A 72089-nucleotide genomic window follows, 5' to 3' on the forward strand; every position below is an offset into this window, starting at 1 on the left:
GGCTAGAAGGACAAGACAAACAAGATTACATTTCACTTAGATTGCTCATCCTTCTTATGTGACAGAAAGAAAAGCCAAATGTGTCATAATACCATATCTCCCCTTGAGCTGACTTGAAGTGTTTGTGTTTGCACTGATAGGGAAGGTAGGAAGGTATCTGAAACAACACTAAGGGTGTACTATTTTCTAATTGCAGTGCTCACAATAGAACTATAGAGAGAGGACGAGAGAGAATGAGCAGTACACTCTATTGTGGATATACACTACAGACTCACCATGGGTTGCACAACCATTCAGTGACGTGCAAAAAGCACTAAAGAAAAGGGAGGAGAGATTAGTCACTGTCAAACGTCTACACACAGCAAGGACATAAAGAGACAGACTAACACACAAACACGCTCTCACACACACACACACACACACTAATACACACTTCAACCTACAGTATTGCAACTTATTCAAGCTGGGGTTGGTAGAGGGCAGTCCATTCAACAGTTTGTAGCCCTGTCATTTCAAACCTGTGTGTTTATACAGGTGCATCACAATTCCCTATAGAACAAGCAATTGCTATTGAAATAACCGCCTTTATATTTTACATTATGAACAGACCTAGGATTTAACCTCCAGCTTTGTGATGTTTATTTTTTAGTATTCTCCAGACTACAAGGCCCCAGGTCTAGGGCACGTGCTCAAGCGTACGAACCGTGGATAGAAAATTACATTCCAACGGGTGTCTGTCTGTGTGCGTCAGAGAGTGAATGTACTGTATGAGTATCTGTACCTCTGTGTATGTCTGTTCATTCAGGCCACAGTAACAGGTTGAGAGTGCATTCAGGCTGCATTGTGGAGGAGTTGAGTCAGAGAGTGTCTGTCGTCATTGGACCACATACAGACTGTCATAGAGCAGGAACACAGTGCACAGACAGACAGACGCACGGACTGACAGACAGACAGACAGGACCTTTGTAGAGACAGACAGACAGAAAGACAGGGCCTGTGCAGAAACAGACAGACAGACAGGGCCTGTGCAGAGACAGACAGACAGCATCACCAACACCGCCTGTGCAGAGACAGACAGACAGACAGCATCACCAACACCCATGAAGCTAGGAAACATTAATCAGTTCCATCAAGATTAGATTGAGGCTCTCTCCTTTTGATTAGCATATGAAATGAGATGGATACGCTTCATTGGAGTCTGTGGGTGTCTGGCAGTAGTCAAAGGGATATAATACAGAGGGATGCTTCTCCATAATGTGTGTTTGTGCGTGTTTGTGTGTGTGTGTGGCGCATGACCCATGGGGCATGTCTCCAAGTGTGTCACAAAAAAAAAAAAGATCTGTGTCACAGGAGGTTGGTGGCACCTTAATTGGGGAGGACAGGCTCATAGTAATGGCTCAAACGGAATTAATGGAATGGTATCGAACTCATCAAACACATGGTTTCCATGTGTTTGATACCATTCCATTTACTCCATTCCAGCCATTATTATGAGCCGTCCTCCCCTCAGCAGCCTCCTGTGATCTGTGTGTAATATGAGTGTGTGCATGTCAGTGTGGTTCTTTTCCGTGATGACAGACAGAGATTGGTGATAAGAGGGCGACTGTCTGTCGAGTGTGTCTGCTTTATTTGAATGGCTGTGGACCGTGTCAGTGACTTCTATTCAGCCCTACAGACAGGCTGCAGACAGTGTATGTGCTTGTGTGGCTAATTGACTAATGTGGAAAAAGAAGTCAACTCACAACATACAGATGTAGGATCTTAATTTGAGCCAGTTTGCTACAGCAGGAAAGTAATCCTGCAGCAACAGGAAATGTGAATTATTATGTGAATTATAATTTTAAATTTTGTAGGGGTTGATACATTTTTTGTTAGGGCAAATCATGTCTGAAATTTCTAAGTGGAAATTACAAACTTTATAAGCCTTTTTCAAAACGAATATATACTACAAGTTTGCATTTCCTGCTTTGCAGGAAATATTCTCAGCAACAAAAGAGTGATCAAATTAAGATCATACATCTGTATTGTTGGTGGTTAAAGGCCTCAACAAGTGAATCATTCGAGTGGGTTTCTGAGTCATATTGTTCTTCTCTTTCTCTGTCTCTCTCTCTTTCTTTCTCTCTCTTTCTTTCTTCCACCAAAAAGTTGAGACAGCCAAGGTTGACGGAGTGAAAAAAGTTAGCAAAGTTGGCGCTTCTTTTTTATCACCAGAAATATGCAGGCAACAATCTCCTGAAGACACATTTGAACTTGAAATCTATCTGATGAAACCGCAAAGTCATGGATTTCCTGTACTACTCTGCACTGGAAAACCTGTGGTATCGATAGACCATGGGTAAATGTCAGCGTTTCAGAGGGAGATCACACAGCTTGTGTTGTACAGGAGCGGAGGCCTAGATACATCCATCATTAGCCAGCTGTGGTTTTCTGCCATAACATAGAAAGATCCTCACCGCAAGTCTCTCTCACGTTACAACATGGCCACGGTATGCTGGCACATGACAACTTTACCCTGACTCAGGGCTTTCTTATCAGCCTGTTCCAAGAGGGTGACAGACCTCATGAGGAAGCTGGATATCGAGAAAAAAAATAAAGAGTAAGAGACCATAGTGAAGAGGAATAAACGGCCAAAGGCACCTGTGTCTTGTGTCAGAGTGACCTCTTGGTCAGACTGCTGCAGCTGCACATATGAGGGAAGTGATGCCCCCTTTAGTTCAGACAGACAAGATATCAGCAGTTTTCTATTGTATTCATCACATGATGCCTGCAGGTTGCACTGTCAATAACACTTTGGAAATGTTTTTACATGGGTTTGCTATGAGAGGACCTTAGAGAGAGAGAGAGAGAGAGAGAGAGAGAGAGAGGGGGGGAGAGAGAGAGAGAGAGAGAGAGAGAGAGAGAGAGAGAGAGAGAGCGAGAGAGAGAGAGAGAGAGAGAGAGAGAGAGAGAGAGAGAGAGGGGGGGGGGGGGGAAGGGGGGAGAGAGAGAGAGAGAGAGAGAGAGAGAGAGAGAGAGGGAGAGAGGGGGGGGAGAGAGAGAGAGAGAGAGAGAGAGAGAGAGAGAGAGAGAGAGAGAGAGAGAGAGGGGGGGGGGGAGAGAGAGAAGGGGGGAGAGAGAGAGAGAGAGGAGAGAGAGAGAGAGAGAGAGAGAGAGAGAGAGAGAGAGAGAGAGAGAGAGAGAGAGAGAGAGAGAGAGAGAGAGAGAGAGAGAGAGGAGAGGAGAGAGAGAGAGAGAGAGAGAGAGAGAGAGAGAGAGAGAGAGAGAGAGAGAGAGAGAGAGAGAGAGAGAGAGAGAGAGAGAGAGAGCGAGCGAGAGAGAGAGAGAGAGAGAGAGAGAGAGAGAGAGGGGAGGGAGGGAGGGAGGGAGGGAGGGAGGGAGGGAGGGAGGGAGGGACACCATATTGGGGTCCTGGACTAAGTAGTGATTGGGGAGAGAAGAAGAGAAAAAGCTCCTCTCCTCTATCCTCCATGTCAGTGTGTCCCTCTATCATACTAAGCTCCTGGCCGAAGAAGACAGAGCTGGTTGCCAAGGAGACGCACCACCTTCAAGGAGGATGAGAGCTCTCGCAAATCAACCCATTTATTCCTTACTGTGACGTGAGGACCAGTGATAACAGTGATGTGTGTGTGTGTGTGTGTGTGGTGGTAGTGTTTACTGGGAAGCATATCCTGTAGCCTCGTTTTTCGAGCCATTCCGTTCTTTCTCTCAATGACTACTGCATCACGGCTACTGCTCCCAGGCCATATCAGTGACATACAGTTTGACTGTAACAGCCTCCTCCACTGCTCACCATGTTAGTGCCAACTGTCCTGGCAGTATGTTTCCCCCTCCCTTAGTGACAATGAAATCACAGAGACTATCCTCCTCCTCCCATTGGTTGGGAAGCACCATGGTGATGCCCTCTGATTGGTCATGTCCAGCATGCACTCTCGGCCAATCAGGCTCACTGTATCTATGAGACTGAAGCATGTAGGGCTATTTAAATCCAACCAGAGACACACAAGATTGCTTAGATGTACATTTCTACTTTTAAAAAAAGGTTTGCGAGTGGACAAATGTTGCAAATCCAGACAGACCAGATCGTTGCAAAGTGGTCAACCCATCTTCGGGGTTAAACTGACCCAGGGCGAAGCGTGAGTTGAATGAATGAAAGCAGAGTATCAATGCATGTTGTACTCTTTTTTCCCTCTACCCTGAGTTTGTTTATGAATATTGATAGAACTCTATCCCTTACTTGCATTCATGCCTGCTTTGCCCTAAATGAAGCTGTGGCAGTGAGCGGAGACTGAACGGCGAAATCGTGTGGACAGGATGAACTAAAGCTGGAGGTCTCTTTTCTCCTGTACCACTGTGTCAGGGGGGCCACTGAGTATAGGTTGTTCATGCCACAGGAATGTTTACGAAAAATATTCTACATCTTGCAGAGGAGCAGCATTCGAAAGCAAAGCACCGGATGAAAAAGACGACGTAAGTCCGCTGCCATTTTGTGTTTGCTCTTTTTTATTTGAACAACGTCACATTATCACAGACCACAAAATGGCGGACAATTCTTCTCCCGCCAGGTCAGCCATTACGGTCGTTTCGAGATTTGTTTTCGTTGAATTTAATCCGACAATATCACCTGCAACATATGCCGTAATGGTGACCATAATTTTTTGATGGACTTTGGAAACACTTTTTAAAGATTTTTATTTTGTAAATCAGATTTTATCTTAATTTCAAAGTAAACTACATGTATGACCCATGTACATTAAAATGGCTGAATGTCTCAACTGTACCATCATTTATGTAAATACAAATAAATAACTTTGATTTATCTTTTCATCTCTGTGTCTACACTGTTGCCATTTACAGCTTATATAAAAAGTTCCGATTTTATGGTGTTGAATAAAACATTAACTACTTGGTATTTCAGTTGTACAGGCAGAGAATGACCCTGTGTACCTTTAAGGTGAGTGGAAACTTTAGTAAAAGGAGAGGTGAAAGTACTGTATAGCAACAACCCATGCCATCTTACCGTAACCCTAACGATGATAACAAACAACAACAGACAGCCTTCTACTATAGTCATGAACATGAAAGGTTATTCCCTCCAGTAATTCTATAAACCTTGACTGGAAATAAAAGGTATAATTGCAAAAAACGTATGACCAAATGTACATGTCTGTGCCAGACTGAGACAGTCGAATTCTTTAAATATTGTATCTGTAGTCTAAATCAAGCTGTACCAGTTTTCACTACTTAATTATGAGTTTAAATGTCAGCAGTGGTTTAATGTGCCAGTGAGAAAGAGAAAATGTAAATGTAAATGTAGAAAGAGGAGGTGGGTGATTCCGGAAGGTGGTGGGGTTTCAAGTGTCTCCGGAAGGTGGTGAGTGACTCCGCTGTCCTGGCGTCGTGAGGGAGCTTGTTCCACCATTGCTCTGGCACAACAATGGTGGAACAAGCTCCCTCACGACGCCAGGACAGCGGAGTCACTCACCACCTTCCGGAGACACTTGAAACCCCACCTCTTTAAGGAATACCTGGGATAGGATAAAGTAATCCTTCTACCCCCCCTTACCCCACCCCCCAAAAAATAAAAATAATAATAATAATAATATTGTAAAGTGGTTGTTCCACTGGCTATCATAAGGTGAATGCACCAATTTGTAAGTCGCTTTGGATAAGAGCTTCTGCTAAATAACGAAAATGTAAATGTAAAATTCAAAGGGGTAGACACATTAATGCAGATTTCTTATTTAGCCAGAGGGTATAAATCGGGAATCAGGGTACTATAAAGCCTGTTCAGCTGAAAGGGACAGGGTGCACGCCCTCTCAATTTATGGTTATTGTTATAAATCAATGCCTTATTCTGAACACTTAACCAGAGTGACTATTGTTTGAGACAGTTTACGTCTGGGTTTAAAACATCCCTGGGGCACTGGGAAGGACATAGAAAAATATAAGAATGTGACAAACAGCACAATGTCCATTTTAAAGATAATCTAAAGATGGAGCACCTTGAAATGGAATGACAGAGGAGGGAAACTGTATCATTTTGGCAGTGGTTCTAATCTAGAAAACAATGCTGGCAAATTGGTTATTATCCCTGGTTCAAATGATTATTGATGATGTATTACATAGCCTACCTACTACAGTACAGTGGGGGAAAAAAATATTTAGTCAGCCACCAATTGTGCAAGTTCTCCCACTTAAAAAGATGAGAGAGGCCTGTAATTTTCATCATAGGTACACGTCAACTATGACAGACAAATTGAGAGAGAAAAAATCCAGAAAATCACATTGTAGGATTTTTAATGAATTTATTTGCAAATTATGGTGGAAAATAAGTATTTGGTCACCTACAAACAAGCAAGATTTCTGGCTCTCACAGACCTGTAACTTCTTCTTTAAGAGGCTCCTCTGTCCTCCACTCGTTACCTGTATTAATGGCACCTGTTTGAACTTGTTATCAGTATAAAAGACACCTGTCCACAACCTCAAACAGTCACACTCCAAACTCCACTATGGCCAAGACCAAAGAGCTGTCAAAGGACACCAGAAACAAAATTGTAGACCTGCACCAGGCTGGGAAGACTGAATCTGCAATAGGTAAGCAGCTTGGTTTGAAGAAATCAACTGTGGGAGCAATTATTAGGAAATGGAAGACATACAAGACCACTGATAATCTCCCTCGATCTGGGGCTCCACGCAAGATCTCACCCCGTGGGGTCAAAATGATCACAAGAACGGTGAGCAAAATTCCCAGAACCACACGGGGAGACCTAGTGAATGACCTGCAGAGAGCTGGGACCAAAGTAACAAAGCCTACCATCAGTAACACACTACGCCGCCAGGGACTCATATCCTGCAGTGCGAGATGTGTCCCCCTGCTTAAGCCAGTACATGTCCAGGCCCGTCTGAAGTTTGCTAGAGTGCATTTGGATGATCCAGAAGAGGATTGGGAGAATGTCATATGGTCAGATGAAACCAAAATATAACTTTTTGGTAAAAACTCAACTCGTCGTGTTTGGAGGACAAAGAATGCTGAGTTGCATCCAAAGAACACCATACCTACTGTGAAGCATGGGGGTGGAAACATCATGCTTTGGGGCTGTTTTTCTGCAAAGGGACCAGGACGACTGATCCGTGTAAAGGAAAGAATGAATGGGGCCATGTATCGTGAGATTTTGAGTGAAAACCTCCTTCCATCAGCAAGGGCATTGAAGATGAAACGTGGCTGGGTCTTTCAGCATGACAATGATCCCAAACACACCGCCCGGGCAACGAAGGAGTGGCTTCGTAAGAAGCATTTCAAGGTCCTGGAGTGGCCTAGCCAGTCTCCAGATCTCAACCCCATAGAACATCTTTGGAGGGAGTTGAAAGTCCGTGTTGCCCAGCGACAGCCCCAAAACATCACTGCTCTAGAGGAGATCTGCATGGAGGAATGGGCCAAAATACCAGCAACAGTGTGTGAAAACCTTGTGAAGACTTACAGAAAACGTTTGACCTGTGTCATTGCCAATAAAGGGTATATAACAAAGTATTGAGAAACTTTTGTTATTGACCAAATACTTATTTTCCACCATCATTTGCAAATAAATTCATTAAAAATCCTACAATGTGATTTTCTGGATTTTGTTTTCTCATTTTGTCTTTCATAGTTGACGTGTACCTATGATGAAAATTACAGGCCTCTCTCATCTTTTTAAGTGGGAGAACTTGCACAATTGGTGGCTGACTAAATACTTTTTTTCCCCACTGTATGTGGTGGTGTGATGCAATTGACCTGCTTTTGGTCATGTCAGTTTAGTGAGAAATGGAAATGAAGGATATTATATTATTGTCTGTGACAACTATTTTTTGTACGAAAACACTGTGAAGATGCTGAGGGACTCACCTGGGCAAATGCTGGACACATATCATGATGACAAACGGATGTTGAGGCTTGTGCCCGAGACGCGACAACGTCAGTCATTTTCAGCTAGCTGGCTAGCTACCTCTGCAAACTCACTTGAGTCAAACTTGAGAAGCAATTACTTTTCCTGTTTGGCTGTAGAAGTTGGGTTGTCTCAAAATTGGCCAGTCATTTTATGGTGATCACCAATAGACGGTAAGTTTATTTTAGCAATAGGAATTCTAGGTACTTCTTCTGATCCCAAAAATGTTAACAAGCTAGCCTGGCTAACGTGTGACGTTAGTGTAGCATATCTAGCATGCTTGGTTTTTTACACCTCTCCGGAGGTACAGCAGTTCATGGTGTGTATTCCTGGCAGTGCTATCGGTTGAACATTTCTGAGTGCAACCAAGATGAAAATTGAATTTGCTTGTTTCTGTACACAGTTTCTGTTACTTTTGAGCCACTCCGGTTTGTTGTCACTAGTCAAATGCTTCCTGCTGTCTCCTAGGTGAAACATCTTCAACCTAGACTGCCTCTGCTGCTCTCGTGACTCCATTGGTGACTGAGCGAGGACACGCATGCTTTCTCATTCACAACAAGCCTAATTCACTGTAATTCTGCATATCAGTGCACAGTGCACAGTAATCCTCCTGACCTCATCCCTGGTCCTGCTGGCAACAACCCTCACAAAATGTCTTCTTTGGGGAGGAAGCGTGAGAAACACAGCCCTTTTACCCTGAAACCTGACCCTCGGAGGAAGACCAGCGCAGAGATCGTCACCGAGATCAGGTGTTCGCTGAGGACCACAGACAGCTGTTCGGGGAGACCTCCTCTCGAGCCCAAGATGCTCCAACCTCCCTCTATGTTCAGGTTAGGGATCTGGTTAAAGCCCCTATCTTGTAACCCCCCTAGAAGTAGTCTAGTGTCACATCCATACAGTGTACTAAATTAATAAGGTCTCTCTTTTCCTCTTTCAGCATCTACACTCGCAACTTTGAAGCACCAGACTCCATACCGGGTTCTGGAACTCGCCTGTCTCCTCTGGAACATGTGGGTTCTTCTCCTCATTGTACATCTCATATCCTTACTGTTGAACTGTACATTCATCTGTGTGTATCCTTGTGAACTTGTTGGGGATCTAGGAAAGCCTGAGTCTATTGTTCTGATCAGCTGAAGACTACACATACTACATCAGTGCTTGGTCCCTCAATGAGGAAGTCATTTTTGTGGGCTACCAGAAGCCCAGGTTGCCAGTGGCCCAGGATGAGGAACCAGACCCCGCCAGCCCCAAAGCCCTCCCAAAACCCCCCTCTGACCCCCTGGAGCTGAAGAGGAGGGCGGCAGGGGCGAGGGCGCGCCTCCTCAGAGCTGGCTCTCTGACAACACTCCCACCTGTGGCACGGTAAGGGGAGATGGAGAGAGAGGGAGAAATGAAAGAGAGATGGGAGGTAATATAAAGTAAGATATAGAGAGATGCATGTTAGGGTTTTTGAGGGGGGAGGAGGGAGGAGGGAGTGGAGAGGGATGGTCGATGGTTGCAATAAGCAAAACATTAACACTTTATTATTGTAAGGAAATATCTCAGCGTGTTGTCTGCCAGTCATTTTATTATTAATAAATCATTTGCTCAGGCAGAGGGCTGGAGCAGCTCTTCTCCCAAAGGGAAATGAATGGAACTATTCAAAGGAGGAAATTATACCTGATTTACATTCCCACTTGGTTGGTTGAGGTGGAAAACGTTATTCACTGCAGCTGGCTCTTTGTCTTGCAAACTCATACCTTCATTTTATTTTTGCACAGTTCAAGTTCAGTGTTCAAGGTTTACATGTCTGTACTCTCTACCTCCAGTCATTCTCCTTGTTAAGAACTTTCCTATTTAGACCAGGCCATCTTAGAGAGAGTGGAAAGAGACAGAAAAAAGAGAGTGAGGGGTTGAGCCAGGGGTGAGATAGAGAACGAATAACAGACTGATATACAGAGTCATTTGGAGTGTGCAGTGCACGCTTGAGAAATGGAGAAAGAGAGTGAGAAATAAAAAGAGAGAGATTAGACATTGGCTGCTTCTTTTTCTCCAATAGGCCTGGGCTTTATAGCTCCAAATGGCTGTCTATTAGATTTGGGTGCCCATCTGGGTACGGCTAGAAGCCGCGTAGCAGCATCTCTGCTGGGACTGACTGACTGACTGCTGTCCACAGGCCAAGCCATGCCCAGGCCCAAGACACAGATGAGATCATGTCTCGGAGAATGCACTATCACACACAGAGGCCCTATTATCAGGCCCTAATCCCATCACACAGACCCCATGCTCTCTCTCTCTCTCTCTCTCTCTCTCTCTCTCTCTCTCTCTCTCTCTCTCTCTCTGTCTGCAGTATGTCTCTCTGTGTGTGTGTTTGTCTCTCTCCCTCTTTTCCTCCCTCTCTCTCTCTGACATTTAGAATAACAATTGTCTCTGCTTGTGCTCTCTGCTCTAGTCTATGTGATGTGTACCAGCTTCAGTTATGTTAGTAAGTCATCCAATAGATGCTTTAGCCCTTGAGGGAGTTGTAAGTTCCATGCAGAATTTGACTCTGTTTACTTACAGTTGAAGTCGGAAGTGTACATACATTTAGGTTGGAGTCATTAAAACCCGTTTTTCAACCACTCCACAAATTTCTTGTTAACAAACTATAGTTTTGGCAAGTCGGTTAGGACATCTACTTTGTGCATGACACAAATAATTTTTCCAACAATTGTTTACAGTCAGATTATTTGACTTATAATTCACTGTATCACAATTCCAGTGGGTCAGAAGTTTACATACACTAAGTTGACTGTGCCTTTAAACAGCTTGGAAAATTCCAGAAAATTATGTCATGGCTTTAGAAGCTTCTGATAGGCTAATTGACATCATTTGAGTCAATTGGAGGTGTACCTGTGGATGTATTTCAAGGCCTACCTTCAAACGCAGTGCCTCCTTTCTTGACATCATGGGAAAATCAAAAGAAATCAGCCAAGACCTCAGAAAACAATTGTAGACCTCCACAAGTCTGGTTCATCCTTGGGAGCAATTTCCAAATGCCTGAAGGTACCACGTTCATCTGTACAAACAATAGTACCCAAGTATAAACACCATGGAACCACGCAGCCATCATACCGCTCAGGAAGGAGACGCGTTCTGTCTCCTAGAGATGAACGTACTTTGGTGCGAAATGTGCAAATCAATCCCAGAACAACAGCAAAGGACCTTGTGAAGATGCTGGAGGAAACAGGTACAAAAGTATCTATATCCACAGTAAAACGAGTCCTATATCGACATAACCTGAAAGGCCGCTCAGCAAGGAAGAAGCCACTGCTCCAAAACCGCCATAAAAAAAGCAAGACTACGGTTTGCAACTGCACATGGGGACAAAGATCGGACTTTTCTGAGAAATGTCCTCTGGTCTGATGAAACAAAAAGAACACCATCCCAACCGTGAAGCACGGGGGGTGGCAGCATCATGCTGTGGGGGTGCTTTGCTGCAGGAGGGACTGGTGCTGTCACGGATTCTGCCGAGGCTGCTCCTCCTCCTTGCTCGGGCAGGCTTCGGCGTTCGTCGTCCCCGGAGTACTAGCTACTGCCGTTCGATGTTATCGGTGTTTGTTTAGTTTTGTCTGTATTGTTTACACCTGTTCGTCATTATGTTAATTGTTTCCCTTATAATTACCCCTGTCTCTCACCTGTACTTTGTGTGTGATTGTTTTCCCCTTCACGGTTGTCATTTTTGTGAGTGGGTTATTTCCTCCCTGCGTGGAGTTATTTTCTGTGTCCTTTTGGATCCTTTTCGTATTAAAAGTACGTATCCGAGAGTTCTGTGTCCTGCGCCTGACTTCGTTTACCGCATCACACACACCCTACCATGGAGTCAGCAGGAGCGACGGCACCGACTGGATCACTCGAGGAGCGCGTCCTACAACAGGCAGCGATGCTCCAAAATCTTGGTGCCGCTATGGATAACGTTATGAACACTTTGGGACGATGGGAGAGAGGAGGTTTGCCCACACCTCCTCCAACGATACCACCACCATCGGCTACTCCTATCGTCTCACATCCGGAGTCCAGTGGGATTCGGCTCTCGCTCCCGAGGGCTTATGATGGCACCGCAGCCGGGTGTCAGGGTTTCCTGCTCCAGGTGGAACTTTACCTGGCAACCATTCACCCGGCACCCTCGGGATACGAGAGCGTGTCCGCCCTCATCTCCTGTCTGTCCGGCAAGGCACTGGAGTGGGCCAATGCCAAGTGGGGAGGGATAGACGCCGCTACTGTGAACTATGCGGAGTTCACCCGCCGCTTCAGGGCAGTGTTCGATCATCCCCCGGAGGGGAAGGCGGCGGGTGAGCGTCTATTCCACCTCAGACAGGGGAGGAGGAGCGCGCAGGAATTCGCACTGGACTTCCGGACTCTGGCTGCCAATTCGGGATGGAATGAGAGGGCCCTCATCGACCACTACAGATGCAGCCTGAGGGAGGACGTTCGTCGAGAGCTGGCCTGCAGGGACACCAACCTAAGCTTCGATCAGCTGGTGGACATGTTGATTCGCTTGGATACCCTGTTGGCTACCCGCGGACGTCCAGCGCTGGGGCCGTCCATTCCATCCCCCAGCACCTCCGAGCCGAGCCCTATGGAGCTCGGGGGTGCTGGTAGTAGGGAGGCCAGGAAGGAGGCTGTTCCCTGCACCAACTGTGGCCGCCGAGGACACACGGCGGTTCGATGCTGGGGAGGGTCTCCTCAGATTCGAGGCAGCAGGCAGCGCACTGATGAGTCATTCCCGGTGAGTAAGGTCCCAACTCACCCAGAGCTCTCTGCTGTTCATATGTGTATCCAAGTGATGTTTCCAGAAGTTTCTACTTACTCCCAGCATAAGGCGCTAGTCGATTCAGGCGCAGCTGGGAATTTTATCGATCGTCATTTCTCATATAAGTTAGGGATCCCTATGTTACCAGTCGATGTGCCCTTCCCTATCCATGGCCTAGATAGCCGGCCTTTGGGGTCGGGATTGATTAGGGAGGTCACAGCGCCACTGAAGATGAATACGCAGAAGGGTCATGAGGAGACTATACAGTTGTATTTAATTGACTCTCCTGCGTTTCCAGTGGTGTTGGGACTTCCCTGGTTAATATCTCATGACCCCAACATTTCATGGCAACAGAGGGCTCTCAAGGGATGGTCTGATCAGTGTGTGGGGCGGTGTGTAGGTGTTTCCGTAGGGGCAACGACGGTGGAGAGTCCGAACCAAATGCCCACAATGCACATTCCTCCTGAGTATGCCGATTTGGCAAGCGCCTTCTGTAAGAAGAAGGCGACTCAATTACCACCTCATCGACAGGGGGATTGTGCGATAGACCTCCAGGTTGGCGCAGCGCTCCCTCGCAGCCATGTGTATCCTCTGTCTCAGGAGAAGACGGCTGCTATGGAGACATACGTCGCCGAATCCTTGAGACAGGGATACATACGGCCTTCCACTTCTCCTGCGTCCTCAAGTTTCTTTTTTGTGAAGAAGAAGGATGGGGGTTTACGCCCGTGTATTGATTACCGTGGTCTCAATCAGATCACTATTAAATACAGCTATCCTCTCCCTCTGATTGCTAGTATGACGGAGTCATTACACGGGCGCGCTTCTTCACAAAATTGGATCTCAGGAGCCCTTACAACCTGGTGCGCATTCGGGAGGAAGATGAGTGGGAAACAACCTTCAGTACCACCTCGGGTCACTATGAGTACCTCGTCATGCCATACGGTCTAATGAATGCTCCTTCAGTCTTCCAATCATTTGTAGACGAGATTTTCCGGGATTTGCATGGACAGGGGGTAGTGGTGTATATTGATGACATTCTGATATACTCCGCTACACGTACCGAGCATGTGTCCCTGGTACGTCGGTTGCTAGGTAGACTGTTGGAGCATGATCTGTATGTGAAGGCAGAGAAATGTCTGTTTTTCCAGGAGTCCATCTCCTTCCTGGGACACCGGTTGTCTGCGTCAGGGGTGGAGATGGAGATTGACCGCGTTTCAGCCGTGCGTAATTGGCAGACTCCAACTACAGTAAAGGAGGTGCAGCGGTTTTTGGGTTTTGCCAATTACTACCGGAGGTTTATCCAGGGTTTTGGACAGGTAGCGGCTCCCATTACCTCCCTGCTAAAGGGAGGCCCGGTGCGTTTGCAGTGGTCGGCTGAGGCGGACAGGGCGTTTAGTCATTTGAAGGACCTGTTCACCTCAGCTCCGGTGCTGGCACATCCGGATCCCTCTTTGACGTTCCAAGTCGAGGTGGATGCGTCCGAGGCGGGGATCGGTGCTATACTGTCTCAGCGCTCGGGCACACCTCCAAAACTCCGCCCCTGTGCTTTCTATTCTAAGAAGCTCAGTCCGGCGGAGCGCAATTATGACGTGGGGGACAGGGAGCTGCTAGCTGTGGTCCAGGCCCTGAAGGTGTGGAGACATTGGCTTGAGGGGGCTAACCACCCTTTTCTCATTCTGACTGACCATCGTAACCTGGAGTACATCCGGGCAGCGAAGAGACTGAACCCTCGTCAGGCTAGGTGGGCCATGTTTCTGGCCCGGTTTGTCTTTAAGATCACGTATATCCCCGGGTCACAGAACGTTAAGGCAGACGCCCTGTCCCGACGATATGACACAGAGGAGAGGTCCATTGAGCCCACTCCCATACTACCGGAGTCTTGTCTCGTGGCACCGGTGGTGTAGGAGGTCGACACGGAAATCGAGCGGGCGTTACGTACCGACCCTTCTCCCCCAGAGTGTCCAGAGGGACGGAGGTACGTGCCGCTCGAGGTCCGTGACCGACTGATTTATTGGGCTCACACGTCACCCTCCTCTGGTCATCCTGGTATTGGTCGGACGGTGCACTGTCTTAGCGGGAAGTACTGGTGGCCCACCTTAGCTAAGGACGTGAGAGTTTACGTTTCTTCCTGCTCGGTGTGCGCCCAGTGTAAGGCGCCTAGACACCTGCCCAGGGGGAAGTTACAACCTCTCCCCGTTCCACAACGGCCGTGGTCTCACCTGTCGGTGGATTTTGTCACGGACCTTCCCCCCTCCCAGGGGAATACCACGATCTTGGTCGTTGTGGATCGGTTTTCTAAGGCCTGCCGTCTCATCCCTATGCCAGGTCTTCCTACAGCCCTACAAACGGCCGAAGCCCTGTTTACTCACATTTTCTGGCACTACGGGGTGCCTGAGGATATAGTGTCTGATCGGGGTCCCGAGTGTGGAGGGCGTTTATGGAACTTTTGGGGGTCTCGATCAGCCTTACCTCGGGTTTTCACCCTGAGAGTAATGGGCAGGTGGAGAGAGTAAACCAAGATGTGGGTAGGTTTCTGAGGTCCTACTGCCAGGACCGGCAGGAGGAGTGGTCGGGGTATATTCCCTGGGCAGAGATAGCCCAAAACTCACTCCGCCACTCCTCCACTAATCTCACTCCTTTCCAGTGTGTGTTGGGCTATCAGCCGGTTCTGGCACCCTGGCATCAGAGCCAGATCGAGGCTCCTGCGGTGGATGAATGGTTTCGGCGCTCGGAGGAGACATGGAACGCTGCGCACGTCCATCTGCAGCGGGCCATCAGACGGCAAAAGGCGAGCGCCGATCGCCACCGCAGTGAGGGTCCGGTTTATGCACCGGGAGTTCGGGTCTGGCTCTCGACCAGAAACCTGCCCCTTCACCTGCCCTGCCGGAAGCTGGGCCGGCGGTTTGTGGGGCCATTTAAAGTCCTGAGGAGATTGAACGAGGTATGTTATAGGTTACAGCTGCCTGTTAATTATCGCATTAACCCCTCGTTCCATGTGTCTCTCCTCAGGCCGGTGGTAGCTGGTCCACTCCAGGAGAATGAGGTACGAGAGGCCCCTCCGCCCCCACTAGACATCGAAGGGGCTCCGGCGTACTCAGTCCGTTCCATCGTGGATTCGAGGCGTCGGATGGGGGGTCTGCAGTATCTCGTGGAGTGGGAGGGGTACGGTCCGGAGGAACGGTGCTGGGTCCCTAGGAGGGACATCCTAGATCCCTCCCTGTTGACAGAGTTCCACCGGAGTCACCCAACTCGCCCTGCTCCGCGTCCTCCTGGCCGTCCCCGAGGCCGGGGTCGGCGCACGGCTGGAGCCGCGCGTCAAGGGGGGGGGGGTACTGTCACGGATTCTGCCGAGGCTGCTCCTCCTCCTTGCTCAGGCAGGCTTCGGCGTTCGTCGTCCCCGGAGTACTAGCTACTGCCGTTCGATGTTATCGGTGTTTGTTTAGTTTTGTCTGTATTGTTTACACCTGTTCGTCATTATGTTATTTGTTTCCCTTATAATTACCCCTGTCTCTCATCTGTACTTTGTGTGTGATTGTTTTCCCCTTCACGGTTGTCATTTTTGCGAGCGGGTTATTTCCTCCCTGCGTGGAGTTATTTTCTGTGTCCTTTTGGATCCTTTTCGTATTAAAAGTACGTATCCGAGAGTTCTGTGTCCTGTGCCTGACTTCGTTTACCGCATCTCACAGACAGTCGTGACAGGTGCACTTCACAAAATAGATGGCATCATGAGGAAGGAAAATTATGTGGATATATTGAAGCAACATCTCAACACATCAGTCAGGAAGTTAAAGCTTGGTCGCAAATGGGTCTTCCAAATGGACAATGACCCCAGGCATACTTCCAAAGTTGTGGCAAAATGGCTTAAGGACAACAAAGTCAAGGTATTGGAGTGGCCATCACAAAGCCCTGACCTCAATCCTATAGAAAATATGTGGGCAGAACTGAAAAAGCGTGTGCGAGCAAGGAGGCCTACAAACCTGACTCGGTTACACCAGCTCTGTCAGGAGGAATGGGCCAAAATTCATCCAACTTATTGTGGGAAGCTTGTGGAAGGCTACCTGAAACGTTTGACCCAAGTTAAACAATTTAAAGGCAATGCTACCAAATACTAATTGAGTGTATGTAAACTTCTGACCCACTGGGAATGTGATGAAAGAAATAAAAGCTGAAATAAATAATTCTCTATACTATTATTCTGACATTTCACATTCTTAAAATAAAGTGGTGATCCTAACTGACCTAATACAGGGAATTCTTACTAGGATTAAATGTCAGGAATTGTGAAAAACTGAGTTTAAATGTATTTGGCTAAGGTGTATGTAAACTTCCGACTTCAACTGTATCTATTCTCCCATATGCTCTTACAATGACTTACATACGGTAGGGATATTAGAGCACTCTCAAGATTAATTTGATCATCTGTGAACAAAACAGTGCAGATTAAAACAGCAAGTTATTGGTGTTACTGTCCGTTCTGTAACTGAAAATAACTGTTGAGTAAAGTCACAGTGACAAAGCATGAACGGCTTTAACCATGGTTAACCCACGAAGCTGTGGTCTCAGTTCCTGTCTGTTGCAGATCGCTTTGTATGAGACTGACACAAGCTCAGGCACACACACACAGGGGCAGAGAACACAGGCTATATAAGATACAGTATCAGGCGGTGCAGCTTCAGTTTCTGCAACCTCTGTTGCAATGGGGACACCTAGTGTTAACTGAAGTAACTGGTCACATACAGTTCAGAAAGTATTCACACCCCTTTTCTTATTCCACATGTTGTTGTGTTACAGTGTGAATTCAAAATGGATTAAATACATATTTGTTTTTTGCTCATCTACACACAATACCCCATAATGACAAAGAGAAAACATATTTCTAGAATTTTTGCACATTTATTGAAAATGAAATACAGAACTATCTCATTTACATAAGTATTCACACCCTGAGTCAGTACATGTTAGAATCATCTTTGGCAGCGATTACAGCTATAAGTCTTTCTGGGTAAGTTTCGAAGAGCTTTGCACACCTGGATTGTACAATATTAGCTCGTTATTCTTTTTAAAATGTCTTCAAGCTCTGTCAATTTGGTTGTTGATCATTGCTAGACAGCCATTTTCAAGTCTTGCAATAGATTTTCAAGCCGATTTAAGTCAAAACAGTAACTAGGCCACTCAGGAACATTCAATGTTGTCTTAGTAAGCAACTCCAGTGTATATTTGGCCTTATGTTTTAGGTTATTGTCCTGCCGAAAGGTGAATTTGTCTCCCAGTGTCTGTTGGAAAGCAGACTGAACCAGGTTTTCCTCTAGGATTTTGCCTGTGCTTAGCTCTATTCCATTTATTTTTATCCTAAAAAAAACTCCCTTGTCCTTGCCGATGACAACCATACCCATAACATGATGCAGCCACCACCATGTTTGAAAATATGAAGAGTGGTACTCAGTGATATGTTGGATTTGCCCCAAACATAATGCTTTCAGGACATAAAGTTAATTTCTTAGCAATTCTTTTTTTTTTTTTCTTTTCGTTTTACTTTAGTGCCTTATTGCAAACAATAGTATTGTGGAGTAACTACATTGTTGTTGATCCATCCTCAGTTTTCTCCTATCACAGCCATTAAACTCTGTAACTGTTTTAAAGTCGCCATTGGCCTTCCATCCTCTCTGACAACTGAGTTAGGAAGGACACCTGCATTTTTGTAGTGACTGTGTGTATTGATACACCATCCAAAGTGTAATGAATAACTTCACCATGCTCAAAGGTATATTTAATGTCTGCTTTTTTATCCATCTACCAATAGGTGTCCTTATTTGTGAGGCATTGGAAAACCTCCCTGGTCTTTGTGGTTTAATCTGTGTTTGAAATTCATTGCTCGACTGGAGGACCTAATTGTATGTGTGGGGTACAGAGATGAGGTAGTCATTCAAAAATCCTGTTAAACATTATTGCAACTTATTATGTGACTTGTTTAAGCACATTTTTACTCCTGAACATATTTAGGCTTACAATAACAAAGGAGTTGAATACTTATTGACTCAAGACATTTGATCTTTTATCTTTTCATTTGTAATTAATCTGTAGATGGGTAGATGTGTGTCAAAACCTTTAGTGCTTATAACAAGTCTGTAACAAGTTCCTTTGAATATAGATTTTGATTTAGTTTTACCTTTGTTACCCTGACTTTGAATGATGTTTTTATTTTATTTTAGCTTAAATTCAGAGTTGGTTTGATATTTACACATTGACTGGTGGAGGACACAGTAAGCTGCTAAATGAAAAGAACCAAGAATGTAGTGTTAATCTCATCTCCAACATAAACACATTTCTTTCCTCTCGACTGTGAGAGCTTAGCAGAGTGGCACACTGATCAGGCAGAGTGGTGTTGCTAAGGGCCTCACTCCCACCTTCTGTAAGCAGCAGCCAATGGCTGTCAGAGCTGTTGGTCTGTAACCACCGCTTCCTGCACCAGGCAGCCAGGCACACAGATAATATGCAAATGTTCATTAAAGAGATGTCAGGATGTGAGATAGAAAACACACAGACACACACACACACACACACACACACACACACACACACACACACACACACACACACACACACACACACACACACAGACAGACACAGACACACAGACACAGACACACACACTGACACACAGACACAGACACACACACACACAGACACACACACACACACAGACACACAGACACACACACAAATCAGAGGAAGTGCAGATGGGAACGATGAACTTTCGTTGCAGGCATCAAACTTCCTGCAGAGCAATTTATTTTAAGACGCTGAACTTGTGAGCCATACTTGCACCAAGTTGAGGTTTGAGGCAGTAGCCTTGTCTAACTGTTTTATTTTCTTCCCTTTTCATCTCCTTGTTTCTGTGTCAGAGTTAGGAACAGAGTTAGGCAACGGAGACAGACCAGCCAGCCAGGAGGCTGAGGAGGAATCAGTGGTGTGGAAGTTAAGATTGTCCCTATTTTGCAAGAGCTGGAGTCCATCGCTGCAGGTAGTGTTCTGTTTGCTATGAAACGGACCCCAAAAGAAAGATGTTATCCTCAATATTAGGACAATGATGACTGGACGGTGTTGAATTGCAATTCTTTCCCTAATCCATCTATGTCCTGTACAAAAAGCACCTCTTTCATAAATGCACAAATTATTTTATTACTTTTTGTGAACTGGGGAAATATTGCGAAAACAAAGTTTCTCATGTGCTATTCAACTGATTTCATTATCATGCTAATATGTACAGTCGGAAATAGATTTAGGTAGAAAAACACACACACGCACACAAATAAAATAAATAAACACAGAGCCATTTTAACCGTCGAAAAAATTAAAACTAAGCAGTGTTGTGTTTGGCGTCCCTACAGAATTCTCCTAGACTGACTTTGCAGTCTGACTACCGCCAAACGAAATCTACGGTTATACAGTGGGGGAAAAAAGTATTTAGTCAGCCACCAATTGTGCAAGTTCTCCCACTTAAAAGGATGAGAGAGGCCTGTAATTTTCATCATAGGTACACGTCAACTATGACAGACAAAATGAGGAAAAAAAATCCAGAAAATCACATAGGATTTTTAATGAATTTATTTGCAAATTATGGTGGAAAATAAGTATTTGGTCAATAACAAAAGTTTCTCAATACTTTGTTATATACCCTTTGTTGGCAATGACACAGGTCAAATGTTTTCTGTAAGGTTTTCACACACTGTTGCTGGTATTTTGGCCCATTCCTCCATGCAGATCTCCTCTAGAGCAGTGATGTTTTGGGGCTGTCGCTGGGCAACACGGACTTTCAACTCCCTCCAAAGATTTTCTATGGGGTTGAGATCTGGAGACTGGCTAGGCCACTCCAGGACCTTGAAATGCTTCTTACGAAGCCACTTCTTCGTTGCCTGGGCGGTGTGTTTGGGATCATTGTCATGCTGAAAGACCCAGCCACGTTTAATCTTCAATGCCCTTGCTGATGGAAGGAGGTTTTCACTCAAAATCTCACGATACATGGCCCCATTCATTCTTTCCTTTACACGGATCAGTCGTCCTGGTCCCTTTGCAGAAAAACAGCCCCAAAGCATGATGTTTCCACCCCCATGCTTCACAGTAGGTATGGTGTTCTTTGGATGCAACTCAGCATTCTTTGTCCTCCAAACACGACGAGTTGAGTTTTTACCAAAAAGTTCTATTTTGGTTTCATCTGACCATATGACATTCTCTTCTGGATCATCCAAATGCACTCTAGCAAACTTCAGACGGGCCTGGACATGTACTGGCTTAAGTAGGGGGACACGTCTGGCACTGCAGGATTTGAGTCCCTGGTGGCGTAGTGTGTTACTGATGGTAGGCTTTGTTACTTTGGTCCCAGCTCTCTGCAGGTCATTCACTAGGTCCCCCCGTGTGGTTCTGGGATTTCTGCTCACCGTTCTTGTGATCATTTTGACCCCACGGGGTGAGATCTTGCGTGGAGCCCCAGATCGAGGGAGATTATCAGTGGTCTTGTATGTCTTCCATTTCCTAATAATTGCTCCCACAGTTGATTTCTTCAAACCAAGCTGCTTACCTATTGCAGATTCAGTCTTCCCAGCCTGGTGCAGGTCTACCATTTTGTTTCTGGTGTCCTTTGACAGCTCTTTGGTCTTGGCCATAGTGGAGTTTGGAGTGTGACTGTTTGAGGTTGTGGACAGGTGTCGTTTATACTGATAACAAGTTCAAACAGGTGCCATTAATACAGGTAACGAGTGGAGGACAGAGGAGCCTCTTAAAGAAGAAGTTACAGGTCTGTGAGAGCCAGAAATATTGCTTGTTTGTAGGTGACCAAATACTTATTTTCCACCATAATTTGCAAATAAATTCATAAAAAATCCTACAATGGGATTTTCTGGTTTTTTTTTTCTCAATTTGTCTGTCATAGTTGACATGTACCTATGATGAAAATTATAGGCCTCTCTCATCTTTTTAAGCGGGAGAACTTGCACAATTGGTGGCTGACTAAATACTTTTTTCCCCCACTGTAAATATTTAAACACTTTTTTAATTTAATGGAAATTCATTTGAAGGATAAATGTTAAATATTTATTGTACCAAGTACCTTCTGGCTCATGCATAAAACACTTCTCAGATTGGCTGGGAAATTGCAGTATGTTGAGTCGAGTGTGTAGCCAAACTTTCTGGTTCTGAAAGAGGCAGTTGGCCGCCTTTTTCTACAGAAGAAAAACATTTATTTAACCTAGAAAACCCAAGGAAAAGCGCCCCACCCTCTCTCTTCCTCTATGTAAAGTACATTATGTTAATCATGCATATTCACTGAGGGCCAAATCCTAACATAAGATATGAGTGCATAACTCATAACTCTGTCTGCATATGCATAAATCATACATGGCAGTGGTATATTTGCACAAAAAAAGTTATAACAAGTTTTAAAATATATACATTCTTCTCAATCATGTGACTCTCCTCAGGTGAATCAGAGGACGCCGTGGAGAGGCTGTGTAACACGTGTGACCGTCTCCATGGCACCCTGGCCGAGCAAGGCATGCTGGGCCAGCATTGCAGGAGTAGGGCTGGGCTTCTCAAAGCGCTGTTCTGCCTCATCGACCTCGACTCTGCCCAACTCAACCAGCAGCTCGCCAAACTCACCCTGGCTGTGAGTACAATCAATGTCATCATGATGGTTCTCTTTCTCCCATCTCTTCCCTGCCCTAAGACACAACAGTAGCTTTCTCAGACCAGACCTTAGTTAGCCTTGTTGGGAGACATCATTAGTACAAAGCAACAGCGTAAGGTTCCTGCTGTGTTAGTAGATTGTCTGATAACTTTGCGTTGTTCAGCTGAGCGTCAGTGGCAACGACCTGCTTAACATCTGTAAACTCATCTTCAAGATCAGCCGCAGTGAGAGCAACGAGCTCCTCTTCCAGAACAACTCCATCATAGGTAACACATTGACACACTGTACAATATGTGTGTACACTGATTGTATAATGTTGCTTATATATGTTTGAATGTTTGTTTTTGTCTTTACCTTTGTAAGGATCAGTGGCGGCTGGTGGAGGAGCTATAGGAGGACGGGCTCATTGTAATGACTGAGGTTGAAGTGTCTTAACAAGTGTGTTATGTGTGACTTTGTATTATACCTAGATTCCCTGCTGTGTGTGCTGAACTGTGAGGATGTGTGTGTGTCTGGGGAGGCTGTATTGTACTGTGTGGGCACTCTGAAGTTCTTCTCAGGGAACTCCGCCCTCCTCAGGCTCCCTTTGGCCAAGGACCGTGTGAGTGTGGCCACCCTGCTCATTCAGAGGCTCCACCCACTGGCCCGACCAGACTACGCCCAGTTCACCATCGCAGGACACATCCTCGTATACAGTGAGGGAAAAAAGTATTTGATCCCCTGCTGATTTTGTATGTTTGCCCACTGACAAAGACATGATCAGTCTATAATTTTAATGGTAGGTTTATTTGAACAGTGAGAGACAGAATAACAACAAAAAAATCCAGAAAAACGCATGTCAAACATGTTATGAATTGATTTGCATTTTAATGAGGGAAATAAGTATTTGACCCCTCTGCAAAACATGACTTAGTACTTGGTGGCAAAACCCTTGTTGGCAATCACAGAGGTCAGACGTTTCTTGTAGTTGGCCACCAGGTTTGCACACATCTCAGGAGGGATTTTGTTCCACTCCTCTTTGCAGATCTTCTCCAAATCATTAAGGTTTCGAGGCTGACGTTTGGCAACTCGAACCTTCAGCTCCCTCCACAGATGTTCTATGTGATTAAGGTCTGGAGACAGGCTAGGCCACTCCAAGACCTTAATGTGCTTCTTCTTGAGCCACTCCTTTGTTGCCTTGGCCGTGTGTTTTGGGTCATTGTCATGCTGGAATACCCATCCACGACCCATTTTCAATGCCCTGGCTGAGGGAAGGAGGTTCTCACCCAAGATTTGACAGTAGAAATGCGGTCCCTTTGATGCGGTGAATTTGTCCTGTCCCCTTAGCAGAAAAACACCCCCAAAGCATAATGTTTCCACCTCCATGTTGACGGTGGGGATGGTGTTCTTGGGGTCATAGGCAGCATTCCTCCTCCTCCAAACACGGCGAGTTGAGTTGATGCCAAAGAGCTCGATTTTGGTCTCATCTGACCACAACACTTTCACCCAGTTCTCCTCTGAATCATTCAGATGTTCATTGGCAAACTTCAGACGGCTCTGTATATGTGCTTTCTTGAGCAGGGGAACCTTGCGGGCGCTGGAGGATTTCAGTCCTTCACGGCGTAGTGTGTTACCAATTGTTTTCTTGGTGACTATGGTCCCAGCTGCCTTGAGATCATTGACAAGATCCTCCCGTGTAGTTCTGGGCTGATTCCTCACCGTTCTCATGATCATTGCAACTCCACGAGGTGAGATCTTGCATGGAGCCCCAGGCCGAGGGAGATTGACAGGTATTTTGTGTTTCTTCTATTTGCGAATAATCGCACCAACTGTTGTCACCTTCTCACCAAGCTGCTTGGTGATGGTCTTGTAGCCCATTCCAGCCTTGTGTAGGTCTACAATCTTGTCCCTGACATCCTTGGAGAGGTCTTTGGTCTTGGCCATGGTGGAAAGTTTGGAATCTGATTGATTGATTGCTTCTGTGGACAGGTGTCTTTTATACAGGTAACAAGCTGAGATTAGGAGCACTCCCTTTAAGAGTGTGCTCCTAATCTCAGCTCGTTAACTGTATAAAAGACACCTGGGAGCCAGAAATCTTTCTGATTGAGAGGGGGTCAAATACTTATTTCCCTCATTAAAATGCAAATCAATTTATAAAATTTTTGACATGCGTATTTCTGGATTTTTTTGTTGTTATTCTGTCTCTCACTGTTCAAATAAACCTACCATTAAAATTATAGACTGATCATTTCTTTGTCAGTGGGCAAACGTACAAAATCAGCAGGGGATCAAATACTTTTTTCCCTCACTGTAGGTGAGATGGTAGCGTGGAAGTCTTGGAAATGACAGACTCTCTTGGTAACATCGAAAATGGAAGAAAAAAAATGTCCGGGGAGGGTCCTCTTCAGACAGACAACTCTCCCAACAAATCACGAGGTAGACATGCCAGAACATCACAATTCAAAACCAAGGTTTGCAGGCAAAACCTTTACATTGGTTTTAGAGAAGGTAGTTGATGCAAACTAGCCACTTGAGAAATGTATTCATTAAAAGTAACCTCTGTGATCTCCATCTTGCTAGTTACTATTTTCTGTCCGGGGGATGTGGGCAACAAGCGGATGAGGCAGTGGCATAGATCCTCTATGCCAAACTGACATTGTATCCGTACAGGCTTGTAAGCCGGAACATTGGTACATTGTGGGGGGCAACCTGTCTGTCTAGATAGACAAGTTGCTTGGGGTAGAAATTACCCCGAACTTCAGATCTAGGATCAGTTATGCACACTATGGTAAAGGCCCGGTAGAGCTGATCACAAATCAGTCAAGGGCAGTTACTTGAGCAACTTTCTGCTAAATTCCTCGACAACTGAACAGTTAACTTCTCAGTAGAAGTAAAAAATGTGAAACAGAAAACAATTAAAGGAACAAACTGCGAAATATTCAGCTTCAGGGAACTTCTCAGAGTTCTGGTGAGGGGAACTTTAATTTGCCTTTCCTGCTATTAGGAATGATGTTTTTAGTCTACTGCTTCATAATGTTCTGATCTGTTCTGGCCACAACATACACAGCTCTGCTCCACAGTACAGTACAGTACAGTATGTTTAATTCTATAGAAAATCATCTCTGTATTGCTAACAACTTCAGTCTGATTAAGATAACATCCTGAGTTAGCGGTTAACAGATTATTTGATATGAAAGGCTCCACGGCGGCCTGTCTGGCTGCTTGTTATGCTGCTGGCAGTCTGAGGGAACTCAGAGTAATAGAATGTTCCAGTTTTCTTCTCATTCAGCGCAATTGCAGAAAACGCTTTGTGTGGTGTTAGAAATCACAGTTTCCTTCATGATAGTGACCTCTCTCTCTCTCTCTCTCTCTCTCTCTCTCTCTCTCTCTCTCTCTCTCTCTCTCTCTCTCTCTCTCTCTCTCTCTCTCTCTCTCTTCTCTCTTTCTCACCATCTTCTCTTCTAACCTCCGACCCCTGCAGTTGACAGCGACCCTGAGGAATCTGGCTGACCTCCCAGAGTCCCGCCCCCTCTTCGTCTCCCACCGTGCCCTGACCAAACTGTGCTAGGCGCTGCACCATCACCACGGAGACCAAGATATCTGTACCAACATCGCCAGGTTATTCAGGTACCTGTACCACACACACACACACACACACACACACACACACACACACACACACACACACACACACACACACACACACACACACACACACACACACACACACACACACACACACACACACACACACACACACACACACACACACACACCTAAAACATCTCACCTTACATTTAACTGTTTAATTGAAAGTGGGACAATACAGACCTCAGACCATTCACAACACTCCTTGACATTGTGCATTACTTTTTAGTGTGTAAAAAAATGAGGTGATAGTTAAAGATAGCTCAGATACTTTTTCCGACCACATCAGCCAAAACTGTTATTTCACATACAACCTTATATGAATCAACAGTTCACTATATGACAGTACATGATTCTAAAAGCATGTAGCACTTCCTATTTCCACAACTAATACCAATAAACCCAATTCTTTTTTTGTGACAATAGCAGTCCAGTCTGTGACAATCTGGTCAGTGTTATTTGTTGTCCCTCTGTCTGTCCTCCAGTAAACTGTCCTCCTACTCTGGCCAAGACCCCTGGCTGTTACACACTATTTATAGAACTGATGAGCAAACACCAGCGGAAACAGGTGAGCCGGGCCCCCTGTGTATCTCTGTGTGTGTATCTCTATCTGTGTGTGTATCTCTGTCTGTGTGTGTATCGCTGTGTGTGTATCTCTGTGTGTGTATCGCTGTGTGTGTGTGTGTGTGTGTATGTGTCTGTGTGTTTGTATGTGTGTGTGTGTGTGGTATAGGAAGCAAAAGAGCCCATTCACTCCCAGTGTTTATACTGTACATTGACTAAGTCTGTCTTCAGGAAGTTGTTTATGTACTTCAAGTCCCATTATAGTTACAGCAGTGTGTGCGCGCGCATTTTGACATTAATCAGCGTCCCAGGAGAAACTGAGGAAGTAATCCTGCCCTTAGGGAGACGAGGTGGGGAGGTAGGCTCTGGCAATCAGAGAGGACTCTTAATCACCCAGGAAATAAACACACACACACACACACACACACACACACACACACACACACACACACACACACACACACACACACACACACACACAGGAGACACACATATATTCTCCTGTTATTATACATAGACACACGGTTGATCACATTGTGTCCTGAATAACTCTTTGACAGGACAGCTTGTCCCCATAACCTTGTCAGTACAGTATGTTACAGCCCAGTTCATCTCAGCCACACTGGCCAGTCAGCCCAGCCAGGCCCAGGGTAACTCTGTGTGTGTTTCTGTGTTTCTGTGTTTGTGACACACACTTTAGGGGACGGACAGAGTGCGATTAAGAAACAAACGTGGTATACAGGTTGTTTTCTTCTCCTTTTTGGGTAATTTGTCGATCCTTGTTGTTGTGGTGGGAGAGAAACGGTAAATATGACGAATGCCAGGTCATATCTGATAGGAGAAATGACTGTCTTACTCTCTGTAATCACCAAGGTATTTGTTTATGTGGATAACACACATGCATGCATGCACACACACACACACACCCACACACACACACACACATTACACCTGATCCTCTGTCTCTCCCCCACACAGGACCTGGTGGTGCGTCTACTCTTCACTCTGGGTAACCTAACGTCTCGGAGCAGTGAGGCCAGAGAGCACCTCTTCACAGCTGAGGGGTGTGTGTCCGTGCTGCTTGGGCTCTACAACACCTACCAGGGGGGGGGGGGGGCCCTTACCGTACACACACCCCACACACCTCCAGCCAGGGACGCCCGTACACCCTGCACTGCTCCTGTGTGGGGGCGGGAGAAGGAGGACATGCGGGTGAAGCTGGTTAGGGTGCTGGCTAACATGTCCATCCACCCTGCAGTGGGACCTACCCTGGCAGCTAGCACACACCTAGTACACAACCTGCTGGACACACTGGGTGAGTTTCAGTGCTTTGAGGGTAATGTAAGGGTGAAATTATGGTCCCATAATGTTCTCATAACATCCCCATAATGTTCCCAAAATGTTCTAATAACGTCACAATACTGTTCTCAGAACATCTGAAAAAAGGTGCACCCAAAGAGCCCACACTTGAATAGATCTGATAAGTTTATTGACAGGACAAACCAAGGCCAGCCAAGGCTCTAATGAAGGCGATTTACTCTGAAACGTGTGCCTGTTTGTATGTCCCGTCAATAAACGTATCACACTGTACAAAGCCTTTACTGTAAAACTCTGTACAGTCAGTCCTTTGGTACCACAGCTTCCTGTGTGCTGGGGATAAAACATCTAACACCTATTCTGTTCTTCAATTTCTAGCTTTTCTTTTTTTTTTTTGCACCTCCTTTTTCAATTTGGGTCCTTTTGAAGTCTGAAAGAGCCAGAGAGAGAACAGGATGTTCTGTGCACTTTAGAGCCTGGTTGGTTTCTTAAGAAACTTCTAGGTGGTTGGAATGATGGTTTCAGGACTGACTGGTACAGGCCATGTTCAGGTGGGTGTGAAATTCTCAGTTTCTCAGCTTTAGCTGTGAGCTCTTCCCTTCCGCCTCCCTCCCACACACTGTAGTGTACTGTTACTGAGAGAGAGAAAGAGAGAGAGAGAGAGGGGAGACAGGCAGACACAGAGACAGACAGACAGACAGACTACTGCTCCCCCTCACACCTACGCTGCTGTTCATTGGTTATTGATTGTAATTACCATTAATATCTATCTATTTATCCTGCTACTAGTCAATATTACTCCGGTTTACCATTAGTATATTAACATACGTTTTTATATATTCCTGCTACCGGTCACATTTCAGCCCTGTTTATATGTACACTGAGTGTACAGAACATTAAGAAGACCTTCCTAATATTGAGTTGCACCCCCTTTTGCCCTCAGAACAGCCTCAATTCGTCGGGGCATGGACTCTACAAGGTGTCGATAGCATTCCACAGGGATGCTGGCCCATGTTTACTCCAATGCTTCCCACAGTTATGTCAAATTGTCTGGATGTCCTTTGGGTGGTGGACCATTTTTGATACACATCGGAAACTGTTGAGCGTGAAAAACCCAGCAGCGTTGCAGTTCTTGACACACTCAAACCGGTGCTCCTGGCACCTACTACCCCATTCAAAGGCACGTAAATATTTTGTCTTGCCCATTCACTCTTTGAATGGCACACACACACAATCCATGTCGCAATTGTCTCAAGGCTTAGAAATCCTTCTTCAACCTGTCCTCCCCTTCATCTACACTGATTGTTCTACAGCTGCACCATCAAGAGCATCCTGACCGGTTGCATCACTGCCTGGTATGGCAACTGCTCGCCATCCAGGACCTATATACTAGGCGGTGTCAGAGGAAGGCCCATAAAATTGTCAAAGACTCGTCACCCAAGTCATAGACTGTTCTCTCTGCTACAGCACGGTAAGCGGTACCGGAGCACCAAGTCTAGGTCCAAAAAGCTCCTTAACAGCTTCTACCCCCAAGCTATAAGACTGCTGAACAATTAATCAAATGGCCACCTGGACTATTTACATTGACCCCCCCCCCCCCCCACTCTCTGTTTATTATCTATGCATAGTCACTTTACCCCTACCTACATGTACAAATTACCTCAAATAACCTGTACCCCCGCACATTGACTCGGTACTGGTACCCCCTGTATATAGCCTCGTTATTGTTATGTAATTTTATTGTGTTACTTTTTATTTGATTTTTTACTTTAGTTTATTTAGTAAATATTTTGAACTGCATTGTTGGTTAAGGGTTTGTAAGTAAGCATTTCACGGTAAGGTCTACACCTGTTGTATTCGGTGCATGTGACAAATACATTTTGATTTGATTTGATTTGAAGTGGATTTAAAAAGTGACATCAATAAGGGATCATAGCTTTCACCTGGATTCACCTGGTTAGTCTAGGTCATGGAAGTGTGTTTGTACACTCACTGTATCACGCCTATGCTGACACCTTTGCACACACACACACACACACACACACTCATAACCACACACACTGTTTACTATTATTATTATTATTATTATTATTTCTCCTGCTACCAGTCACTTTCTCTTCCTCCCTGCCCACATGTACATATCTACCTGAATACTCCAGTATCCCTGCACATTGTAAATGTGGCACTGACCCTGTACATAGCGTCCTGTATTATTTCTCCTGTTTTTTTTGTTATTAGTTCTACTATTTTTTCAGTGGGGGAAAAAAGTATTTAGTCAGCCACCAATTGTGCAAGTTCTCCCGCTTAAAAAGATGAGAGAGGCCTGTAATTTTCATCATAGGTACACGTCAACTATGACAGACAAATTGAGGAAAAAAAATCCAGAAAATCACATTGTAGGATTTTTTATGAATTTATTTGCAAATTATGGTGGAAAATAAGTATTTGGTCACCTACAAACAAGCAAGATTTCTGGCTCTCACAGACCTGTAACTTCTTCTTTAAGAGGCTCCTCTGTCCTCCACTCGTTACCTGTATTAATGGCACCTGTTTGAACTTGTTATCAGTATAAAAGACACCTGTCCACAACCTCAAACAGTCACACTCCAAACTCCACTATGGCCAAGACCAAAGAGCTGTCAAAGGACACCAGAAACAAAATTGTAGACCTGCACCAGGCTGGGAAGACTGAATCTGCAATAGGTAAGCAGCTTGGTTTGAAGAAATCAACTGTGGGAGCAATTATTAGGAAATGGAAGACATACAAGACCACTGATAATCTCCCTCGATCTGGGGCTCCACGCAAGATCTCACCCCGTGGGGTCAAAATGATCACAAGAACGGTGAGCAAAAATCCCAGAACCACACGGGGGGACCTAGTGAATGACCTGCAGAGAGCTGGGACCAAAGTAACAAAGCCTACCATCAGTAACACACTATGCCGCCAGGGACTCAAATCCTGCAGTGCCAGACGTGTCCCCCTGCTTAAGCCAGTACATGTCCAGGCCCGTCTGAAGTTTGCTAGAGTGCATTTGGATGATCCAGAAGAGGATTGGGAGAATGTCATATGGTCAGATGAAACCAAAATATAACTTTTTGGTAAAAACTCAACTCGTCGTGTTTGGAGGACAAAGAATGCTGAGTTGCATCCAAAGAACACCATACCTACTGTGAAGCATGGGGGTGGAAACATCATGCTTTGGGGCTGTTTTTCTGCAAAGGGACCAGGACGACTGATCCGTGTAAAGGAAAGAATGAATGGGGCCATGTATCGTGAGATTTTGAGTGAAAACCTCCTTCCATCAGCAAGGGCATTGAAGATGAAATGTGGCTGGGTCTTTCAGCATGACAATGATCCCAAACACACCGCCCGGGCAACGAAGGAGTGGCTTCGTAAGAAGCATTTCAAGGTCCTGGAGTGGCCTAGCCAGTCTCCAGATCTCAACCCCATAGAAAATCTTTGGAGGGAGTTGAAAGTCCGTGTTGCCCAGCGACAGCCTCAAAACATCACTGCTCTAGAGGAGATCTGCATGGAGGAATGGGCCAAAATACCAGCAACAGTGTGTGAAAACCTTGTGAAGACTTACAGAAAACGTGTATATTGATTACTGCTCTGTTGGGTAGAGCTAGCAGGTTAAGCATTTCACTGTACTGGTGCATGTGACAAATCAAACTTGAAACTGAAACAGACAGACGTTTTCTTCTCGCTCCTCTCTGCACTGGCTGTGGACCCAAATCAGGCAGCTCAATGATATCCTGTTTTGATCACAGTTTATGACAGGTCATGCATGCTGCTTTACATTAGAGACAGAGACAGGGAGAGGAGGAGATATTCTCCACCACACCAAAGGGCCTTTCCAGTCAGATCCAGAAACGAAACAAACACTATGACGCAGGCACCGGTTGACAGTACAACCGCAATATCTTTGCGATAATATGACCGAACAAGCTATATATTTTCCTTCTCTCTCTCGCTCTCTCTCTGTCTCTCTCTCTCGTGCTGTTGAAGCTGCTCCTCATCTCCAGTATGGATGGGATTATGGAGGCCATGTGTGTGTTTGGAAACCTGTCCCAGTCCAGGGAGGTTCGCCACGTCATCATATAAAACAAAGGTGTTCATGCTCTATTGACACCCCGTGAGAGAAAATTAGAACTGTCCGGAGTTTTATCAGCCCACCTTTAGGAGCAGATGCACTCAAGGAGAGCTAATGTAAGGCAGTGTGTGAATCCAATGTGACTTAAACCCCTCTCACCCGTCATGTGACGTGTGTGCGCCTGTGTGCAGGCTGTCAGACAGTGAGGGACTTTGGACCAGTGGACTGGCAGCTGGCTTGGCAGCTGGCTGGCCTGGTGTGTCAGGCCCTGTGGAACCTCACTGAAGAGGGGGGGACGGGGACAGGGATGGAGACAGACTCCCCCTCCACACTGGACAACCAGGAGAGAGGCACTGCTTGAGGTCCTTACACTGTACCTAGGTACGGATACCAAATTATTTATAACAGGTTATTTTACTGAAAGTTTCATGAATAAGCTTTTATAGTTATTCTATGCTTTGGTCTACTGCTGTAAACAAATACTTTGCTCTGTTTTTGATGTTGAATCATTTTGATGAAGCTCTCTTTTCTCTCAGACGAGGAGGAAGCACTGCAGTGGACCTCTGGTGATGACATGAGGGACTTTCACCGAGCATGCTGGGAGTTGGAGTTCCTGCCTGTGGCTCAGAGGCTGAGGGACAGGATCCAGACTCAGACTGTCAGCCATCTACTCAGTCTCCCTCCCTAAAGTGTGACATCTTTGCAATGTCCTCTCCTTTCTTCTTGTTGTGCCCTGCTAGCGTCCTGTAACACTGTCACCTCTCTAGAGTTACTCTCTAGAGACCATCTCTTCTCCAGTGTCAGTCTGTACTCAATGCACTTTACCTTCAGGTTCTACCACTCTCTCTAATACTATTACTAAGGCCCTGACTAGGGAAAACTTAGGTTTAGAGTGTTTTCCTAGTCAGGTCACATAGTCAGGAAACACTCTTGGCCCTACCTATGACATACGGATCTTTGAGCCTCTGACTTGTATGACAAACTGTTTTCCCTTTAAATAACCGAAATGATAGTTTTTATGTTGTACCACACTGTAAATGGTTAATGTGATTTTATTATCATAAGCTACTCTTCTTAACATCTGACCATAATTGTAAATTGCCTCTCTGTGGTGATAAAATGTGAAGACATTGTTAATCTGTGAACTGCTGTACATAATAAACCACAACAAAACAGAAAGTGTGGTAAACGTTCTCTTTCTCAAAGCCTTTATTGTTACACAGATATGGACCAGGCCAGGCAGTGCTGCTGCAAAGTTAGTCAAGAACAGTGTTTTTATCATTACATCAAATAAGAAATACAAAAACGGCACCTCTGTAAAAAAAACAAAAAACGTATCCAGCAATAATAACCCACAACCCAATAGCGTTTCATCAGCCATAGTTAATGACACACATTGTTCTCCACATGATAGATACCTGTCCGTCTGGGTTGATATGAAAGTTAGTTAGCTGGCTGATCGTGGAGGTATTAAGCGCATCAATTGTTTAATAGTCTCATCGTGTTCAGATTGTCATAGGGAAATGAGAGTCGGTCAAAAATAGAGGCTGTTCAGTTCTGTATCAGTTGAGATACACTACTGGTGATTGAATGAACCAATTCACCCTCTGTTTGCCCTTAATAGAAAAGTCCCAGAACGTCCAAAGAATTCAGTCTACAGCCAGTCATCCACAGGGATGCCAGGGAGTTTTCCCAGGGAGAACGGAACAGGACAGGAAGGTGAGCAGAACATAGCTCAAAGGTGATCCTAGAAGGAATTTCCCCTCATCTCACTGCACATTACAGACAGGTCCAAGTGTTTTAGCACAACAGGTGTGGGAGTAACATTCAACCTTGACTGGACAAGGAAGGACCATTTTGGGTCATAACGTTAAATCAACCAAACATTGAACCACAGAGTTCAGTGTAGTATGAATGGGAGGACTGACTCCCCACTGGACAAAATTTGTTGAATCAACGGATCCACGTAATTTCCACAAAAAAAATGAAATGTGATGACATTGAATCAAAGTGGAAAAAAGCAATCAACATAAGGGAATTTAGCATTTTTTTCACATAACTTTTAACCTAAATCCAATGACATGGTGACCTTTTTTCACGTTGACTTCACGTTAGTTGACAACTAATACAAATGTAAATAAAAACTAGACATTGAACCAGTGGGTCCACACAACACAGGAAACCTAAAGGATTTAGACTCACACACCCAACAGTTTTATGCTGTTGTATGAAACATTTCCTTATGTGTGGGAGTCATTATTGCATTAACTGTGCAAAATGTAACTGTAATAGCCAAATGTTTCCTATATCATTACTGATCTCATATTGTAAAGTGCAATTGATGGAGATCAGATGTTTATTGTTAAGGTTGCAGATAATACATGTATGTGTACTGTGACTACAATTTGGTGGGCTTATTTAATGAATGATTCAATGTGTAGATCATTTATATGTAATAATGATATACTTTTGATGCAGCAGCAACAGTTCTAGGGAGAAAACAAAAATAATAATACAATGATTCAAGAACATATTTTATTTTTTTCTTTGATATTTCATCATTTTTTTTATATAAAAGGTTTCAGTAACTGACATCAATCAGAAGTTTGATAAAACCTCTACTCTTCCTCTCACAACCACCCCCAAATAATGTACCATTCCATAATCATCATCTTCCTCCTCCTCTTAATGTCAAACAATCATTCAACTGTCCAACTGTCTCAATCCACCCTCAGTAGAATGCAGTATTTTACTGTTTTTTAGTCAACAAAAATAAAAGGGTGGAGGGTCCACCCCTCGTTAAAAAAAAGGTGCTTTTGCACTGGTTAGGCTCCCACAGAGGGAACAAGCACAGCTATGACCGACTGCGGTCGGACCGTATCGGCCAGTCGGTCCAGTGAGGACCAACCGGGCTCCCTACGAATGGAAGCCAAGCGACCCAGAGATATAAAGAGTAATTCTGCTCGCCAAAGAGCACTTCTTAATGTGATAGTAGAGAAAAAATAAGAGGTATTTATTTACTGGTACAATTCACAATCCAAAGCTTTGAAAGTGTTAGGATGCCCAGGCCAGGGTCAAAGGGCGAGCGGAAGACAGACAGGTGAGGTCATTGTTATGACAACCGGAAGCCAATCCCCAATCCCGTGGAAGACCAGTTTTTATATTTTTTTCTTTCTTTTTGTTTTAGCTTTCATGTTTTTTTCCTTACAGGACAAAGCTTCTTACCAGAAACAAAACTAATACATGTAACATTCACCACACGGAAGGAGATACAGCAGAGGCAAGAAGTTTCATCCTTCAAATTGTCTCGCTTTCTTACTTCTTTTTTTTTTTAGCTTGAAATTTCAACATACTTTTTTTCTTGATATTTTCTGTAAAACACACAGAGTCACACACACATATCCACACATGATATTTGTCACAGACAGCCGTCTCTCATACAGAATGGGTTCATCATACGTACAGTCTAACTAAATAGGGCTCAGACAGCGTTCATTTTTAGTTTTTCCAACACCTCTCCGTTTTCACACACTTCTTGGGTTAGCTTACACAAACAGTTTCAGGGTGGGGGGTATTGGGGAAGGGGAGGGGGGGTAATGCTGTGGGTTCTTAGGGGGTGGGGGAGGTTGGAGGGTCAATATGACCCCCTGCTTACATGAGCAGCAGTATCAGGCAGCACCTCTACACCCTATGATGTGCTGTATGACATAACCAGGCACACTTTTAACACACAGCCCGAATAATGCTTCCATCATCTCCAGTTACCGCAATAACAACAACCACATGATGATAACAACTTCTCTTAATACAAAAAAACCCCTAAATAAAAATATATTAAACAAAAAACAGTGACTATATTATCGAGTGCAGACTGGTGCACTGCTTTGCTTTCTGGAGATTTACTGTGGGTTTTCACACTATACGGAGATTCTATTGACATCAACCACTGAGGTGTATTGGAATACTGGAAGGGTGGCCTGTGTCTTCTGTTTCTTTCCTCTGGCCCAGCAGAGTGTCTGCTCCAGGCTGCCCCTCATGGTGAGTTTTGGCACCGCGGGTAAAGAGGACAGTTTATCTTTCCACAGGTGGGTTGAGATGACTTTTCTTTTTGCAGTTCTTTTTTTGTCTTCTTCTTTCATTTGCTTTTTTTGTTCTCTCTTTCATTTGTTCTGTTCGTTTTTCTTTCCACATCACGAGGACGAGCTTCGTGGCGACGGACGGGGCTCCTTTCAGTCCTTCCCTCTCTTTTCTGTTTTCCCCCGTTGGTTTTTTTCTTCTGATGTGTCCCACGACAGCAAAGACAATGACAGTAAAAAACAACAAAACACCAAAAGCACTTCATGTCATGTAACGGGTGATCGCTCTCAGAGCGTAGAGCAGTTCTGCCTGCATGCGCGCTTCCATAAGAAGCAGATTGACATGGACCTGAAAGAGAGAAGGATATGTTACAACACTGCTACACAACATTACTCCATTCACACAGATCAAGAACTATGAGAGGAAACTATATAGAAACGTTAAATGCTACCAATAGAAACATAAACCCATGGACTAATAAGTGATATAAAATAGAAAAGTTGTCCCCTCACCTTCTCGGAGTGCTGGAACTGTCTCCAGAAGCTCTCGTACATTCGTTTGGTGGTCTTCTCCGGGCTGCACACCATGGTCTTAATATAGACCTTAAAGCTGCGGTCCAACAGCTGGTTGATCTCCCCGTAGTCATAGTCGTCATACCTGAGAGACACAGAGGGAGAACGGTCAGAGCTACTGATGAATACAGTTATTTCTTTAGTAACTACATTACTGTATGAAATTACTGCACTTTGTCAACGTATTAAACACGTGATAACATTCTTCTTTTGATTGAATCTAGCATATTACATCATGAAATATATACATTTGCATTAGTATATTTGTGCTTATATAGACCCAGTGAGTGGTGTACCTGATGCCAAACATGCAGTGGATGTAGTTCCAGATAGCCCTGCGGAGCATGGAGGTGTCCACGTCTTTGTGCATGGCCATGGTGTTGTAGGTCAGGTTGTAGGCCATCTGGAACTTCTCATCCAACAGCTGACCAACGTCAGGGTACAGACGGTTCACCAGGGAGTAGCCGTGGTCCTCCCAACTGTAGTCCTGAAGAGAGGAGAGGAAAGCAAGGGGTTAATCAGAATGTCTCGATATCAATTGATCAATCAGATAGATACTCCATAGTGCAACATCGTAACATTTAGAAAATGTAATTTTGAAGCTATTGAGAAAACTCTTCACTTTCTCTCTCTTTTGCTCTCTTTCTGTCTCTCCCTGTTTTTCCATAAGTGAAGGGGTGTGTGTGTGTGTGAGTGTGTGTGTGTGTGTGTGTGTGTATTATATACCTGCACTCTGAAGGTGGGTACATGTTCTCCTCTCCTGGAGAAGTCCTTGTAGCCGTAGCTGGGGTCTTCAAAGTGCCTGGACACGTCTCTGGACGGCACACACTCCTCGTCCTCTGCCGTGGCCACCAGCATGCTCTCTGTCTTCTCCCTCTCGAAGCGTGTGGCCATCTCCTCCTGACTGGCTTCCTCTTCATCACGACACTCCTGAAGCTGCTTCATCCTCTCCATCAGCACCTCCACCTCACCAGACACCTCCGACACCTAGACAGGAACACACACACGTTCTGGGTCAGGGCACTGGTCATACACAGGGCGACCACAACCACAAGAACCACTGCGCTCACAACCACACCGGTGTCAAAGCCGAGTGACTAACAAACCCACAGCTTCTCTCACTCTCTCACACACTCCTGACTCTCCTCCTCCCGCTCACCTGGTGGTTGCCTCTCCTCTCCTCCAGGTGGCCGTGCCCATTGCCGTTGGCGATGTCGCAGACGCAGTACTGGCTGAGGGAGGGGGGTCTGAAGGTGTGCCCCCCGTTACTGTGGATCTCTGGGGTGATGCCACAGCCAAAGGTAAAGGAGGCCAGAGAGTGGTAGTTCGTTAGGAGCACCACAGCATGGATCAGCTCAGCCAGGGACCAGCTATGTTCTTCAGCCTTCAGCAAGTGCTGGAGAGGGAGGAGAAGAGAGAGTTGATACGTCAGTCAATCAGTAGTTTCCTTTGGGTGGAATCTTTTCTTTTCCTGTCCCTCACTTTCTATCCATCCATTTCCAATTGTTTTCTTCTCTCTACCCATCCCCTCCCTTCTTCTTTCTTCTCTACACATCCAATCCTCCCTCCCGCATGTACATATTACTTCAACTACCTCAACTAGCCGGTGCCCCCGCACATTGACTCTGCACCGGTACCCCCCTGTATATATAGCCTCCCTACTGTTATTTTATTTTACTTCTGCTCTTTTTTTCCTCAACACTTTTTTGTTGTTTTATTCTACTTTTTTATTAAAAATAAATGCACTGTTGGTTAAGGGCTGTAAGTAAGCATTTCACTGTAATGTCTGCACCTGTTGTATTCGGCGCATGTGGCCAATAACATTTGATTTGATTTGATTAAGTTATATAACTAACCCTGCCAAGTTAGCAGCTGTGTAACTCTAGCCATGCCTCATCCCATGATCTCAGTCTCTGTTACATAACCCTGACCTGTCCCTATGTCCAGTCCTGGGGGTGTGTGTGTCACAGGTCCCCCCCCGTACCTCGATGTGTGCCTTGGTGAGGAGCCAGGGCCGGTGGGCCAGGATCTTGTTGAGCTCCCCGAGGGCCTGCAGCTTCTGTGGGGCTCCGTCCAGGCCATTCAGCCACTTGGAGTCCCCTCCCACCTGGAGGAAGTCGTTGACGTGCAGGTTGACCAGGTAGGAGCACTGGTGTCTGGCCGCAGCCTGGGAGGGAAGGGAGACAATTACCAGACTGTCCAAGAAGTCTAAATGTACAGTCTATAGGTGAGTGTCCAATAATTCAAAACGTACTCTCTGTAGGTAGAGAGATATAGAGGGCTTGACCATGCCTCTGTAGTGGCTATACTGTGATAGTGTAGAGGTTAGTGTAGGGGGTTAGGGGTCTCACCATGATGCCTCTGTAGTGGCTATACTGTGATAGTGTAGAGGTTAGTGTAGGGGGTTAGGGGCCTCACCATGATGCCTATGTAGTGGCTATACTGTGATAGTGTAGAGGTTGGAGTAGGGGGTTAGGGGTCTCACCATGATGCCTCTGTAGTGGCTATACTGTGATAGTGTAGAGGTTGGAGTAGGGGGTTAGGGGTCTCACCATGATGCCTCTGTAGTGGCTATACTGTGATAGTGTAGAGGTTAGTGTAGGGGGTTAGGGGCCTCACCATGATGCCTATGTAGTGGCTATACTGTGATAGTGTAGAGGTTGGAGTAGGGGGTTAGGGGTCTCACCATGATGCCTCTGTAGTGGCTATACTGTGATAGTGTAGAGGTTGGAGTAGGGGGTTAGGGGTCTCACCATGATGCCTCTGTAGTGGCTATACTGTGATAGTGTAGAGGTTGGAGTAGGGGGTTAGGGGTCTCACCATGATGCCTCTGTAGTGGCTATACTGTGATAGTGTAGTGGTTGGAGTAGGGGGTTAGGGGTCTCACCATGATGCCTCTGTAGTGGCTATACTGTGATAGTGTAGAGGTTGGAGTAGGGGGTTAGGGGCCTCACCATGATGCCTCTGTAGTGGCTATACTGTGATAGTGTAGAGGTTGGAGTAGGGGGTTAGGGGCCTCACCATGATGCCTCTGTAGTGGCTATACTGTGATAGTGTAGAGGTTGGAGTAGGGGGTTAGGGGCCTCACCATGATGCCTATGTAGTGGCTATACTGTGATAGTGTAGAGGTTGGAGTAGGGGGTTAGGGGCCTCATGATGCCTATGTAGTGGCTATACTGTGATAGTGTAGAGGTTGGAGTAGGGGGTTAGGGGTCTCACCATGATGCCTATGTAGTGGCTATACTGTGATAGTGTAGAGGTTGGAGTAGGGGGTTAGGGGCCTCACCATGATGCCTATGTAGTGGCTATACTGTGATAGTGTAGAGGTTGGAGTAGGGGGTTAGGGGCCTCACCATGATGCCTATGTAGTGGCTATACTGTGATAGTGTAGAGGTTGGAGTAGGGGGTTAGGGGCCTCACCATGATGCCTATGTAGTGGCGGTAGTGCAGGGATAAGGGCCCGTCCATCTGCAGCAGGTAGTGCTGTGTCCTCAGGAAGCTCTCCAGGTACTGTGGGTGGAAGCCCATCACCAAAGAGATGTTGTCAAGGCGACCCAGTGCTGCAAATGCGTCCTCGAATATCGATTGTGTCCTGGGGTCTACTTTACTGACTTGAAGGATCTGACGTGATAGAGACAGTGAATTTAATGTAATTCACTTATTGGTATAAGATAACTAAATATATGTAATAATAAGTCAAAGTGATGCATAATTTGCATAGATAAACTAACAAGTAAATGTTTTGAGGCCCAAATAAAAAAAAGTTGTTGTTCTCCTTACCTCTTTTTCAGGGATAAATCTACTTGGTCCATTTCCCAGGGATCTTGGGATCCGAACGCCTAAGTCCTGCAAGACAAAAGAGTACAGAAAACACATATTATAGTTCTGCAAGAGCCAAATGCAACAGTGCTCATTTTCGTCAAAAGCTAAAGGGGCAGGGGGAAAACCCTAATTGCGATTTTTCGTACCATTTTGGCTGCGAGCCCTGACCGTGTAATATTGTACATCCTGTGGGAAATCACATCTCTCTCACCCCCTCCACTAGCCCACATATTCATTATATAGTCGGGTTGGCGCGTTGCAAGCGCAGCCTGTGCAGAAATAAATCCAACTCGCTTTGTTCAGAATTTTGCTGCAGCAAGCCAAAATGGCAGTCTCTAGAAATGCCACAAAACTGTCAAAATACACAAAAAGAACGCTTGATAGATACAATGTATTATGCTTACAGTAGCTATGTAACCATTTGCAGTTTGATACACACTTGATACAAGTAATACCCTTGATACATCATTTGACACAATGTTATTGATCAGAAAGGCTCGCATACTAAAGGTAGTTAAATAAACGAATTCAAGATATGATTCACATCTCAACATAGAAACAGCCAACTGTCAACTTGAAAAGTCGCTGATTGCGACATGTCCTATAGGCTAGGGCTCGAGACTGTCAGCTCTGTTCCTGTCCCTCTGTGCAGCGCAGCACAATGAGCTGGCAGAATGAATGACCTAGAACTGAGGGCCAAAGCTTACTTGAAAGCGACAATACTGTCTTGCATTCAAAGACACCAACCCAAAAAATTTAGAAGCATATACCGAACAGTCTATAGAGTTGGTGGTAGGATGACAAAGACCTGGAAAGAAAGTAAACTCCTAAAACGCGTAAACAAGGTTGGACACAAAAGAAAAGACTGCACTGCAGTTCCTTCGCTCGCAGCCACAGAAATATGTGACTAAAAGGACATGAACTTGTCTTGTCACAAATTCAAATCTAATTTCCAAAACGAAAGCACGAGCTGTCAAAAACATGCATTCGTTGTCAAAATAATTTCCCCTTTACTTTATTTTTCTCTTACCTTTTTGCTTAGCCGTTCACAGTGAGTGCATATTTTAAATAAGTCTGTCACTGTAAATGAATTATTTTCAATGGTTTCTGTTGCTGCAGTTGCGTGCTTCATAATGTGTTCTCAGCGCGATCTTGTGTTTTCAGGTATACAAATATAAAGGTATTTTTTTAAATGGCTGTTTCCTTTCTCGCTTTGTTCCTTGAGGGACTGGTTAATAAAGTGCTCAGTCGTCAGCCGTTGCTGTCCTACAGCAGAATACCGTTCTCTCTCTGCAGATACACTCCGTAAATAAGCGGAGCCCTGGTTCACTGACATGCGCATAAGCCAATTCAATGGCGAAAACAACCTCCATTCATCCAATCAGATATAAGGGGACAGAGTAAGGAGGAGGGAACTGTGCAGAGAGGAGAGCGTCTTAACTTGAGCACAGAGCGAGTCCCCAAGAAAACATAATCAATCTGTCTCTCATTTTGTTCCCTGCTGATTGGCAATGGATATCGACTGGCCATCACTCTCCAGCGCACAATGTGGCATGAAAAGGTCACTTCGACCAACTGCCTGCTTATTATGGCTTTATTACATGATCCATAAATCAATTATGACAAACATGTCATTCACTTTGCAAGTATATTTTTCACCCTTTCCACCCACAGCTGACCGGCTGCTACATGGACGTTTGCATGCACCTGCTATCTATGTCATGTACATTGAAAACAACAACTGAGAAAAGATAATTCAACCACAAGTTCTTTACTCTGTGTTATAAAAGGGAGTGGGAGCATCACAACTGTCCAGTAAGATACCTGGACAGTACAAGTCTACAAACAATAGCAAATCAATTCCAGCTTTCCACATAGACTATCAGTTCAGATAAAGCAGCCCTAAACCAAATCAGACGGGGCTGAATAGCACCTCAAACAAACCTACCAGGAAGTCTAGATAAAGACAGGCAATGGTTCTCTTTCTGGGTCTATCATAGAGCCTGTCAATATAGACACAGCCTGAAGCGGATTATGTCATTAGTCACCTGTGTTGGTGTTTTTTACTGTACTGTACCCTGAATATTCACAAGTCATTTATGAGTCATTTTATAATGCTGTTTTGTCAGATGGTTGGAGCTTTGGTCCGGATATGACTACTCAAAAAAGGTACTGCAGTGGCATGAAATCTGAGTATCTGACTATTGTATTATACATTAGTGGTGGTAAAAAAAGGCAGGCGTGGCGGGTGGAAGAACCAAATAAAAACCTGCTAAAACAAGTTATATTAGGTAACAAGGAGGGGTGGTGTCAGGGAGCCCAGGTCGTTGTTTATCACCAAGTCGATCTGAACCAAGCTCCAATCCAACGGTCTCTGTTTAAGAGCCTGGCTGCCTGGTTGATCTGAACCAAGCTCCAATCCAACAGTCTCTGTTTAAGAGCCTGGCTGCCTGGTTGATCCGAACCAAGCTCCAATCTAACACTCTGTTTAAGAGCCTGGCTGCCTGGTTGATCCGAACCAAGCTCCAATCCAACACTCTGTTTAAGAGCCTGTCTGCCTGGTTGATCCGAACCAAGCTCCAATCTAACACTCTGTTTAAGAGCCTGTCTGCCTGGTTGATCCGAACCAAGCTCCAATCTAACACTCTGTTTAAGAGCCTGGCTGCCTGGTTGATATGGACCTGGCTAGATACATAGCACACCATTTTGCAGGTTCATTGTGTGACAGTGCCCCTCTCTCCCCCCTCCCTCACTCCTGTTACCCCCAGGGAGGGGCGGGGGCCAGGGTAAACATGCCCTGGGCTGGAGTCAGCACTCTAGTTTCCCAGCAGAAGTAGCAACAGCAGCAGAGTGAGCACAGTGTGTGTGTGTGTGTGTGTGTGTGTGTGTGTGTGTGTGTGTGTGTGTGTGTGTGTGTGTGTGTGTGTGTGTGAGCCCCATCGCTCAGCAAAGTTGCAGAGCAGAAGAGGCCTGGTCAGCGTTCGGCTTACGACATCCCCTTTTCATATAAAAAAAGTTAGGCTAGGGGCCCGACTGGCCCCCAGCCCCCCGGACAGGGGACAGGGCCAAACACTATTGTCAGGGGCATACACACCTCTACCACACCACCACCCACTCTGAGGGCTTTACTGTACCACCAGCCAGGAGCAGAGGGGGGGCGGTGGTAGGAGGGGGTTATGATAACATCATGATGATAAGTTACAATGCAGTGGGAGGCTTGTGGAGATCCTGCACGGATCCTTCTCAAGCTGGTTCTCACAGTGCAGATAGTGAGCCTCTGAGAAGAAGGGATAGAGGGATTGGACGTGGTCCTCTCTTCATTGAGTCTGAATGAGCGGTCTAATTGACCAGTGTGGAGGGTTTGACATCATTAGCTGATTGTCTCAAGCTGTGAGACCTGGTGGCGTCTGTAACATTATGTCATAACAGTTCTATCAAACCAACCATGATGCACAAACTACCTGCACACACACCCATACACACACACCCACACATTTTACATTTACACACACACACACACACACACACACGCACACACACACACGAGCAGATAACGGACTTGTGGAGAGCATTGCCACACATTAGTTAATATCCTATTGTTACAACTGACTAGGAATATATTCTAATCTACAGATAAGAAACAATGGTAGACATAGAAAAATGACATATTTGGGTGGGTTGGCTGGGGTTTGAGAGTAGTAAGTTAGAGATCTGTTAGTAAACTATTAACTATCACCTCCATGCAACTGGTTTAAGATCTTTAGAACATTTGATAGACAGGATAAAAGTAATTAAGATTCGAGTGGGCCCTGAATAAACAAACAACAAGAGCAAACATCAGTCCAGTCACAAGTTCAAGCTCCGGTTAGAATTCTGAAATGTTGATCCCTCTCAACTTGAAATTCAATTGACATAAAAGGACAACAACTCCATAAGAGAATGTAGAGAGGAATTTCAGTATCATTCCCTTAACTTTGACAAAAGTAATTACAATATAATTAACGTGTATAATACATGTAAATATGTAACATGATAGTGTGTGCTTTTGTACCTACTTTATAAATATATTTTTTATGAGAGTCTGTAAAACAGAATTTAAACACTTGGGCATTTTGGGAAAAAAGTTCAAGAAAAGTTTAGAAGAAGGCAATTGAGGCAAACAAAGCAATTATTTTTCTTTTAACTGCAAACTTTTTAGCTGCTTTTACCAATAAAAGAGGATAAAAAGTCAAAGGGATTAAAAGAGAGAAAACGAGAGAGAGCAGAAGCCAAAAGCTAAAGCTGTGCACCAGAAGTGGCTGCAGTGTTTTTAACATGCGATGAAAATAGAAGAGAGCCAGATAAAATCACAAAACTGTGGGGATGTTCAACAAGTGGTAGAAGTCCTCCTAACCAGTTCAAACCTGACCTTTCACTTAGCAGAGAGAGGAAGCAAAAAACTCCCTCTCGCACAATGACATAAGCCTAGCAACAGGCTTTCACCAATCACAAGCCAGAACAACATTTACAGGGTCCAATCGTTTCTCTCGCTCTCCCCCTCTTGTTCCTCTAGTTAAAAAAAAGAAGAAAAAAGTTTTGCTAGAGCATGACGTGGTGTGCACAAGCATATCTGGTCTAAATCGAGAGAGAGTTTTACTAACTTTTCACTCTGCTAACTAATTCTCCCGGCAAGTTTTTAAGAGCTGTTTTGAGTGTGAGAGTGTATACAAGTGTGTGTTGGTGTGTGTGTGCATGGGGGGAGTAACAGGTAGACTTCTATCCGCAGCTTAACCTAGAGCGGTTTCACAAAAACAGCCCACATCTCTTCGCCACATCAACAGTGAGGTGTATGCAGCAAGCATATTCCTTATGCGACTTTGTTTCTCTTGGTCTTTGCATGCTGTTTAGAGTTGAGGCGCTCTAGTAGTCGGTAACGTCTGTTTAAACTTAATGGACAGGAGATAAATCAACACAATATATACATACAAATACACTACAGTTGACTCTTGTTCATTTGCAAACAGTGAAAAGTAGGTATACCTCCCCTTTTCCTCTATTCTCCTCTTTCCCCTTCTCTTTTCCCCTCCCTCTGTCGCTCTCCCACTCTTCAAACAACACTCTTGGTTCGAGCCAGTCCATTCGATCACTAAGCAGTTAACATAACGGCTAAGACTTGGCATAACAATGCACAGTTAACCCTCAAATCAAATCAAATTGTATTTGTCACATGCGCCGAATACAACAGGTGTAGACCTTACAGTGAAATGCTTACTTACAAGCCCTTAACCAACAATGCAGCTTTAAGAAAGAATACCCAAAAAAAATTTCTTATAAAATAATACGAAATAAAAGTAACAAATAATTAAAAAGCAGCAGTAAAAATAACAATAGCGAGGCTATATACAGGGGGTACCGGTACAGAGTCAATGTGCGGGGGCACCGGTTAGTCGAGGTAATATGTACATGTAGGTAGAGTTATTAAAGTGACTATGCATAGATAATAAACAGAGTAGCAGCAGCGTAAGGGGGGGGGGGGGGGGGGCAATTTGATTAGATGTTCAGGAGTCTTATAGCTTGGGGGTAGAAGCTGATTAGAAGCTTCTTGGACCTAGACTTGGCGCTCCGGTACCGCTTGCCGTGCGGTAGCAGAGAGAACAGTCTATGACTAGGGTGGCTGGAGTCTTTTACCATTTTTAGGGCCTTCCTCTGACACCGCCTGGTATAGAGGTCCTGGCTGGCAGGAAGCTTGGCCCCAGTGATGTACTGTACCAAGGAACTTGAAGCTCTCAACCTGCTCCACTACAGCCCCGTTGAGAATGGGGGCGTGCTCAGTCCTCTGTTTTTTTCCTGTAGTCCACAATCATTTGTCTGGATCACATTGAGGGAGAGGTTGTTGTCCTGGCACCACACGGCCAGGTCTCTGACCTCCTCCCTATAGGCTGTCTCGTCGTTGTCGGTGATCAGGCCTACCACTGCTGTGTAATCGGCAAACTTAATGATGGTGTTGAAGTCGTCCCCATCCATGTCCACTTTGAAGTTCAGGACAGTTGGACTTTATGCTTCAACAATGTCAAGCATGTCACATTGTTCAAAATTGTAACTCAATTGCTTGCTTTTCTTTGTTTGTGTAGCTGTATAGCTATATTGTATACCTAGAGATGGTGAGCCTTGAGTTCTACAGGTAACTGCCAAAATAATGGAAAGACTTGAGTAAATGACGGATACAAAGTATATTGAAAGCAGGTGCTTCCACACAGGTGTGGCTGCTGAGTTACTTAAGCAATTAACATCCCATCATGTTTAAGGTCATTTATAGAAATGCTGGGCAGGCCATTATTTTGGCTACCATGGCTATGCCCCCATAGGATGACAATGCCTCCATCCACAGGGCATGAGTGGCCACTGAATGGTTTGATGAGCATGAAAACATATGCCATGGCCGTCTCAGTCACCAGATCTCATCCCAACTGAACACTTCTGGGAGATTCTGGAGCAGCGCCTGAGACAGCGTTTTCCACCACCATCAACAAAACACCAAAGGATGGAATTTCTTGTGGAAGAATGATGTTGCATCCCTCTGATAGAGTTAAATACACTTGCCAAGATGCATTGAAGCCATTCTGGCACGTGGTGGCCCAACACCCTATTAAGACACTATGTTGGGGCGGCAGGTAGCCTAGTGGTTAAAAGCGTTGGGCCAGTAACCAGAACGTTGCAGGTTCAAATCCCAGAGCCGACTAGGTGAAGAATCTGTCGATGTTCCCTTGAGCAAGGCACTTAACCCTAATTGCTCCTGTAAGTCACTCTGGAGAAGAGTGTCAGTTAAATATGTAAAATGTTGGGGTTTCCTTTATTTTGTCAGTTACCTGTATGTTGCTGTCGATCAGTGGTCTTCTATGTAACCTAACAACAATAATTACCAGTGAGAATTGATTCATGCATTTTTCTGAAAGTCATTAACTCAAAGAGCAACAGGTGAGATAACCTGGGAACCACTGACATTATATAAACCAGAGTTTAAATCCTCTCCTCTAATCCTCCCTCTACTCCCACTCCCTCTCCTTTTCTCCACTCTCCCTCTTCCTCCCCTCTCTGATGTGTGTTTATTCTGGCATGCTATCAGAGTGCCCCAGGCTCACCAAGCGCCGGCTTTCCTGAGCTGAGAGGCGCGGTTGAGAGCAACGGGCCCCAGCCCAGGACAAACGCACACGGACACCAGGAGGAAACCGCTTTCCCTGGATTCCATGAAGTGGAGCGGAACTCCATGGAGCAAAGAGCACAAAAAAGTAAAATATTGCAGTGAGGGTAGAGAGGAGGGAGGAATCTAAAACAAAAGAGAAAAAAAACCTTCCAAAACCCTTTCCTCCTCTGTATGATGTGTGCTAACATAACCCCAACCCCCCTCTAACTCCCCCTGATCTCCTCTTCCGGAGTTCGGTGATTCACAGGGTTCAGCTCTGAGAACTGTGGAAGATACCACTGTGTTTCGCTGCAGAGGGGTGCAGGAAAGAGTTCAAAGGGTAAAGTTCAAGGACCAGTGAAGTTTAAGAGGAAGAGGGTGCACATGGTAAAGAAACATAAACAAAGATCTGGGGTCAGTTATCCATCCCAAAACTCTAACCTTGACCATTGGGGGAGAGACAAAACTGACAGATCAGTGAGATGCAACATGCAGCTCCAAACTATACAACCCCTGCTCCAGTTGCTGCGTGCCTCATGGCAGTCATTACCAGCTGTTGTTTTTGGTTGGTGAGAACCAGACTTTGCTGACTGGGCAGAAATGAGTCAGCTCACCACCGGGACCCCGACCAACACATCCCTGATAAGATTATAATAACCCTTCATAAGCCTTCCTACCTGCACAATTGATGCACAATTGAGAGCATCCTGTCGGGCTGTATCACCGCCTGGTACGGCAACTGCACCGCCCGCAACCGCAGGGCTCTCCAGAGGGTGGTGCGGTCTGCCCAACGCATCACCGGGGGCACACTGCCTGCCCTTCAGGACACCTACAGCACCCGATGTCACAGGAAGGCCTAAAAGACCATCAAGGACATCAACCACACAAGCCACGGCGTGTTCACCCCACTATCATCCAGAAGGCGAGGTCAGTACAGGTGCATCAAAGCTGGGACCGAGAGACTGAAAAACAGGGCATCCGACTGTTAGATAGCCATCACTAGCCGGCTACCACCCGGTTACTCAACCCTGCACCTTAGAGGCTGCTGCCCTATATACAGTGGGGAGAACAAGTATTTGATACACTGCCGATTTTGCAGGTTTTCCTACTTACAAAGCATGTAGAGGTCTGTCATTTTTATCATAGGTACACTTCAACTGTGAGAGACGGAATCTAAAACAAAAATCCAAAAAATCACATTGTATGATTTTTAAGTAATTAATTTTCATTTTATTGCATGACATAAGTATTTGATACACCAGAAAAGCAGAACTTAATATTTGGTACAGAAACCTTTGTTTGCAATTACAGATATCATACGTTTCCTGTAGGTCTTGACCAGGTTTGCACACACTGCAGCAGGGATTTTGGCCCACTCCTCCATACAGACCTTCTCCAGATCCTTCAGGTTTCGGGGCTGTCGCTGGGCAATACGGACTTTCAGCTCCCTCCAAAGATTTTCTATTGGGTTCAGGTCTGGAGACTGGCTAGGCCACTCCAGGACCTTGAGATGCTTCTTACGGAGCCACTCCTTAGTTGCCCTGGCTGTGTGTTTCGGGTCGTTGTCATGCTGGAAGACCCAGCTACGACCCATCTTCAATGCTCTTACTGAGGGAAGGAGGTTGTTGGCCAAGATCTCGCGATACATGGCCCCATCCATCCTCCCCTAAATACGGTGCAGTCGTCCTGTCCCCTTTGCAGAAAAGCATCCCCAAAGAATGATGTTTCCACCTCCATGCTTCACGGTTGGGATGGTGTTCTTGGGGTTGTACTCATTCTTCTTCTTCCTCCAAACACGGCGAGTGGAGTTTAGACCAAAAAGCTCTATTTTTGTCTCATCAGACCACATGACCTTCTCCCATTCCTCCTCTGGATCATCCAGATGGTCATTGGCAAACTTCAGACGGGCCTGGACATGCGCTGGCTTGAGCAGGGGGACCTTGCGTGCACTGCAGGATTTTAATCCATGACGGCGTAGTGTGTTACTAATGGTTTCCTTTGAGACTGTGGTCCCAGCTCTCTTCAGGTCATTGACCAGGTCCTGCCGTGTAGTTCTGGGCTGATCCCTCACCTTCCTCATGATCATTGATATCCCACGAGGTGAGATCTTGCATGGAGCCCCAGACCGAGGTTGATTGACCGTCATCTTGAATTTCTTCCATTTTCTAATAATTGCGCCAACAGTTGTTGCCTTCTCACCAAGCTGCTTGCCTATTGTCCTGTAGCCCATCCCAGCCTTGTGCAGGTCTACAATTGTATCCCTGATGTCCTTACACAGCTCTCTGGTCTTGGCCATTGTGGAGAGGTTGGAGTCTGTTTGATTGAGTGTGTGGACAGGTGTCTTTTATACAGGTAATGAGTTCAAACAGGTGCAGTTAATACAGGTAATGAGTGGAGAACAGGAGGGCTTCTTAAAGAAAAACTAACAGGTCTGTGAGAGCCGGAATTCTTACTGGTTGGTAGGTGATCAAATACTTATGTCACGCAATAAAATGCAAATTAATTACTTAAAAATCATACAATGTGATTTTCTGGATTTTTGTTTTAGATTCCGTCTCTCACAGTTGAAGTGTACCTATGGTAAAAATTACAGACCTCTACATGCTTTGTAAGTAGGAAAACCTGAAAAATCGGCAGTGTATCAAATACTTGTTCTCCCCACTGTACATAAAACATGGAATCACTGGACACTTTAATAATGGAACACTAGTCACTTTAATAATGTGTACATACTGCTTTACTCATCTCATATGTATATACTGTATTCTATTCTACTGTATTTTAGTCAATGCCACTCCGACATTGCTCATCCTAATATTTATATATTTCTTAATTCCATTATTTTACTTTTAGATTTGTGTATTGTTGTGAATTGTTAGATACTACTGCACTGTTGGAGCTAGGAACACAAGTATTTCGCTACACCCGCAATAACATCTGCTAAATATGTGTATGTGACCAATAACATTTTATTTGATTTTGATTTGATAACAGATCCAACCCCTCACCTGATAGACAATGATTCACTCCCCTAACTCTCTCCAACTCCACAAACAACAAGGCCACACCACAGTAAAAAAAAACAGCTCACCATCGGCCAATGTTCCAACACTAATGTGAGTTAGTGTGTCACTAAATCATAGGTAATAACACCTCATAACTTCTATAAAACTCCATGAACCTGAACCTCTCTGCTCTGCCAGCCCGTACATAACAACTAGGGCGTTATCAGGCTCATCTGATTGCTCATACGGTTAAAGGAAAGAAAAACAAGGACAGTGTCAATTAACTCTTTGTATGAGAGAGCGGGACTGGGAGAGGAGCAGGCATGAGGTGATCAACTTCAAGGTTGGAGTATTGGACAGGTCTTACTATAGCACATTATGGAAGTGTGAAAGAGTGCAGGTATGAGAGGGACGTCCAGGCCTAATCCTTTCCACTGAATATGAATGACTGACATACTGGGCAGCGGACAGACAGACACACACACAGACAGTCTGATGCAACACATCGCAGACCTACTGGCTACCGGTGGGCTGAACAAAACCACTGGCAGAGCCCTGTTAGAAGGGCACACCACGGCCAGAACGGACCTGTTAATATTGACTTGTTTATGAAATGCCTGTTTGGTCGAGCAGAACCTCAACCCAGTTCTGTCCTCTCTCCCTCTCTTTCCCTCTTCATCCCCTAAATATTTCCACACATCAAATATGGAGGGAGGGAAATGTACTGGCTGTAACAGCTGAGGCCCTCTATCTATCCATCTCATGTCTTATTGTCTCTCATCTTTCACTCCCTCCCTTCGTAAGGGTCCCCATCTCTCACTGTGACTAGCTTCCCCCCCCCCCCTCCCTCTATATCCTCTTTAAATGTCCTATAGTGGTAGAGTTTACTCAACAGTGGTATTTACAGTATAAAGAGCTGAATGTTCTGACTCACTTTTTCCAAGGGAATATCATAAGTACCAAACACACACAAACATTGCATGTACACACGCACCATCTGCAGTCTGCTATGCATTTACTTCCCTAAATTCACACAAGTGCATTACATGACCATGTACTGTTCAATAGTGAACAGGGGAAATCGATAGTTACATATTGGGATATTTTTTGACAATATATCATATCGTTTTGACAATGTCGCAATATTATTTTTGCGTTAGTTGGCTGTTCCTGCACCAAAACTCCAGTATTTTTCCTTCATAGCTTGTTCTCCATCTTCTTTTTAAATAGGGAGCCAATTCATTTTCAGCACTTATTTCCATGACTGATGAAAACGTGTTTTCTCATGGCTAACTCTTGTCCCTCTGCACCAGACATATGGTGAGCAATATGTTTGGAACATCGAATCACAATAAAATCACAGTATCGAATCGCAATACATATAGAATCGTGAGAATCGCAAAATACATATTGTATCGGCACCTAAGTATCATGATAATATCGTATCGTGAGGTCCCTGGCAATTCCCAGCCCTACTGCTTAACCTGAACAATCAACACAAAACATAAGTTTGCCAAGAACACACAAAAAAGCACAGTATGGACAAGATAATGATGCTTACATACATGCTAGACAGAAATGCTAGTCCAAAAGGTAATTCAAATCAAATCAAATTGATTTGTCACATACACGTGTTTAGCAGATGTTATTGTGGGTGTAGCGAAATGTTTGTGCTTCTAGCTCCAACAGTGCAGTAATATCTAACAAGTAATATCTAACAATTTCACAACATATACCCAATACACACAAATCTAGTAAGGAATGGAATTTAAGAATATATACATTTATGGACAAGCAATGACAGAGCGGCATGGACTAAGATACAGTAGAATATTATAGAACATTAAAGTGACTAGTGTTCCATTTCTTAAAGTGGCCAGTGATTTCAATAGGCAGCAGCAGCCTCTAATGTGCTAGTGATGGCTATCTAACTGTCTGATGGCCTTGAGATAGAAGCTGTTTTTCATTCTCTCGGTCCCAGCTTTGATGCACCTGTACTGACCTCGCCTTCTGGATGATAGCGGGGTGAACAGGCAGTGGCTCAAGTGGTTGATGTCCTTGATGATCTTTTTGGCCTTCCTGTGACATCGGGTGCTGTAGGTGTCTTGGAGGGCGGGTAGTTTGGTACATTTATGGTATATGTATGGGACATTTATGTTACATTTGTGGTATATTTATGCATAAACATACTGCCGAGGCTATTTTGGAAAAACAGATTTGTTCAGACAAACATGTTGACCCAGGTAAGGTTTAGTACAACTGACATGGTGTCTCATGGATGACAGAGTCTATGAGTCTTCCATGTCTAGCTCTATTCACAAAACAACAGTAATACCTTGACTCTCAGGACATGAGATTTAGAGAATAAGGGACTGGCTGGTGAAACGTCTCACTCACTCTGGACTTCATGGCCCAGGTCTGACTCTGACCATTGTGGTGTGTGTGTGTGTGTGTGTGTGTGGTCGGTCGGTTGAGCATTCCTCTGATGGCGTGGGCTGTGGTTGAGATGTTTGCCCTGTGGTTAATCAATAACAGGACCATACAAGCAGGAGAGGAGAAGAAACTGGACTTTAATAGACTTACCTCTATGACCATAACAAGGATGGAGGGAGAGAGGAGGAGAAGGGTTTTTCCGACAGTGAGAGCGAGAGATGGAGAACCTCATGGGTAAGCAAACACTGTGTACCATTAGTCTGGAGTGACATCATTGTCCCAGAGAATCAATAACTAGCCACTTCCTATTTGAAAATCAATGACTGTGCACCCACACACCTGAGGCGCACACACTTGTAACATGGAAAAGACAGACACATTTACATGCACACACACATTCTCAGTTAGGACAAAGATCTCTTCGGTCAATAGGCAGCCTATCGGAGGATAAACTCCTGTCAGAGTGACTGATTGAAGGGCTCAAGCAGATTTCCCTCTCAGGTTTCAACCTTCCCTTCTCCCTCCCCCACAAACCACAATCATCCTGTCCTCCCCCTCACCTCCTCTCCCCATCCCTAAATCACCCAGACTCCATTACCACTCCTCCACAAAATCCTCTCTTCACCCCCTCACCCCGCTCTTCCACTCCTCTCTCTCTCTGTCCCCAGCATGTTATTGTGCTGCGGTATTGAAACCAGAAACCACTAATAAAACGGTCATGCCATGAAGTCATGTGACAGGCTGAGAGATTAGCCACAGGTAATAAAAGAGAAGAGACATACACACTCGCAAGCACAGCTGGCCAAGCAGAAGTACGAACTATTTGCCATGCAAGCAATTTCTGTCATTCAATACGACCTCAGAACAATGGCAGTGATGCATGCAGTCTATGAGGCTCCCATATCCTGTCCTTGACTAAAGATTAGGATTCAAATGCACTGGGCAACTAAAAATATTATGAGCCCACATATATCATATACAGTCAAATGTGCATGATCTCAGTGATAAAAAAATATATAGCTCCATTATCTTTTCTACATCCTTTATATCTGGTTTTAGTGGTTTAAGTTTACACTGAAAACTTTTACCATCCCGAAAAATCTTTTTTTGGGCAGTGGAGGCCACGATTTAGCAGCGGCGGTGCGATGCTGCTAAATGCATATAGGAGAAACATTGCTTAAGTTATACAAAGTTCACATCTATGAAATCCAATACTCTCCAGTGCCAAAACATAGAGCTAACAGAAGGTAGTCAGAGGTTTCATCACTAACAGAAGAGCGAGCCATCAGACTGACAAGGATGTCGTCAACATAATGAGCAACTGAGCCCTGTATCTCAAACCGCCCACGCTTTCACCTTCTCACCGACAGAGAGAGAGAGAGAGAGAGAGAGAGAGAGAAAGCGAGAGACATAGGCAGACCCGGCTTTCGAGAGAAGACAGGCTATGTGCCCACTGCCCACAAAATGAGGTGGAAACTGAGCTGCACTTCCGAACCTCATGCCAAATGTATGACCATATTAGAGACACATATTACCCTCAGATTACACAGACCAACAAAGAATTTGAAAACACATCCAATTTTGATAAACTCCTGTATCTATTAGGTGAAATACCACAGTGCGCCATCACAGCAGCAAGATTTGTGACCTGTCGCCACAAAAAGAGGGCAACCATTGAAGCACAAACACCATTGTAAATACAAACTATATTTATCTGTCTATTTATTTTGAAATGTCTCTATTAATTTGAAACTTTTGTGAGAGTAATGTTTACTGTTAAATTCTGATTGTTTATTTCACTTTGTTTATTATTTATTTCACTTGCTTTGGCAATGTAAACATATGTTTCCCATGCCAATAAAGCCCATTGAGACAGAGAGAGAGAGAGAGAGAGAGAGAGAGAGACAGAGAGAGAGACAGACAGAGAGACAGAGAGAGAGAGAGACAGAGACAGAGACAGAGAGACAGAGAGACAGACAGAGAGAGAGACAGAGAGAGAGACAGAGAGAGAGACAGAGAGAGAGACAGAGAGAGAGACAGAGAGAGACAGACAGACTGAGAGAGAGACAGACAGAGAGACAGAGAGAGACAGACAGACAGACAGACAGACAGACAGAGAGAGAGACAGACAGAGAGAGAGGCAGACAGAGAGATAAAGAAAAGAGGAGAAACAGGTTGCAATGTCACTTTCTCAATAACAAGTTACAGCACAGAAGTGAAGAAAAAAAACTTAACAGAGAAAAACAAATGTGAGACACAGCGGCTAAGTAGAGAGGTGTGAATAGAATATCTGGGGGTTACAGTGTGAGATCTATTTGTATTTTGGGTGTGTTTTTTCCATAACCCCTTGCATGTCTCTCATTATCACATACTGTAGATATTTTGTTGTAGTTTCTAACCTAGGCCTTTTCTTGTTGTTGCCAACAGCATACTGTAAGCCCTATTGCTGTCTGTCTTTATGTAGACATTGGACTTGAATAGAACTGTGTGGGCTAGAGGGGAATATTCTCCATCCTCCACCAGCCCAACTAAGTCTGGATCACCTACAGGGGCATGATCTGTCTGTCTGTATTCACCTACTGAGGTGTCTGTCTGTCCATCACCTGTAGAGGCACCATATGGCCCCGGGCTTGTGTCTTTTTTAATAATAGAGGAATATTTCACTTTCTCTGGTCATAGGAGCAACAATATGAATTGGTGCATGAGGCAGAAATAATGCAGTGCGACTTGACTTTCGCCATCAGCTGGAAGACCATGTCCCCTTTTCTCAGCGGAGGGAGAGCGGGTGAGAGGCAGCCTCACCACTGCTCCCTCCCTCCCCTCAGACTCACCATCAGATACAGGCCATCAGTCAGCCTCACCACTGCTCCCTCCCTCCCCTCAGACTCACCATCAGATACAGACCATCAGGCAGCCTCACCACTGCTCCCTCCCTCCCCTCAGACTCACCATCAGATACAGGCCATCAGTCAGCCTCACCACTGCTCCCTCCCTCCCCTCAGACTCACCATCAGATACAGGCCATCAGTCAGCCTCACCACTGCTCCCTCCCTCCCCTCAGACTCACCATCAGATACAGGCCATCAGTCAGCCTCACCACTGCTCCCTCCCTCCCCTCAGACTCACCATCAGATACAGGCCATCAGTCAGCCTCACCACTGCTCCCTCCCTCCCCTCAGACTGACCATCAGATACAGGCCATCAGTCAGCCTCACCACTGCTCCCTCCCTCCCCTCAGACTGACCATCAGATACAGGCCATCAGTCAGCCTCACCACTGCTCCCTCCCTCCCCTCAGACTCACCATCAGATACAGGCCATCAGTCAGCCTCACCACTGCTCCCTCCCTCCCCTCAGACTCACCATCAGATACAGGCCATCAGTCAGCCTCACCACTGCTCCCTCCCTCCCCTCAAACTCACCATCAGATACAGGCCATCAGTCAGCCTCACCACTGCTCCCTCCCTCCCCTCAGACTCACCATCAGATACAGGCCATCAGTCAGCCTCACCACTGCTCCCTCCCTCCCCTCAGACTGACCATCAGATACAGGCCATCAGTCAGCCTCACCACTGCTCCCTCCCTCCCCTCAGACTCACCATCAGATACAGGCCATCAGTCAGCCTCACCACTGCTCCCTCCCTCCCCTCAGACTGACCATCAGATACAGGCCATCAGTCAGCCTCACCACTGCTCCCTCCCTCCCCTCAGACTGACCATCAGATACAGGCCATCAGTCAGCCTCACCACTGCTCCCTCCCTCCCCTCAGACTCACCATCAGATACAGGCCATCAGTCAGCCTCACCACTGCTCCCTCCCTCCCCTCAGACTCACCATCAGATACAGGCCATCAGTCAGCCTCACCACTGCTCCCTCCCTCCCCTCAAACTCACCATCAGATACAGGCCATCAGTCAGCCTCACCACTGCTCCCTCCCTCCCCTCAGACTCACCATCAGATACAGGCCATCAGTCAGCCTCACCACTGCTCCCTCCCTCCCCTCAGACTGACCATCAGATACAGGCCATCAGTCAGCCTCACCACTGCTCCCTCCCTCCCCTCAGACTCACCATCAGATACAGGCCATCAGTCAGCCTCACCACTGCTCCCTCCCTCCCCTCAGACTGACCATCAGATACAGGCCATCAGTCAGCCTCACCACTGCTCCCTCCTTCCCCTCAGACTGACCATCAGATACAGGCCATCAGTCCAGTAAAAAGTCACTCAGCTGTGCTTCACAAGTAATACAATACATTATCTATTACCAGTGTGATCATATACCTACATTTTAATTTCAAAATGGTCTGAGAATAACAAAATTGGAAGGGCAATTCAAGCAAAGCCAATATGCAGCGATAAGGTATTAGGCCTATAGCCTACTGCACAAACCTCATTGCTACAGAACTGTTTTTAATTGGATAATGTTGCATAGGCGTATGTTTTTTAAGTGATGTTTTAAAAAAAATCTGAGGGGTAGATCTTGGCTTGCATTTTGACTCAGAAAGTGATCTTGACTCAGAATCGCATTCTCTTATTTATTTTTGTCGTAATTTCACCCCATTTTCTCCACAATTTTGTGATATCCAATTGGTAGTTACGACCTTGTCTCATCGCTGCAACTTCCCAATGGGCTTGGGAGAGGCGAAGGATGAGACATGCGTCCTCCGAAACATGACCCGCCAAGCTGTGCTGCTTCTTAACACACTGCTCGCTTAACCCGGATGTCAGTCGTACCAATGTGTCGGAGGAAACACCATTCGACTGACCGCCGAAGTCAGCTTGCAGGCGCCCGCCCTGACCCACAAGGAGTCGCTAGAGCGCGAAGAGCCAAGGAAAGCCCCCTGCAAAACCCTCCCCTAACCTGGACGGCACTGGGCCAATTGTGTGCCGCCCGACGGGGCTCCCCGTCACGGGCCGCTATGACACAGCGTGGGATCGAACCCCAGGCTGTAGCGGCGCCTCGAAGAAGCGCATTCATTTGCTGCACTAGAGCGAGGTGAATAAAGCAGAGGCCCTTATGTTTACCTTTCCTGAAGGCCAGTGTACAGGCTCCATGGCTCAGTGTAAAGACTGCAGCACTGTGGATGGGTGGGTTCTTTATGGGAGTCCCACAGGAAACACTAACACAATACAGCCAAGGGCCTCCTCGAGGTAGACACAGTGTGCACAGACACACACACAATGACACAAACACACTCATATGCACTCGGTCTCCCTCTAGCACGCACACATACACACAGTCAGGCAGGCAGACAATGACAAGTGGAACGGTGCCATAAGGGAAGGCTGTAAAGCTGTTGTCCAGTCACTGGGAAACTGGGGCAGCAGATGGTCATCTTCCTTTCCACTAACACCACACCAGCTAGCCAGGGGGAGGGGAGGGGAGGAGAAGAGAGACTCTTGCACCCATCATGCACTGTAGTACAATGGAGCAACTTTAACCCATTGGGTTTACTTTCAATTACCATAGACTTAAACGGATAGCAGAAAACTCTGCAACAGACCATCTCAGAACTACAAATCCCCACATCACTGACAAACTGCAATGGTCCACCCATGCAGACAGTGTGGTGAAGAAGGCGCAACAGAGCCTCTTCAACCTCAGGAGGCTGAAGAAATGTGGCTTGGCACCTAAAACCCTCACAAACTTTTACAGATGCACAATTGAGAGCATCCTGTCGGGCTGTATCACCGCCTGGTACGGCAACTGCACCACCTGCAACCGCAGGGCTCTCCAGAGGGTGGTGCGGTCTGCCGAACGCATTACCGGGAGCAAACTACCCGCCCTCCAAGACACCTACAGCACCCGATGTCAGAGGAAGGCCAAAAAGATAATCAAGGACATCAACCACCCGAGCCAGTGCCTGTTCACCCCGCTATCATCCAGAAGGTGAGGTCAGTACAGGTGCATCAAAGCTGGGACCGAGAGAATGCAAAACAGCTTCTATCTCAAGGCCATCAGACTGTTAAATAGCCATCACTAGCACATTAGAGGCTGCTGCTGCCTATTGAAATCACTGGCCACTTTAAGAAATGGAACACTAGTCACTTTAATAATGTTTACATATCTTGCACTACTCATCTCATATGTATATACTGTAGTCTATTCTATATTCTACTGTATCTTAGTCCATGCCGCTCTGTCATTGCTTGTCCATATATGTATATATTCTTAAATTCCATTCCTTACTAGATTTGTGTGTATTGGGTATATGTCGCTACACCTGCAATAACATCTGCTAAACACGTGTATGTGACAAATAAAATGTGATTTGATTTGTGCAGTTCAAATGCAGCGGATTTAACAGGAGAGACCATTAATAGGCCAAAGTGAAAGTCAGACACAGTATGGAGCATAAGGAGAAAGTACTGGGTATAATGAGACAGTGTATGAGGGAGACAGTAACTGGGCAAAACTGCACATAAAATGAAGTAGGGGAAAGGTCAGCTCCAAATGAAAGAAGCACGGCCAAAGCACTGTGAAAGTATAGATTGGAGAACATAGCCTCCTCACCACCATACAGACGGAAGATCTTCATTTGATCAGCCGGTTGTTGCAGGACATTTCCTGCACAGCAAGAAATGCACACCTGTAGTGTATTAGAGGTTTAAAAATGATTCTAAAGTTTGTAATTTACACTTTAAAATGTCAGAACTGATTTGCCCTGACAAAAAAATTTATCAACCCCTACACAATCGTCCATTAATTATAATGCTGCATGATTATTTGTGTGCGTGTTAGCATGAGAGAGAAAGAGCAAGAGTGTGTATGTGCGTGTAAGCGTGCGTGTTTGTGTGTGTGTATGTGTGTGAGAGACTGAGTTAAAAGTATCTGTAGACATGTTGTCCCTCCACAGCTCCTCTGCCTATATATAGTCACAGAGGAGTCAGGCGATGGATGAAATTACTTCCTTCTTCTGTTTTCTATTTTTTAGCATATCAGAAGGCATGTTTGGGGTGCTAAACCATAACAAGAGTCATCTTACTTAAATAAAGGCCATATTGACAGATGGGGCAGAGAAATGTGAACTACTCTGTGCTTGTGTCAAAGAGAAGTGCATTGACAAACAACGATGCAGCAAATGACTGGGGCCTCTGTGTGTGTGTGTGTGTGTGTGTTGCATAAGGAAAATATGTTCGGCACAGTGTGTTACATCACAGTGGAGGTATGAAACAGAGGGGCAAAAAGTGAGCGAGTGAGAGAGGTAAAAATGGGACAGTTGAGGGATAGAGAGAAAATATAATTAAAATAAGAAAGAGAGAGCAAGGGAGAGAAAGATAAAGAACAGGGGATATATACAGGCCTTGAGAAAGTATTCATACCCCTTGACTCATTCCACATGTTGTTGTGTTACAGCCCGAATTCAAAATTGATTAAATAAAATAAAAAATCTCACCAAATCTACATACAGTACACCCCATAATGACAAAGTGAAAAAATGTTTTTACAAATGTTTTAACATTTATTGAAAATGAAATACAGAAATACAGTATTTAATTTACATAAGTATTCACACCCCTGAGTCAATACATGTTAGAATCAGTATTCACACCCCTGAGTCAATACATGTCAGAATCACCTTGGGCAGCGATTACAGTTGTGAGTCTTTCTGGGTAAGTCTATAAGAGCTTTGCACACCTGGATTGTACAATAGTTGCACATTACTCTTAAAAAAATTCTTCAAGCTCTGTCAAGTTGGTTGTTGATCATTGCTAGACAGCCATTTTCAAGTCTTGACATATATTTTCAAGCTGATCTAAGTAAAAACTATAACTATGCTACTCAGGAACATTCAATGTCGTCTTGGTAAGTAACTCTCACTCGCTCACTTGTAAATCCATTTCTTACAGTATTTGGCTTATGTTTTAGGTTATTGTCCTGCTGAAAGGTGAATTTGTCTCCCCAATGTCTGTTCGAAAGCAGACTGAACCAGGTTTTCCCTCTAGGACTTCACCTGTGCTTAGCTCTATTCCGTTTATTTTTAACATAAACACCCTAGTCCTTGCCGATGACAAGCATACCCATAACATGATGCAGCCACCACCATGCTTGAAAACATGAAGAGTGGTACTCAGTGATGTGTTGTGTTGGATTTGCCCCAAACATAACGCTTTGTATTCAGGACATAAAGTTAATTTGTTTGCCACATTTTTTGCAGTTTTACTTTAGAGCCTTATTGCAAACAGGATGCATGTACAGGCTTCCTTCTTCTCACCCTTTTTACAGGCTTCCTTCTTTTCATTTAGGTTAGTATTGTGGAGAACTACAATGTTGTTGATCCATCCTCAGTTTTCTTCCATCACAGCCATTAAACTCTAACTATTTAAAAAAGTCACCATTGGCCTCATGGTGAAATCCCTGAGCGGTTTCCTTCCTCTCCAGCAACTGAGTTAGGAAGGACGCCTGTAACTTTGTAGTGACTGGGTGTATTGACACACCATCCAAAGTGTAATGAATAACTTCACCATGCTAAAAGGGATATTCAATGTCTTTTTATTTTTTACCCATCTACCAATAGGTGCCCTTCTTTATGAGGAATTGGAAACCTCCCTGGTCTTTGTGGTTGAATCTGTGTTTTTAAGTTCACTGCTCGACTGAGGGACCTTACAGATAATTGTATGCATGTGTGGGGTACAGAGATGATAGTAATTCAGAAATCATGTTAAACACTATTATTGCACACAGAATGAGTCAATGCAACTTATTATGTGACTTGTTAAGCAAATGTTTACTTCTAAACCTATTTAGGCATGCCATAACAAAGGGGTTGAATACTTAGACTCAAGATATTTCAGCCTTTCATTTTTTATTAATTTGTAAATATGTCCAAAAACATAATTCCACTTTGACAAAAAAAATCTCAATTTAATCCATTTTAAATTCAGGCTGTAACACAACAAAATGTGGAAAAAGTCAACGAGTGTGAATACTTTCTGAAGGCACTGTAGGTCAGGAGCAATAGGAAATAGTTGGGGTGTTGGTTTGGGCTAGGCCAGGGAGGGAGGTTCAATCTAAAACAATATGTTCTACCAGTACCTGGAAAGACTAACCTCAAGTTGTTTTCATTATTTTCTGTCAATCAATTTCTTTCCTCACACCCTTATCTCCCAACCCTCTTCTGTCACCCTTATCTCCCACCCCTCTTCTGTCACCCTTATCTCCCACCCCTCTTCTGTCACCCTACCCTTTCGGTCTTTCTCTTCTTCTTGTACATCCATTTCTTACTTGCCCTTGACTCTGCCTCGGAGCATTCTCTCTGATTGTTGTTTTTGTCAATGAGACAACTGGTGGAATGCGGTCGAACCAGACCTGGGTTCAAATACTATTTAGGCTATTTCATTACTTTCAAAGACATTTGGAAGTAAGTATTTAGATTATTTTATTTTTTTATGACAAGTAGTTGAATATTGCAATGCATTTGGAAATACACTTGGAAAGTATCTGATACACTCCCATGCATTTAACCCAGGAATTTGAAAATAATTTCAAATAGTGGGCTATTTATAGGAAATTGTTTGAAAATACTCAAATACACAGAAAATAAGTATTTAAATAACAAATACTCAAATGTGCATATATAGTGCCTTCAGAAAGTATTCACACTGATTAAATTGAGATTTTTGGTCACTGGCCTACACACAATATCCCATCATGTCAAAGTGGAATTATTTTTTCCGAAAGTATTCAACCCTTTGTTATGGCATGCCTAAATACGTTCAAGAGTAAAAATGTGCTTAACAAGTCACATAATAAGTTGCATGGACTCACTCTGTGTGCAATAATAGTGTTTAACATGATTTTTGAATGACTGCCTCATCTCTGTACCCCACACATGCAAGTATCTGTAAAGGTCCTTCAGTCGAGCAGAGAATTCCAAACTGATTCAACCATAAAGACCAAGGAGGTTTTCCAATGCCTTGCAAAGAAGGACACCTATAATTGGTAGATACATAACAATAAAATAAAGGACATTGAATATCCCTTTGAGCATGGTGAATTTATGAATGGCAATCCCCTGTAGCTCAGTTGGTAGAGCATGGCGCTTGCAACGCCAGGGTTGTGGGTTCGTTTCCCCATGGGGGGCCAGTATGAAAATGTATGCACTCACTAACTGTAAGTCGCTCTGGATAAGAGCGTCTGCTATATGACTAAAATGTAAATGTAATGAATTACACTTTGGATGGTGTATCAATACACCCAGTCACTACAAAGATGCAGGCGTCCTTCCTAACTCAAGTTTCCGGAGAGGAAGGAAGCCGCTCAGGGATTTCACCAACTTTAAAACAGTTGCAGAGTTTAATGACTGTGATAGGAGAAAACTGAGGATGGATCAACAACATTGTAGTTACTCCATACTAACCTAATAGACAGAGTGAAAGAAGGAAGCCTATACAGAACAAAAAAAATCCTAAACATTCATCCAGTTTACAACAAGGCACTGAAGTAATAATGCAAATAATGTGGCAAAGCAATTCACTTTTTGTCCTGAATACAAAGTGTTTTGTTTTGGGCAAATCCAATACAACACATTACTGAGTACCACCCTCCATATTTTCAAGCATAGTGGTGGCTGCATCATGTTATGGGTATGCTTGTAATCATTAAGGACTGTGGAATTTTTCAGGATAAAAAATTAACGGAATGGAGCTAAGCATAGGCAAAATCCTAGAGGAAAACTTGATTCAGTCTGCTTTCCACCAGACACTGGGAAATTAATTCACCTTTCAGCAGGACAACAACCTAAAACATAAGGACAATCTACACTGGTGTTGCTTACCAAGAAGACAGTGAATGTTCCTGAGCGGCAGAGTTACAGTTGACTTAAATCTACTTGAAAATCTATGGCAAGACCTGAAAATGGTTGTCTAGCAATGATCAACAACCAACTTGACAGAGCTTGAAGAATTCTGAAAATAATAAAATGGTCAAATGTTGCACAATCCAGGTGTGGAAAGACTCACAGCTGTAATAGCTGCCAAAGGTGCTTCTACAAAGTATTGACTCAGGGGTGTGAATACTTATGTAAATTAGATATTTCTGTATTTCATTTTCAATGCATTTGCAAAATTTTCTAAAAACATGCTCTCACTTTGTCATTATGGGTTATTGTGTGTAGATGGGTGAGGAAAAAATCAATTTAATCCATTTTGAATTCAGGCTGTAACACAACAAAAAGTGGAATAAGTCAAGGGGTATGAATAATGCCTGAAGGCACTGTACTTGAACCCAGGTCTGGTCAAAGCACGGTCCAACGCAACCCTGAGGGTCAACACATTAGTCAGCCCAGTCAGAGGGAACCAATGGGCTGAATCAAGTATGAGTGCCATTTAAATAACTCATCCCGCAACCACCTTTTAAAAAATTGCATAAAACAGAAAACAATGAGTGTTTATCAACTCGACAGCATTGCATAGTGGGAAATATCCAACCATTCAACTTGAGTGAGCTAGCTTGTGTCAACAGACCCTTTATCTTCCAGTCTTTCTAAGAAAAACGGATTCCTGAAAAGCTTAATGATCTACATTACAATAAGTAGACTTGTTTTTAAAGTGGAGAATAACAACACAGGTGCCAGCTTCTCTGATTGTGCAACAAAATTCCAGAACCATTTTATTTTTATTATTTTTTTGACAGACCAGAGAGACGCAACTGGGTTGTACATTCTACCGTCCCACCTCCTCTCTCGCTCTTTCTCTCTCCCTTTCTTTCTCCTTTAGGGCGCTGCACAACTCCCTGAACAAACAGGACTTTGAATAACAGAGCGAGGGAGCAAGAGAGAGCTAGAGAGGGAAGAGAGAGAGTTAAGGGGGGTTAACCTACATAGCAGAGTATGTTTTTTTCCCTCCCTGCAGACTTTGCTTCAGTTTGATAAATAGCAGGCCTACTCAAAATAACCAGATGCTCAGGCTCAAACCCCAGCAAATTCATCAGCCTCCATGGCTGTCACACATACAGCAGGGAACACAACACTGTCTGGATCCTGCCTGGACACCAGACATGAAAAACCCACTTCAACCCTTCTATCCAACCCCCACCCCAAAACCAGCAGCAGCCAGAGTAGGCCTCAATCCCCAGACTGGCCTGAGAAACTAGGCCCTCTACCCCAGCCGGACAAGGTCACACCTCCCCCGACCAAACTAAAGACAAAAGACATGCATTTAAGTTCAAGTTCAAGGCTATTCTGGGGCTTTCTTTTGCTCTAACTTTGCTGCTAAATACCTTTATCAAGACACAAACCAAACTGTGACGTCAAGCTCTACCCACACACTGGCACTCCTACAACTAAGTCATTGTACAGTTGGCTCAATATGGAAACAAGTGTACAAAACAAGAAAATATGTTTTACAAACATTTCAGCAATCAGCAAACACGAAAACACTTCTTGAAAAGCATTTTATATTCCGGCGACCAGGAATTGTATTTTCAGAGAGGGGTCTGTTTTTGTTTAGTGGGTTGTGTAGGAGAATGTTTGCTCTGAGGTAGTGTTGTGCAGGTTCTGTTTGGGTTTAGGAAAAGGAACCCGTTTGTGGGCTGAGCAGAAGGGTGTTTGGGGACAAACAGAAAGTTTGGAGAGCTTTTCAGAGAAAATGTGTTTGTTTTTTTGGAGAGGGTTGGTGCGACCACATCTTTAACCCTCTATCTTTCTCACTTCATTCTTTCTCTCTATCAGTCTCTCAGACTGTGGTTGTCTCCATTACTCTTGTTTATCTCCATCCCTGTCTTTGCACATCTCTTTCCTCCCTCTCCCCGTTCTTCCCTTCCTCTCTCGTCTCTCTAGCCTGAGATAGAGGAGGTCTCCGTCTGCTCTGAGCAGGGGGTAGGTGACTGACATGGCCATGGAAGGAGCTGATCCTAACTATGAATACAGTGCTTTGCAAAATTATTCATCCCCCTTGGCGTTTTTCCTATTTTGTTGCATTACAACCTGTCATTTAAATTGATTTTTATTTGGATTTCATGTAATGGACATACACAGAATAGTCCAAATTGATAAAGTGAAATGAAAAAAATTACTTGTTTCAAAATAATTTAAAGAATAAATAACGGAAAAGTGGTGCGTGCATATATATTCACCCCCTTTGCTATGAAACCCCTAAATAAGATATGGTGCAACCAATTACCTTCAGAAGTCACATAATTAGTTAAATAAAGTCCAACTGTGTGCAATCTAAGTGTTACATGATCTCAGTATACATACACCTGTTCTGAAAGGCCCCAGAGTCTGCAACACCACTAAGCAAGGGACACCACCAAGCAAGCGGCACCATGAAGACCAAGGAGCTCTCCAAACAGGTCAGGGACAAAGTTGTGGAAAAGTACAGATCAGGGTTGGGTTATAAAAAAATCAGAAACTTTGAACATCCCACGGAGCACCATTAAATCCATTATAAAAAAATTGAAAGAATATGGCACCACAACAAACCTGCCAAGAGAGGGCCGCCTACCAAAATGCACAGACCAGGCAAGGAGGGCTTTCATCAGAGAGGCAACAAAGAGACCAAAGATAACCCTGAAGGAGCTGCAAAGCTCCACAGCGGAGATAGGAGTATCTGTCCATAGGACCACTTTAAGCCGTACACTCCACAGAGCTGGGATTTACGGAAGAGTTGTCAGAAAAAAGCCATTGCTTAAAGAAAAAAATAAGCAAACACGTTTGGTGTTCGCCAAAAGGCATGTGGGAGACTCCCCAAACATATGGAAGAAGGTACTCTGGTCAGATGAGACTAAAATTGAGCTTTTTGGCCATCAAAGAAAACGCTATGTCTGGCGCAAACCCAACATCTCTCATCACCCCGAGAACACCATCCTCACAATGAAGCATGGTGGTGGCAGCATCATGCTGTGGGGATGTTTTTCATCGGCAGGGACTGGGAAACTGGTCAGAATTGAAGGAATGATGGATGGCGCTAAATACAGGGAAATTCTTGAGGGAAACCTGTTTCAGTCTTCCAGATTTGAGACTGGGACGGAGGTTCACCTTCCAGCAGAACAATGACCCTAAGCATACTGCTAAAGCAACACTCGAGTGGTTTAAGGGGAAACATTTAAATGTCTTGGAATGTCCTAGTCAAAGCCCAGACCTCAATCCAATTGAGAATCTGTGGTATGACTTAAAGATTGCTGTACACCAGCGGAACCCATCCAACATGAAGGAGCTGGAGCAGTTTTGCCTTGAAGAATGGGCAAAAATCCCAGTGGCTAGATGTGCCAAGTTTATAGAGACATACCCCAAGAGACTTGCAGCTGTAATTGCTGCAAAGGTGGCTCTACAAAGTATTGACTTTGGGGGGGGGGGGGGGGGGGGGTAAATAGTTATGCACGCTCAAGTTTTCTGTTTTTTTGTTTTATTTGTTTCACCCCAAAAAATATTTTGCATATTCAAAGTGGTAGGCATGTTGTGTAAATCAAATGATACAATTCCAGGTTATAAGGCAACAAAATAGGAAAAATGGCAAGGGGGGTGAATACTTTCGCAAGCCACTGTTACAACACGTGGACACATGGAGAGAACTTCAGATAAATAAAGTAGATGTTTTTCATGAGGCTCCACATAAAGTATGCAGGCTTATCTCTACCCATGGGTACATTGGCAGAGGAACATCTGTGCACATACATTTACTCAGTGTGTGTGAAGTATCCAGAGCTTGCCTGGCAGGTCTACAGGACTGAATTCTAACAAAGGGTGAGAGACAGGTCCTGTCAAAGACACCCCTGGTTGCCACGGTGCCAACAGCAGTACACAAACACATGGTCCCCACAGCGATGACAGACATCTATGGCCAAATGTTCCAGAAGGCCTAGATAAGAGACCAGCCATCAGTCTCACAATCCACTGATGACCGCAACCACTCGCCCCTCTGTCCCCAAATCATCCCCCTCTCTCTGTCCCTCATTCCCTTATCTCTTCTCCTCTCCTCTCTCTGTCTCTGTGTGTCTCTCTCTTTCGGTCTCTTCCCGCTCTGTCTCTAGGTGCAGTCATTTTAGCTCGCCCGTGGCAGCGAGTGAGCTGAGTTAAAGTAAAATCTCTACTGGCGCACAAAGCGAGCTAAAACAAATGTTTGTCTGTGTTGACCTATGACCTCAAGCTAGGGTATCCACTGATGTCACACACCACTGTTCCCTGGAGGTGACTTAATCTGCTCTGGAGGCACAGTGCGTCACCGTGGTAACATACCAGAGGCCTTAACCCACCTAGCTGTGCCGTGGCGGCAGCTGTTAATGTTACAGGGACAGAGAACCCTGCTTTTACCCAGCTTACTTGCACATATATACAGTGGGGAGAACAAGTATTTGATACACTACCGATTTTGCAGGTTTTCCTACTTACAAAGCATGTAGAGGTCTGTAATTTTTTATCATAGGTACACTTCAACTGTGAGAGACGGAATCTAAAACAAAAATCCAGAAAATCACATTGTATGATTTTTAAGTAATTAATTTGCAATTTATTGCATTTTATTGCATGACATAAGTATTTGATCACCTACCAACCAGTAAGAATTCCAGCTCTCACAGACCTGTTAGTTTTTCTTTAAGAAGCCCTCCTGTTCTCCACTCATTACCTGTATTAACTGCACCTGTTTGAACTCGTTACCTGTATAAAAGACACCTGTCCACACACTCAATCAAACAGACTCCAACCTCTCCACAATGGCCAAGACCAGAGAGCTGTGTAAGGACATCAGGGATAAAATTGTAGACCTGCACAAGGCTGGGATGGGCTACAGGACAATAGGCAGGCAGCTTGGTGAGAAGGCAACAACTGTTGGCGCAATTATTAGAAAATGGAAGAAGTTCAAGATGACGGTCAATCACCCTCGGTCTGGGGCTCCATGCAAGATCTCACGTTGTGGGGCATCAATGATCATGAGGAAGGTGAGGGATCAGCCCAGAACTACACGGCAGGACCTGGTCAATGACCTGAAGAGAGCTGGGACCACAGTCTCAAAGAAAACCATTAGTAACACACTACGTCGTCATGGATTAAAATCCTGCAGCGCACGCAAGGTCCCCCTGCTCAAGCCAGGGCATGTCCAGGCCCGTCTGAAGTTTGCCAATGACCATCTGGATGATCCAGAAGAGGAATGGGAGAAGGTAATGTGGTCTGATGAGACAAAAATAGAGCTTTTTGGTCTAAACTCCACTCGCCGTGTTTGGAGGAAGAAGAAGGATGAGTACAACCCCAAGAACACCATCCCAACCGTGAAGCATGGAGGTGGAAACATCATTCTTTGGGGATGCTTTTCTGCAAAGGGGACAGGACGACTGCACCGTATTGAGGGGAGGATGGATTGGGCCATGTATCGCGAGATCTTGGCCAACAATCTCCTTCCTTCAGTAAGAGCATTGAAGATGGGTCGTGGCTGGGTCTTCCAGCATGACAACGACCCGAAACACACGACCAGGGCAACTAAGGAGTGGCTCCGTAAGAAGCATCTCAAGGTCCTGGAGTGGCCTAGCCAGTCTCCAGACCTGAACCCAATAGAACATCTTTGGAGGGAGCTGAAAGTCTGTATTGCCCAGCGACAGCCCCGAAACCTGAAGGATCTGGAGAAGGTCTGTATGGAGGAGTGGGCCAAAATCCCTGCTGCAGTGTGTGCAAACCTGGTCAAGACCTACAGGAAACGTATGATCTCTGTAATTGCAAACAAAGGTTTCTGTACCAAATATTAAGTTCTGCTTTTCTGATGTATCAAATACTTATGTCATGAAATAAAATGCAAATTAATTACTTAAAAATCATACAATGTGATTTTCTGGATTTTTGTTTTAGATTCCGTCTCTCACAGTTGAAGTGTACCTATGATAAAAATTACAGACCTCTACATGCTTTGTAAGTAGGAAAACCTGCAAAATCGGCAGTGTATCAAATACTTGTTCTCCCCACTGTACCTCAATTGTTATAAGTATCCCTGCACATTGATACGGTACTGCTACTGACCCTGTATAACATACATTCTCATGTGTTTCTATTTGTTAGTTTGTATTTTATCTTATTCTCTTTTTACCTTTGATATTGAATACTGCCATTGTTGGGAAAGAGCTTGCAAGTAAGCATTTCACTGTACTGTTTACACCTAGTGTATCTGGTTGACGTGACAAATAAACTTTGATTTGATCGCCTGGTTTGTGACAACTTTTTCATGGGCTGTGACATCTCTCCTTTTGTTACATTTTTCTTTAATCTTGTTCTTTCTCAGAAGTTTCATTCTCTGTGAGTCACAGAACTTACTTTCTAGACATTTATTAGCTGCAAACATGCACAACGGCACGCACAAACCCACAGTAAAGTGTCAACCACCAACCCACAGTGAAGTGGAACGCACAGAACCACAGTACAGTGCAACTGTTGGGAAAGTTGAGGTAAGGGTGACCGAGATTCAGGGTTCAGGGGTCAGGAAGGAAGAGAAACACACCCCTCCTGGTTTCCGAAAAGGAAGCCGTGAGGAAATGAGGCCTCACAAAACGCTCATAGAACGCTAACAGAACACCAGCGAGCGTACATCATGACATCAGCACTCTATCACCAGGGTTTACATGGCTATTGAATGGAACATTGGCGGTTCTACAAAGAACCCCTGCTGGAATGACAGCGTGTGACCTTATAGCACTGCCATTTCTCTCCCCATTCACTATTTCCATTAGCTTCTCTGGCAATGATGAGGCTAAGTTAAGCTAGGCAAATGCTAAAGAGCATGCCGTGTCATAGTTTCCAAGGCTAATGGGGTTAGCATTCATGTTAACGCTAGGTGTTTTGCTACTTATGAGGCTTTCTTTTAAGTTCACTTCAGCTGAAAGGGTCTCCCTCCCCCTTCGTTAGGGGCATACCTACAGTTCTGAGAAGGGACGGACAGAGAATGATACATTTTAATAAAGGACTCAGTCAGAGTTGGGGAAAGGAGCCAAGGAAGGCGGGGGCCTGTTTTCTCATGGGCCCGATAAATGGACCGGTCACCATGACGACGATGAAGGCTCCTAACGTTCCTCTGTGCTGTCCTGAGAAAGCTGGGTCAGACAGTGCTCCATGAGGAGAGGGTGTGTTTGTTTGGGAGTGTGTGTGTGTGTGTGTGTGTGTGTGAGAAACACACCCAGATTTAAAGTGCCCTCCCAAATCCCGTTCCAGTTGAATACCCTCCCCATTGGGGTTTGCCACCTCACTGAGACCTTCATTCCCTGCGGTGCTGCTGTTCATCGCAAAACACACACACACAGAGAGAGAGCAATTCACATCATCATTCACGTGTCCTGTGTCGTCATCATCACCAGTCTTCTGATCATGGCATCATCAGTAGGACAGGGCTTCTCAGAATTCCTTCTCCGAACTCCTCCTCAGAACGCTTGGCCCTACCTTTAACAGAAATAAGTCTAGAGTGGTATGGAGGTTCTGTGTGCGAACAACACTATCAGAAAAGAGGCTGGGACAAAGAGTCCTGCTTCTGAATAATAGTTACACAGCATTCTGATAATGCAGTACATACACCTCCATAAGGACACACACACACACACACGTGGCTTTCTCCCAAGCAATCACCTTATTTCCCCTCTTTCCTTAAAAGGGCAATCTGGGATTCGAAAAACAACAAAATGGTAAACCCGCCACTTGTTTTGGTAAGTAGGCTGGCTGAGGGATGGGGGTGGAGAAATGTACTCCACTGGCCGATTCCCCAAATTCCCACACTCTCTCATACACCCACACAGAACACTGACAATGGTACTGATGACGATATGAAGATCAACCAAAACAATCTACAGTGAAAAACACAGAACAAGCTGTTAACACTAGAGAGCAATAACTAGAGTGAACACACACACACACACACACACAGCAGTCACCAGTTCCCCTCAGACTAACAACTACAGATGTAGAGCATTTCAGTGCTTCATTGGGGCCCAAGCCTGACTCAGTCAGCCAGGCCTTAGTTTATGCAAGGTTTATGCAACATCTTGTTTACATAGCCTACTACTACTGCCTAGTAGTGTCCATTCAATGAGTGTGAGGGCGGCGGGGGGGTGTATTTGTACAGTACCATAAACCCATTCTGTGA

General features: G+C 44.8%; 1 protein-coding gene and 1 pseudogene across 2 annotated transcripts; one reads left to right on the forward strand and one right to left on the reverse strand.

Moving 5' to 3' along the window:
• The first annotated feature begins 8573 nt into the window (after nucleotides 1-8573).
• LOC311106724 (armadillo repeat-containing protein 2-like) lies at nucleotides 8574-33111 on the forward strand (annotated as a pseudogene). The gene is made up of 13 exons: nucleotides 8574-8752; nucleotides 8860-8932; nucleotides 9121-9284; nucleotides 10373-10386; nucleotides 19596-19714; nucleotides 22167-22351; nucleotides 22536-22638; nucleotides 22843-23060; nucleotides 25833-25978; nucleotides 26453-26567; nucleotides 27542-27878; nucleotides 32182-32355; nucleotides 32511-33111. The product of its transcript is annotated as an armadillo repeat-containing protein 2-like (transcript).
• Nucleotides 33112-34495: 1384 nt separating this feature from the next.
• LOC311106607 (sestrin-1-like) lies at nucleotides 34496-41760 on the reverse strand. Its single transcript, XM_084148988.1, has 9 exons — nucleotides 41476-41760; nucleotides 40404-40469; nucleotides 40044-40244; nucleotides 38608-38790; nucleotides 37783-38019; nucleotides 37350-37610; nucleotides 36920-37110; nucleotides 36564-36708; nucleotides 34496-36399 (listed from the first exon to the last, which is right to left on the reverse strand). The coding sequence occupies exons 1-9, from the start codon at nucleotides 41575-41577 to the stop codon at nucleotides 36313-36315; spliced, it is 1473 nt and encodes a 490-aa protein (XP_084005114.1). The 5' UTR covers nucleotides 41578-41760; the 3' UTR covers nucleotides 34496-36312.
• Between the last annotated feature and the right edge of the window lie 30329 nt (nucleotides 41761-72089).

Source organism: Coregonus lavaretus (genome assembly GCF_964263955.1).
Source record: "Coregonus lavaretus genome assembly, chromosome: 31".
Lineage (NCBI taxonomy): Eukaryota > Metazoa > Chordata > Actinopteri > Salmoniformes > Salmonidae > Coregonus > Coregonus lavaretus.

Bases quoted from the DNA above. Each gene is read 5' to 3' on its own strand.
- LOC311106607 (XM_084148988.1), bottom strand. From the start codon at position 41,577: ATGAAGCACGCAACTGCAGCAACAGAAACCATTGAAAATAATTCATTT. The intron at 38,791-40,043 runs GTGAGGCCCCTA...CTTCCCTCCCAG, and splicing joins GCCACTACATAGGCATCATG to GCTGCGGCCAGACACCAGTG. The intron at 38,020-38,607 runs GTACGGGGGGGG...CTCCCTCTCCAG, and splicing joins TCACCAAGGCACACATCGAG to CACTTGCTGAAGGCTGAAGA.